Source organism: Hordeum vulgare, chromosome 7H (assembly GCF_904849725.1).
Source record: "Hordeum vulgare subsp. vulgare chromosome 7H, MorexV3_pseudomolecules_assembly, whole genome shotgun sequence".
Lineage (NCBI taxonomy): Eukaryota > Viridiplantae > Streptophyta > Magnoliopsida > Poales > Poaceae > Hordeum > Hordeum vulgare.
The window spans coordinates 519,440,728-519,512,816 of NC_058524.1; positions in this window are offsets into that span (position 1 = coordinate 519,440,728).

A 72,089-nucleotide genomic window follows, 5' to 3' on the forward strand; every position below is an offset into this window, starting at 1 on the left:
CTAGCAGATGTAATTGATAGTAGGATTGGATTGGCACCATACAATGGTCAAGGGACCTCTCTGAAAGACCATGTTTCGTTCATCCTGTTCTAAACACCCGGCAGTGTGAGGACTTACAAGGAGGGAACAAATCTTGTGGGTAAAGTGCACAACACTCTATAGAGTTAAAACCTAATCGATTATTCGTGTCCACGGTTACGAACAATTTGAGCCTCTGGACTTGGATCTATCTCTAAACTCTCAACACTGGACTGATAACTAATTGTGGGGAACTTATGATACTTGTGGTCTATGAGACATCGATTGGAAGAACCATGTCATGGTAGATAACTCTATAGTGAAGAACCTGAAGACTCCTGATTATTCCTTTGTTGTAGGAAAAATAAAATAAAACCAAGTTTTATGCAAAAACTCAGACACAAATCCGCAAAGCGTTATTGCATATAGAATAGTGTTTATCATCTCCTTCTATTGTGATCATGTCGGTACATTCAATGTAATGACCTACACGGTTGCAACGTATCATGATGCAGGAATTCAACAACGAGTAAGAGTTATGTTATAGGGTTACGGTCTACACTCAACTTGTCACTTGCGTTGATGGGACTCCACACCCTTAATGATTTTGTTTCCGCTATGATATAAGTTATACTCTTGATCTATGGTATTTATTTTACATGTAATGTTATGGTATTTCATCGAAGTATAGTGTGTTCCAACATACTGACCCAGGGATGGCACAGAAAGCACAGAGGCACCGATCCATTTGGGTCGGGTCGCTACATGGACATTGCATCATTAATGGTGATGTTACCATCATTACTAATAAAATACATGTTAGGGTAGGCTTCTTTGAATGGTTTACCCCCCCCCCCCACCACCACCACCATCCACCAGTCTTCCAGAAACCTTGTATTTCTGGCATCCCCAATTTTCTTCTTCGTGTGTCTAAAATGCAGGCCTCCAAGTTTCAACACACTTGTCCAAAACTGAGCATCACCAACTGTAACGACTAAGATGCGGCCCTTTCCTTATTTGGGGGCGAGGCCTCAAAAGGGGAAAGGGGCGCATCTATGCGTTTCGCAAACGGGATAATCATCACAATACATAATTAAAGATTAACAAGTAGGGCATACACTTGCCATCTGTTAAGAATATATCATATAGCTTACAGACACACATTATTCAGAATAGCAGCAAGTCTAGCTACAGACTTAAACAGAAAAACAGATGATCTAACACATCCCGTATGCTAGCCCACGATCACGACCACGGCCTCAATCTTCCAGATAGTTCACATACAGACGTACAGAGTCCTCATCGAACTCCCACTTCAGCTGGTTGTCATCAGGATCTCCCGCGTCGGGCGTACCTATACCTGTTGGGGTTTGTAGTAATCTGTGAGCCACGGGGACTCAGCAATCTAATGACCTTGATAACGAATCTAGTCAAGTTATTAGGTGAGGAAGGTTTAGTGTATGGGTTCGCATCAACCTAAGCATATATGGTGGCTATCTTACAATGACCAGAGTAATTACATGGTGGTCTACGCGAGCGGTCGAAGACTAGATTGATCACTAAGTGATTCTGAACACCTACCTACGTCAAACATAACCCCACCATGTTCTCGGTCGAAGAGTGATCTCCGAAGGAGACAGTCATGGTTACGCACACAGTTGGCAGTTTTATTAGAGTTACTTCAAGTTGTCTAGAACCGGATGTTAACAATATATCCACATTTGCCACATAACCGTGGGCACGGTTTTTCGAAAGATTAAACCTTGTAGGGGTGCTCCAAATAGTCCATCACAAACTGCCACGGGCCGCAAAGTCATCCTCTATCACGAAACTCGTGATCTCGTCGGATTCCTTAGAGGCAAACCTCAACTTTGAGGAGACCCGAAGTTTCACCGGAATCCCTATACGCAAGATATATCGCTAAGGTAAGACAACTCTAGCGGGACCTCCCGGTGTGTCGACGACCCGATAGGAGCCGTGTATCTCATTCTCAGGACAACACCGTCTATGCATAGTGGACGATAACCAAATGCCTCAGATTGCCCTGAGGTGGCATCGCCGACTGCTAGGTGGGTGGACCAACACTCATGAGGAGCACTGGCCCGAGTTGTTGATTAAATCCTCGGGGTAGCTATTCCCTATGCAAATTATTATTAGGTGATTAGCGAGTTAAAACCAATGTTGGGTCCTGCCAGACGAGCCTTATCACTACACGATTTAGCAAGGGGGTCCCCATAACAACCCCGGACGTGTTAGGAGCGAACAGTTATGGAATCAAACACCGGTAACCAAAACTAAGGCGGCAACAACGGAACAAATCACCTCGCAAAAGACTAGGCCTTCCGTCATTTACCAAGTATATAGGTGCATTAATTTCATAGCAGTTTAAACATAATGATATCAAAATACTCATGTTATCACATGAGACAGCGGGCACCTGCAACTAGCAAAGCTACTCATTAGAGGTTGAGCAAGCCTACTTAGCCAAACAACATTTGCTAGGAGAGGGAAGTGTTTGGGTTCATGGCAAAGACAGGTGGCATTAATATATCAGGTGGTAGGCAACGAGCATCTATCGAAGGAAACGTGATTCTAAGCATAACAAAGCTAGATACGGCATCAAGGTCACGGTCATCTTGTGTGTGATGTCTTAAGCTTGGAACTGCTCTTGATCTTCCTGCACGTACTCTCCAGAATCCATGTACTCGTTCTCCGATCCCAATGCTACCCAAGATAAGATAACAGACAATGAACACCAACACAACATGATGCAAAAAAGCAATATGATGCATGTGTGCAGAAGGAAGCATGCATCACTATTCTAGTCACTTTCATATGCATTAGTTGAGTTAATAGAATTCTGGACAAAACCTCATATTAAGTTATCTTGACATGCATGAATATGGCATGAACATGTGCATCAGGAGAAAACGATGCAAAAAACATATAAAGAACATAGAGAACGGAGTTACGGATCAACCGGAACCTATGAAACAAGTTATGGAGACCTACGGTTCAAATCAGCCACAAACACACTCCAATGGCACTCCCCTGGTGTTACCAGGTTGCCGCATGATCAAGCAACAAAATATAAGTGGGGTGGTGCATGGGAACACACCACACCATCAACAATGACCACACAAGCTTCCAATCAACAAAAACATGCAGCCTGTTTTCAACAGCATCATAGCAGTTTGTCTACAATATTTAAAGTAGCTACAACCATCTAAATGAGCCAAACAAGATAGGAGGCAGAAGCCATCCAAAATCTCTACAACCCTGAACAAGAAGCTACTACAAAGGAATCGCTCATGAGCAGATCCACATGCACTAACTTGGACAAAATATCACAGATTCTGGGACTTAGTGAAAATCATAGATTTTCACCGGCTGCTTATGCTCTGAAGCATTTTGACAGCCTCCAAAATGATATCTACATGAAGTTTATAAGCATGAAATTTAACAGGGAGCTAGAAAAACATAAAAGCTCACAAACTTTAGTTTATTGCATGGGTTGATTCCCTACATGTGCACACAAACACATACACGTGCACAGGATGGTATTTTCCAACATGCATTCGATTGATACCCTGCAAGAGCTCAAAACGCTGATGATGATCATGACACATTTGTTGAGAAATTTCATGAATATGTAATCGTTTAGCGACGACATCAAGCAAGGGAATGATGAAGCAAGAGGTTGTCCGAAACACAGATAAGACTACTAGCTTAGAATTGAGATTGCCTTTCAAGACAACCAACATGATGTGGAAAGCTCGATGCAAGCTTAACGCACAGTTGGAATTGTGTTCCAGGGATGAAGGGTATAGATAGCATGGTCGAGCTCCAACATGACGATGATGATGTAGCTTAACAGCTTGGAATGATAGGATCGAGTACAAACTCGTAAACAAGGAAGATTACTAAAAATTGTTGAACCGCAATGCATACTCGATTCAGTTATCGATGTACTCGCGTGTCCAACAACTCAAACATGAGGCAACTGGAATTAAGGAAAATATCATAGTTGATGAGGGGCTCACAAGGAGTTCCATAGCTCCGCGATATCGTCGAGCTACAAGGTTAAGGTTTGGACCGATGTATTGATCTGAAGAAGACAAGTACTTTAACTCGTCTGAGAATGAAGTCAAGGTAGGACAACATGGTCGGAACCACGATTGTAAAGGACAAGATCACAGATACCAGATTTAAACCACATAATGAATGATTATTGTTACGAGAAATTTCTATGATAGGATCAACGTCGTTTCCATGGGCATGAACACAAAGTTCAAGGTCGACTCCCACTTCATCAATGCATCACCTGCCATTTATTCCTCGCCTTTGATCAAGTTGTAGCTTTGAAAGAACATTCGGCAAAACACCAGAAGAGCAAGACTCGTGAAAACTCTTCGGATCATATTGATTTAGTAAGGCATAGGTTCAACCCATAGGGGCATCTTAGGAACATATACCATACACTCCAAGAGTAATTATCACATGCTTGACAACAGCACATGGCCGACAGAAGTATAGGCTAGAATTTATCAAAGGGAGAAGACACAATTTATCAATGGCATCATGTGTCAGGGGAAGCAATCACAAGAATTTTTGAAAGCAAAAGATGTCGTCGGATAATAACCCAGAATGAGTCTGGCAGTCCACAAAGATCTGATGTGAGTATCGGTAGTCAATCAGAGGGATATAGGATGCAATGCATCGTGTTAATAGAACACCTGAAAAATATCGATACTTAATTACAAAAGGAATTATGATTTCCAGGTTGGCGTATCATAATCAGATGCTCCGATCAAATACAAGTAGGTTGAATGGACTTAGATGGACAACCAACCAAAAATAGATTTGTCGACAACCAGCTCGGTCTAGAAGGACGTCTCAGCCGGTAGATAATTTATGAGTCACAACAAATGATTGTGTGCATTAACAGAAAGGTAGAATCAATAAGATCAGAGGAAATTCACAAAGGATTTTAATGAATGCTGCTAGACATATGGATTTAACCATAATGCAAGTAGGTGAGAAAAGCCAAGAGCAATAGGCTACGGAGGATTTCGGAAGACCGAATAGTAAGTCGAAGAACTTTCGAAACCCATGACAACTGATGATGGACGAATCCCCGATAAGATAATTTGTTGCATTTTGTAAAACAAGAGCAATTAGAAAAGAAGGTATGAACGACATTTGCATGTAGTCATCCATAGTGGTTGACGAAGGAAGGGAAATCGCAAGAGCGATGGGCACAAGTTCTCGAGAGAAAGCATCGGAGAATATCATCGCAGTCACCTGACGAATCAAGTCATTATCAGGAACGAAGGACTCTTCGGAAGGAAGTATTTATGAGAACCTAATGTTAGAGTTAGTAAAATCTTTAACCCGAAAGAGAAGAGAGAGTAGAGCCCAGAGTATAGGAAAGGGGTAAAAGATACTAATACCACCCAATTGAGATGTGGGCCAGTAAGCCACAACATCAGTGTTAGTAAAGTTTTTCAAACACTAGACTCAACTTCTGCCAAGGAGTTGGAAAGGGGGCTACCTACAGGCAGTCGGCTCTGATACCAACTTGTGACGCCCTCGGTTTAATCGTACGCTAATCATACACGCAAATGCGTACGATCAAACCCAAGGACTCGCGGGGAGATATCACAACACAACTCTAGACACAAATAAAATAATACAAGCTTCTTATTACAAGCCAGGGGCCTCGAGGGCTAGAATACAGAAGCTCGATAAACACACAGGTCAGCGGAAGCAACAAATATCTGAGTACAGACATAAAACAGGGGGTGCCTTAAAGAAGGCTAGCACAAAAGATACAACGATCGAACGAGGCGAGGCCTCCTGCCTAGGAACCTCCTAAACTACTCCTATCTTCAGTGGCCTCCATGAAGAAGACACCATCGGGATGGAAGACATCGGCAGGAAACTCCATCTCTTGGGCTCCATCATCTGGTCACAGCAACGAATCAAGGGGACAAGGGGGGAGCAAAGCAGCGGTGAGTACTCATCCAAAGTACTCAGAAGTCTTACATCAGAACTATTCTAAGCATGCATCAGTATCAAAGAAGGGGGGTTATATGTGGACTGAATGCAGCAAAGCGAGAATAGAGAGAGAAGGCCTAGTCCTATCGAAGACTAGCATCTTCAGGGTCTTGCAGCAATAGACGAGAGTAGAACAGGGGGTAAAACATTAATAGTCATATTGTTGCAGCATAATTAAAGTGAGGTCACGCCCAAAGATCCTCCCTCGACTCCCTGCGAGTAAGCAATCCCGAGGCAAACTAATTCCAGTTAAGTAACAATTGTAGTTGTATAAGATCAGGGCACAACTCCAAGTCGTCTTGTAACCGTGGACAGGGCTATTCGAATAGTTAATTTTCATCCCTGCAGGGGTGCACCACATGTCCCGTCACGCTCGATAACACTCCTGCCGGACATACTTTTCTGGGTCATGCCCGGCCTCGGAATATCGACACGTCGCAGCCCCACCTAAGACTAATCAGAGAGGTCAGCCCGCCGGTCTAAATCCTAAGCGCAAAGGGTTCATGGGCCCAGTTCCCCTCCGTGCTCCTGCACGATGCGAGGGCGGCCGACGTCAGCCCTAGCATCCCTTAATCACAAGCGCAATGCATCTCGGGACCACTCGGGCGCGCGCCACTATGATTGCTGACATCTGAAAAGCTTCGGCTGATACCGCGACGCCGAGTACCCATAATTCTTCCCGCGTAGCCGGTTAGTGCGAAAAGGTCTCCGACTAACCCAGATCAAACACCCAAATCCATTAACATTTTAATTAGGCCATTGACACAATCTCGCGGGAATCCACCCGTCTTACAACTAAACACCAATGATCCCAGTAACATGGTCGAGTAACTGTGTGGTTGTAACATCGGGGGGAATCCGAGGCATCACCCTTGTTGGATTCCGAACGATGTATCCGTCAAGGTGGGTTTAGAGGAATCACCCTCGGGGGTCCCACACTTGAGGGGTTGCACAACACAGGCGTCATCGGGAATGGTGAAAGAGGAATAACCCTCAATAACCACGACCGACTAGCTATACTACAGAGACATCATCAGGAGTACTTAGCGAGGTGTCACCCTCGGTACTCGATAGTATCTCTGTAGCCTCGTACAACTAAGGGGGGTGTATGTGATGTGTCGGGGCTGGCTCGTCGATCAGTGATCGAGATTTGAAAACAAGCGGGGCAACTGGACTACGGGGTCAGAGGGGATGACTGCTCCACCTATACTAAGCAGATTAAAAGTACAGGACTGGAAGTAGCAGTTCATCAAAAATAGGCTATGCATCAGATATAGGAGCTAACTACAACAGTAGCAAAATACTAATGCAAGCAGTAGGAAGAAAGACATAAGCGATATAGGAATGATCAAGGGGGGTTTGCTTGCCTTGCTGCTCTGCGGCAAAGGACTGATCGGCAGGGTCGTAGATGTACCCGGCAGCAGTGTTAGTCTCGGGGTCTACCGGTATGAAGAGGGGGAAGAAACAATAAATAATAGCAACGGTGCAACACAATGCATGACATGGCAAGATGAAGGCTAGACATAAGCTAACGCAGCAACATCCGTCATAGACGGGGCGGAAGAATATCTGACGATATTTTCCAGGTCTCGGGCTACTATCGGTCACACTAGAAACGATGGAAATGTTCCATGTTTGCTATGATAGGGACGCGTGACACACGAATGGACCGTGTATCCGGGTTCGTCTCGTTCTGCTGATCAAATTTCATGTTGAAAATATTTTGATCTCACTTACGGATTATTTTATATTAATTTTTAAAGTTTTATTCAGTAATTAAGAATTAAAAACAGATTTAAATAATTTAATAAAATGCTATTGTGACATCAGCATGATCTCATGCTGACATCAGGAGTTGACTGGTCAACTGACTAGTGGGTCCCGAACGTCATAGGCACAAGTTTTAATTAAGATTAAATATTAATTAATCAGATTAACTTAGCGGGGGACCCATGTGTCATACTCTAATTATTCTAATTATCCAATTAATTAATTAATTAATATATCTATTTATTTATTTGATAAAAACATTATTTTTATATTTATATTTTAATTTTCATATTTACTCAAAAGAGGGTGTGGGGCCTCCCTGTCATAGACAACGGGGTGCGTTGGTCCCACCGGTAAGTAGCTTTAGGCCAAATACACCTTTTTACTCACATATACATATCCATACAAATAACGTATTCTTCATATACCTATATACGCAAATACATACATCGTGCATCTCATACATACAAAATACATACGCAATACAACATTTATTTTTATTTCTTTCTCACATCTCCCACCTCTGTGTTAACAAAGAACTTCACACACAGAGAGCTACATCTCCACGATCTCCTACACGAACCTAACAGCGTCGGATCGGAGTGCCGTATGACGGAACAGAACCGGGATGGCGCGAGGAAGGAGGTGGTGGGAGGAGACCGAGGAGGGGCTCACCGACGTTGACGAGAGGGTTCGGTGAAGCCAGAGTTCTCGTGAGGCAGAGGTGACGACGAGGAGGAAGACGATGCGGTGACGGTGGTGGCACGGTGGTGGTGATGCCGGTGAGGACGGTCGTCGGAGAGACCTCCCGGAGGTGGTCAACCAGCGTGACGAGGATGGAGAGGGGTCTCCCTACCCGGTCCCTCCTGGACCGAGCGGGAGGAAGGGGTCAACGGGGCTCCTAGGGTCGGTGGATCGCCGGCGAGATGGGAGGGAGAGGGAGGCCGACCCGGGGGTTGGGGCTCGGTGGGATCGGGAGGGGCTAGATGCGGGAGAGAGAGGAGGGCTCGGCCAGGGAGGTGGTGAGCTCGGGGGGAGTCTGGATCGGGGCCGCCGGCGGAAGGGAATCGGCGGGATTGGGGCAGTCGGCCGGGGGCCGCCGGGATCGAGGGCCGAGGTGGATCTGGATGGATGGGTGGCCGGTGGGGAGAAGGGAGCGATGGGGGAGAGGCCGAGAGAAAGCCTCGGTCGTTGGGGTTACGAGAGAGAGAGACGAGAGGAGGGGGGACGTGGGGTGTCTCTCGGTTGGTGGGGAGAGAACGAGAGGTGGGGAGGGGCTAGGTGGTGCGCCAGGGAGGGGGGGGCCTCGCGGGTGAGGTGGGGAGGGGCCCCCACCAGGGGCAGGTGGCCGGATCGAGGGGCGAGGAGGGGGGCTCGCGCGGGAGGGCTCGCCGTGGCGGCGGCGGCATGGGGAAACGGGAGAGCGGGGGGAAACGCACGGGGGTGCTAGGGTTTCCCCTGCGGGGGCTTTGGCCTGGCCGGCTCGGCCTCTAGGCACACTTGTGCCAGGGGGGTTCCTTTTCCGTTTTCTTTTTTTTCTATTATTTCTAATTCTTTTTAGTACCTAATTTTATTTACTATATTTTATAATTTATTATATATACTTTTACTTCTTTCTTTTATTTATTTCTTTTACACTTACTATATATTTTTTTACTCTATTTTATTTAAGGCTCCACTTCTAAATATATTGGGCTTACCAATATTTCCAAAAGTGCCTGATTCATTTTTATACTTCGCTAGGTAAACTTTATAACTCCCGTGACATTATCATTTCAACAACTGAATTCTTTCCTCGTTTGATTTCATCTTAAAGCATCGAATTTTGATTCGGTTTCAACCAACACGAGATCGTTGATATCATTAACGATGATGTGGCATCATTAGCGTGGGATCACTGTCGCTTAATTACAATCATTACTGTAGCAAAAGTCGAGGATGTCACAATTCTCCCCCACTAACAAGAATTCTCGTCCCGAGAATTAAGAGGTAGAGGGAAAGAGCCCGGGGTATCCATTACGAAGATGATCCTCGCGTTCCCAAGTGGCTTCATCTTCAGAATGATTTGACCACTGCACTTTAAGGAACTTGGTGACTTTGCGACGGGTCTTACGTTCAGCTTGGTCGAGAATGCGGACCGGATGCTCTTTATAAGAGAGGTCTTGTTGCAGCTCAAGCATACTATGATCCCCTGCTCGAATAGGATCCTTGATGCAGCGACGGAGCTGAGAAACATGGAAGACATCATGAACCTGAGAAAGGTTCGCCGGCAGCTCCAATTGATAAGCCACTCTTCCACGCCTTTCGAGAACAGTGAAAGGACCAATATAGCAAGGAGTTAACTTGCCCTTGATTACAAAACGGTGTGCGCCTCTCATTGGTGTGACACGAAGATATGCCCTTTCGCCAGGTTGATAGACCATACCCTGATGATGACGGTCATACTGACTCTTCTAACGAGACTGAGCAACCTTCAAATTCGCATGAATAATGCGGACTAGACCTTCAACATGTTGGAAATCATATGGGCCGAAGAGTGATCGGTCCATTGAACGGTGGCTCGATAATTTCGTACTAAGCCAAGTGTAAAAGATAACTAGAAGTCAAAGATGTACAGGAGAGCCAGGTTTCAATCCTATGGAACTTTGGGTTATGGGTCGACCATGTGGGCCAAGAGTAGACGGAGGGGTGACATATTATACGGTTTTGGTAGCAAGACTGGTCAGAGGATAACCTATCAGTTATGTTGCAACAACATCGGTACCAAGGGTGGGGGACGAATAGAACCATTTTTCTGCTCGTTGAAACGAGGCGGGCCAGTAGGCAAAGCTCTCGTCCACCGGCGGCTACCAGAATGTTATCCACAATAGTAACAGGGCCTTACTGACAGAGTCGTATACCGAGAATTTTACCTAAGCAGGGAATTAACATTGCTTAGATAAGTAATGCCACAAGAAAGGTCAAACAGACCAATAGGAAGGCAAAGGTGTTCACGCACATAGGTATTAAGGTATACCATTCCCGAGGAAAACATAGGGTATAATATGCATGATAGGTCATCCAGTACATACCCATCTTGATAAAGAGACAAGAAGAATCATGATGTTTACCCATACTACACGGTTTGGATAATCGACTAGGAACAATTTAGCATCTCACTTCCAATGTTCCTGTTGAAATTTGGAGTACCACATCCATGCTTCGAGGTAGCATCGACACGGTCATCCGATAAAGGTCGCACCAATGGGCACACAAAGAGGATTCATGAGGGTAAACTTATGAAATAAGTCATATAGTTTCCACGTGAAAGGATGGCGAATCTTGCATATGGGAGAGTTTATAACAATAGGTCCTTCAGCCCGGTGTGCCAGACAAGACATCACTGTACCGGTTACATAAAGGCCAAAGTTATAATTATTGGAAAATGTTCCAACCATCATATCTGCCCGAGATTCATATCTGATAGGTGTAGGGACACCTCAGACTCAAGATGTCCAAGAAGAAAAGATGATGATGCAGGATTCTCAGAATATGAACTACACAAGCAATCCTTAAATCATGAGTTCGACTTTAAGACATATGAACACGATGTCAAGACATTCGTGCCCACATGAAATTATTATCTCAAAATGCAACTCGGTTCTCATTTGGGAACCATCATCGAGGATGATAAGGTTCCATGTGTAAGTCTGGATCGGCTCTTATGAAAGAACTTCTTTTCCCTTGATCAAATCAGCCAGTGGCTTGGCGTGCTAAGAGAAGTTATATGAAGTGAAGATAGCAAATCTTCAAAACATATAACACTTCGCACATGTGTGAATGACTTGGGTTTTCTCAGAAGAAGCAAAACAAAACTTCCACATATTCACGGCGAAAAAATGCACGTGAACTTTGGGAAAACATTTCTGCTACAAAACACATTCTTCATGAGCTAGGCACAAGGATAATGCATGCAATAGCTTCATCACGAACCATGGAGAACTTGAGGGTGCAGCCAATGGGCTCAACAACAATCCCTCAAAATTTTGACAGGGATGAATTTCCAAAATTATAACATCAAAGAGGTAGCATTTGTCAAATCAAATGGTATAATGTCGTATGCTCGAGGGAACAACAACAATTAAACATTGGTAATAGGGTGCACTCAGAATTACTGAGTGAGTAGCACGACAAATGCTAAAATGATGAGTCAACACCCAACACACTAAGAATGAAACAATCAGTTGTTAACCTCAAGGCAACAGGGTTGCCAGAAGTATTGGAATCACACATCAGAGTTCACTTGTTGGTATTCCGGTTTGAAAAACACGGGACCAAGAAATGAATGGTGATGTCGAGAAGTATCACTATATCAAGAATTCTTAAGAGGTGCGATGATGCTCACCACATTCTTGACAGAAAAGATAGTAATACTCCAAGGTAGAAGATAAAATAAGCTGAATAGCAAGGGACTTAAGGGACAACACAAAACATGAACATGTTTGTGTTGGAGGGAAGGTAAACAATGATGCCGATGATAATACAATCATCGAGGGGCAAGGATGGTATTTGCCAACATGCATTCGATTGATACCCTGCAAGAGCTCAGAATGCTGATGATGATCACGACACATTTGTCGAGAAATTTCATGAAGATGTAATCGTTTAGCAACGACATCAAGCAAGGGAATGATGAAGCAAGAGGTTGTCGGAAACACAGATAAGACTGCTAGCTTAGAATTGAGATTGCCTTTCAAGACAAACAACATGATGTGGAAAGCTCGATGCAAGCTTAAAGCACAGTTGGAATTGTGTTCCAGGGTTGAAGGGTATAGATAGCATGGTTGGGCTCCAACATGACGATGATGATGTAGCTTAACAACTTGGAATGATAGGATCGAGTACAAACTCGTAAACTAGGAAGATTACTAAAAATTGTTGAATCGCAATGCATACTTGATTCAGTTATCGATGTACTCGCGTGTCCAACAACTCAAACACGAGGCAACTGGAATTAAGGAAAATATCATAGTTGATGAGGGGCTCACAAGGAGTTCCATAGCCCCGCGATATCGTCGAGCTACAAGGAATAATACTCAGAGGTAGATCAACGTTAAGGTTTGGACCGATGTATTGATCTGAAGAAGACAAGTACTTTAACTCGTCCGAGAATGAAGTCAAGGTAGGACAACATGGTCGGAACCACAATTGTAAAGGAAAAGATCACAGATACCAGATTTAAACCACATAATGAATGATTATTGTTACGAGAAATTTCTATGATAGGATCAACGTCGTTTCCATGGGCATGAACACAAAGTTCAAGGTCGACTCCCACTTCATCAATGCATCACCTGCCATTTATTCCTCGCCTTTGATCAAGTTGTAGCTTTGAAACAACATTCAGCAAAACACGAGAAGAACAAGACTCGTGAAAACTCTTCGGATCATATTGATTTAGTAAGGCATAGGTTCAACCCATAGGGGCATCTTAGGAACATATACCATACACTCCAAGAGTAATTATCACATGCTTGACAACAACGCATGGCCGACAGAAGTATAGGCTAGAATTTATCAGAGGGAGAAGACACAATTTACCAATGGCATCATGTGTCAGGGGAAGCATTCACAAGAATTTTTGAAAGCAAAAGATGTCGTCGGATAATAACCCAAAATGAGTCTGGCAGTCCACAAAGATCTGATGTGAGTATCGGTAGTCAATCAGAGGGATATAGGATGCAATGCATCATGTTAAGAGAACACCTGAAAAATATCGATACTTAATTACAAAAGGAATTATGATTTCCAGGTTGGCGTATCATAATCAGATGCTGCGATCAAATACAAGTAGGTTGAATGGACTTAGATGGACAACCAACCAAAAATTGATTTGTCGACAACCAGCTCGGTCTAGAAGGACGTCTGAGCCGGTAGATAATTTATGAGTCACAACAAATGATTGTGTGCATTCACAGAAAGGTGGAATCAATAAGATCAGAGGAAAATCACAAAGGATTTTAATGAATGCTGCTAGACATATGGATTTAACCATAATGCAAGTAGGTGAGAAAAGCCAAGAGCAATAGGCTAGGGAGGATTTCGGAAGACTGAATAGTGAGTCGAAGAACTTTCAAAACCATGACAACTGATGATGGACGAATCCCCGATAAGATAATTCGTTGCATCTCGTAAAACAAGAGCAATTAGAAAAGAAGGTATGAACGACATTTGCATGTAGTCATCCATAGTGGTTGACGAAGGAAGGGAAATCGCAAGAGCGATGGGCACAAGTTCTCGAGAGAAAGCACGAGAGAATATCATCGCAGTCTCCTGACGAATCGAGCCATTATCAGGAATGAGGGACTCTTCGAAAGGAAGTATTTATGAGAACCTAATGTCAGAGTTAGTAAAATCTTTAACCCGAAAGAGAAGAAAGAGTAGAGCCCAGAGTATAGGAAAGGAGTAAAATATACTAATACCACCCAATTGAGATGTGGGCCCGTAAGCCACAACATCAGTGTTAGTAAAGTTTTTCAAACACTAGACTCAACTTCGGCCAAGGAGTTGGAAAGGGGGCTACCTACAGGCAGTCGGCTCTGATACCAACTTGTGACACCCTCGTTTAATCGTACGCTAATCATACACGCAAATGTGTACAATCAAACCCAAGGACTCACGGGAAGATATCACAACACAACTCTAGACACAAATAAAATAATACAAGCTTCTTATTACAAGCCAGGGGCCTTGAGGGCTAGATACAGAAGCTCGATAAACACACGGGTCAGCGGAAGCAACAAATATCTGAGTACAGACATAAAACAGGGGGTGCCTTAAAGAAGGCTAGCTCAAAAGATACAATGATCGAACGAGGCGAGGCCTCCTGCCTGGGAACCTCTTAAACTACTCCTATCTTCTGCGGCCTCCATGAAGAAGACACCATCGGGATGGAAGCCATCGGCGGGAAACTCCATCTCCTGGGCTCCATCATCTCGTCGCAGCAACGGATCAAGGGGACAAGGGGGAGCAAAGCAGCGGTGAGTACTCATCCAAAGTACTCGCAAGTCTTAAATCAGAACTATTCTAAGTATGCATCAGTATCAAAGAAGGGGGGTTATATGTGGACTGACTGCAGCAAAGCGAGAATCGAAGACTAGCATCTTCAGGGTCTTGCAGCAATAGACGAGAGTAGAACAGGGGGTAAAACATTAATAGTCATATTGTTGCAGCATAATTAAAGTGAGGTCACGCCCAAAGATCCTCCCTCGACTCCCTGCGAGGAAGCAATCCCGAGGCAAACTAATTCCAGTTAAGTAACAATTGTAGTTGTATAAGATGAGGGCACAACTCCAAGTCGTCCTGTAACCGTGGACACGGCTATTCGAATAGTTAACTTTCATCCCTGCAGGGGTGCACCACATGTCCCGTCACACTCGATAACACTCTGGCCGGACATACTTTTCTGGGTCATGCCCGACCTCGGAATATCGACACGTCGCAGCCCCACCTAAGACTAATCAGAGAGGTCAGCCCGCCGGTCTAAATCCTAAGCGCAAAGTGTTCATGGGCCCAGTTCCCCTCCGCGCTCCTGCACGATGCAAGGGCAGCCGACGTCAGTACTAGCATCCCTTAATCACAAGCGCAATGCATCTCGGGACCACTCGGGCGCGCGCCACTATGATTGTTGACATCTGAAAAGCTTCGGCTGATACCGCGACGCCGAGTACCCATAATTCTTCCCGCATAGCCGGTTAGTGTGAAAAGGTCTCCGACTAACCCAGATCAAACACCCAAATCCATTAACATTTTAATTAGGCCATCGACACAATCTCACAGGAATCCACCCGTTTTACAACTAAACACCAATGATCCCGGTAACATGGTCGAGTAACTGATTGGTTGTAACATCGGGGGGAATCCGAGGCATCACCCTCGTTGGATTCCGAACGATGTATCCGTCAAGGTGGGCTTAGAGGAATCACCCTCGGGGGTCCCACACTTGAGGGGTTGCACGACAGAGGCGTCATCGGGAATGGTGAAAGAGGAATCACCCTCGATAACCACGACCGACTAGCTATACTACAGAGACATCATCGGGAGTACTTAGCGAGGTGTCACCCTCGGTACTCGATAGTATCTCTGTAGAGTCATACAACTAAGGGGGTGTATGTGATGTGTCGGGGCTGGCTCGTCGATCAGGGATCGAGATTTGAAAACAAGCGGGGCAACTGGACTACAGGGTCACAGGGGATGACTGCTCCACCTATACTAAGCAGATTAAAAGTACAGGACTGAAAGTAGCAGTTCATCAAAAATAGGCTATGCATCAGATATAGGAGCTAACTACAACAGTAGCAAAATACTAATGCAAGCAGTAGGAAGAAAGACATAGGCGATATAGGAATGATCAAGGGGGGTTGCTTGCCTTGCTGCTCTACGGCAAAGGACTGATCGGCGGGGTCGTAGATGTACCCGGCAGCAGCGTCAGTCTCGGGGTCTACCGGTAAGAAGAGAGGGAAGAAACAATAAATAATAGCAACGGTGCAACACAATGCATGACATGGCAAGATGCAGGCTAGACATGAGCTAACGCAGCAACATCCGTCATAGACGGGGCGGAAGAATATCTCACGATATTTTCCGGGTCTCGGGCTACTACCGGTGAGACTAGAAACGATGGAAATGTTCCATGTTTGCTATGCTAGGGACGCGTGACACACGAATGGACCGTGTATCCGGGTTCGTCTCGTTGTGTTGATCAAATTTCATGTTGAAAATATTTTGATCTGACTTACGGATTATTTTATATTAATTTTTAATGTTTTATTCAGTAATTAAGAATTAAAAACAGATTTAAATAATTTAATAAAATGCTATTGTGACATCAGCATGATGTCATGCTGACATCAGGAGTTGACTGGTCAACTGACTAGTGGGTCCCGAACGTCATAGGCACAAGTTTTAATTACGATTAAATATTAATTAATTAGATTAATTTAGTGGGGGACCCACGTGGCATACTCTAATTATTCTAATTATCCAATTAATTAATTAAATAATATATCTATTTATTTATTTGATAAAAACATTATTTTTATATTTATATTTTAATTTTCACATTTACTCAAAAGAGGGTGTGGGGCCTCCCTGTCATAGACAGCGGGGTGCGTTGGCCCCACCGGTAAGTGGCTTTAGGCCAAATACACATTTTTACTCACAGATACATATCCATACAAATAACGTATTCTTCATATACCTATATACGCAAATACATACATCATGCATCTCATACATACAAAATACATACGCAATACAACATTTATTTTTATTTCTTTCTCACATCTTACATCTCACATCTCCCACCTGTGTGTTAACAAAGAACTTCACACAGAGAGAGCTACATCTCCACGATCTCCTACACGAACCTAACAGCGTCGGATTGGGGTGCCGTCTGCCGGAATGGAACCGGGACGGCGCGAGGAAGGAGATGGTGGGAGGAGCCCGAGGAGGGGCTCACCGACATTGACGAGAGGGTCCGGTGAAGCTAGAGTTCTCGTGAGGCAGAGGTGATGGCGAGGAGGAAGACGATGCGGTGACGGTGGTGGCACGGTGGTGGTGATGCCGGTGAGGACGGTCGCCGGAGAGACCTCCCGGAGGTGGTCAACCGGCGTGACAAGGATGCAGGGGGGTCTCCCTGCCCGGTCCCTCCTGGACCGAGCGGGAGGAAGGGGTCGACGGGGCTCCTAGGGTCGGTGGGTCGCCGGCGAGATGGGAGGGAGAGGGAGGCCGACCCGGGGGTTGGGGCTCGGTGGGATCGGGAGGGGCTGGATGCGGGAGAGAGAGGAGGGCTTGGCCATGGAGGTGGTGAGCTCGAGGGGAGTCTGGATCGGGGCCGCCGGGATCGAGGGGCGAGGTGGATCTGGATGGATGGGTGGCCGGTGGGGAGAAGGGAGGGATGGGGGAGAGGCCGAGAGAAAGCCTTGGTCGTTGGGGTTACGAGAGAGAGAGACGAGAGGAGGGGGCGTGGGGTGTCTCTCGGTAGGTGGGGAGAGAATGAGAGGTGGGGAGGGGCTAGGTGGTGCGCCAGGGAGGGGGCCCTCGCGGGTGAGGTGGGGAGGGAGCCCCACGAGGGGCAGGTGGCCGAATCGAGGGGCGAGGAGGGGGCCTCGCGCAGGAGGGCTCGCCCTGGCGGCGGCAGCAGGGGGAAATGGGAGAGCGGGGGGAACGCACGGGAGTGCTATGGTTTCCCTTGCGGGGGCTTTGGCTTGGGTGGCTCGGCCTCTAGGCCTAGTTGGGCCACGGGGTGGGGGCTTCCTTTTTTTCTATTATTTCTAATTCTTTTTAGTACCTAATTTTATTTAATATATTTTATAATTTATTATATATACTTTTACTTCTTTCTTTTATTTATTTCTTCTACACTTACTATATATTTTTTTTACTCTATTTTTTTTAAGGCTCCACTTCTAAATATATAGGGCTTACCAATATTTCCAAAAGTGCCTGATTCATTTTTATACTTTGCTAGGTAAACTTTATAACTCCCCTGACATTACCATTTCAACAAACGAATTCTTTCCTCGTTTGGCTTCATCTTAAAGCATCGAATTTTGATTCGGTTTCAACCAACACGAGATCGTTGATATCATTAACGATGACGTGGCATCATTAGCGCGGGATCACTGTCGCTTAATTACAATCATTACTGTAGCAAAAGTCGAGGATGTCACAATCAACTCCCCCAAGCTTAGACCTCGCTTGTCCTCAAGCGAAAGCCGAGCTCAATAAATATGTCCATATGTTTAGGGAGGGAGGTGTCGACAAAACAAGATACGAACATGCATGCATCATGATCAAGATCAAAACAGCAATACCAACATATAATCTCTCATGCTAAAGTGATAATTCCTTCACAAAGTAAAGCATGGATCAAGAACCTTACCGAGAAGTAACAACCGATAGCCTTTAGTCATTGAAGCAATTGCAATTTATCACAACATCAGAAAGAGTCAAATGAGAGCTTGTAAAGCAAATCCACATACTCAATCATTCTTTCATCCTCTACAATTGCTACGACTCACATGGTACTCATGAGATCAAAGTTTCAGCCGGTGACAGAGAAAGATAGGAGCTTACAGTTTTGCCTCCCAACTGCTTACCTCAAGGGTAATGTCAACAATAATAATTCAAGAATGCCTACCTCCAAGTTGACATATGAATATAGATCTTTCCCAAGCATATGATGGTAGCCAAGACAAAGGCAAAATAAGGAATTGGTGAAGATCACCATGACTCTTTCAGGGACAAAAAGTAAAGGTACAAGATAGGCCCTTCGCAGAGGGAAGCAGAGGTTGTCATGCGCTTTTAAGGTTTGGATGTGTGTCCTCTTAATACGGAGGAACGTCACTTTATATTGCCTCCTCTGATAAAGAACTTTATTATGCAGTCTGTCGCTTTTATGTCTTCCTCATCACAGGTTCGTACAAAGCTTATTTTCCACACACTAATAGATCATACATATTAGAGAGCAATTTTTATTGCTTGCACCGATGAAAACATACTTGAGGGATCTTATTCAATCCATAGGTAGGTATGGTGGACACTCATGGCAAAACTGGTTTGATGGTTCATGGATGCACAAGTAGTATCTCTACTTAGTGCGGCAGGTTTTGGCTAATATGAGGTGGAAGCAATCGTCACATGCTAAGGGATCTCCAAGCATATAACATTGTTCAGAGCCAAGCAAACACAATTCATTACGTTGTCTTCCTTGTCCAACATCTACTTCTAGGCATGCAATAGTTTAGTGAGTGTTCACAATCATAGATGGTGTCAAAGATGATATATTTATATGTGAACCTCTCCTTCTTTATCACTTCCTATTAATTGCAACAATGACAAAGGTCTACGTTTGCCTACCCTCAACAAGTTTCAATCCTCATTCTTTTTATATGTGAAGCCATCACTTCCCATAAGATCATTACATGATCTTTCATGCTTTTGTTCTATTCTCACTCTTTTGATCATGGCAAGAGGAAAAGCCCTTCAACTAAGACACTCTTTATTATATGGCTCACGAGCAAGAATACATCGGGGGTGACACAAAGCAAAACTCAAGACTAAAACACTAAGACTTTTAAACTACTAGAGAAAAAGAAAAACTGAAAAGGAAAACTAAAACAAAGGTAAAGGCAAAAGATGTGATGGTGATACGATACGGGGGCAACTCCCCCAAGCTTGGCAAAAGCCAAGGGGATTGCCAATACCAGTGCTCAGTTGTCTTCCTTTGGTGCTGATGGTGGTGGAGTCCTTGAAGAGGTTTTGAGTTTGTTTAATTTCCACTTGAGCATAAAATTCTGCTCCCTCAGATCATCATTTTCCTCTTCAAGCTTCAACACCCTTTGGCATAATTCCTGCTTACTCTCCTGCAAGAAACGATAAGGGATAAACAAGGTCTTAGGCTTCTTCCTTGAGCCGGGGAGGCTCGACTTTTTGAACTCCACATGCGTGCGTCCAGGTTGAGGAAGAGGAGCCTCCTCTTCATCGGAACTCGTTTGTTCCTTCTCCTTGGGATCATAATCTTCTTCCTCATCAGAGGTCCAGCCATAAGGATCAAAGTCCCCATAGACCTTGGGGTTAGAAAGGTAATCAGCCACATAGCTCTCCCCCTCTGAATCTTGAGAAGACATCTTGACCTAGATCTACGGCAGAAAACAGGCTCGAAACGAAAAACAGAGGAAATCGGCGTGATGCAGGGGTCAGACCAAACGGAAGTATATAATGATTTTTCAGACCAGAAGGAGTGCCCTACACGAAAACGGAGTCCGGAAGGCGCACGAGGTGGCCACAAGCCCTCATGGCGCGGCTAGGGGGTGGGCCCATGCCGTGGAGGCTTGTCGCCTCCTCGCGCACTTCCCGGACTACTTCCAATTTTTGTAATTTTTCAAATATTCCAAAACAGAGAAAAAATCCTATTGGGAAAGTTTTGGACTCTTTTTTCTTACCGAATCACATACCTCTTCGTTTTCGGAGTCTAAAACAGGCTGATAAATATCCCTTAGGTATTCTTCCGGAGTTATGGTATTGATTATATTGCTTTCAACATTTATGGGAGTGCCTGAGATATAATGCTTGATTCTCTGCCCATTTACCACTCTCGGACAATTACCTTCCGTGTTGTTGATCTTGATAGCAACGGAACGATATACTTCCACAACAACATAGGGACCTTCCCATGTAGAGAGAAGCCTGCCTGCAAAGAATCTTAAACGAGAGTTATATATCAAGACATAATCACCTACATTGAACTCACGCTTTTGTATCCTCTTATCATGCCACCTCTTAACCTTCTCTTTGAAAAGCTTGGCATTCTCATATGCCTGAGTTCACTCATCAAGCGAGCTAATATCAAATAACCTCTTCTCACCGGCAAGTTTGAAATCAAAGTTGAGCTCTTTGATTGCCCAATAAGCTTTTGTGCTCTAGCTGAATAGGTAAGTGACATGCTTTCCCATACACCATTTTGTACGGAGACATGCCCATGGGATTCTTATAGGCAGTTCTATAAGCCCACAGTGCATCATCGAGCTTCTTAGACCAATTCTTTCTAGACCTGATGGGGTTATAGTCCTAGCGTAGGGTCATAGGCCTGCCCTATAAGTCCTACCCAAGGACTACCATTCATAAGGGATAAGGCCCTTAGTCAGTTCCAAATGAATTAAGGACTTCCCATCATCCAGTCGGTGACGAATCCTCCATCATCCAGTCGGAGATGAGCATTCGGAGTGTATCAAACTAACCGACTGGATTCCACTCTGTGCATCGTAAACCCCCAGGAGGGAAACGGTCATACGTTTTCCATGTGCCTTTATTAGCATTTAAGACATACGTTACCTATAACGTAGGCATTTATTCGCCACTACTCCACCCCTGTGCACCGAACCGTTGTGAAGGGCAGCGCATTCTATATAAGCCACCCTTCCCCACTAGTGCAGGGGTTAGCAATTCATTGTAATCCATATTCCACTCGACAACAAGCTCCAAGAGCACTGAGACGTAGGGCTATTACCTCCACCGTAGAGGGGCCTGAACTCATACAACCTCGCCGTAGCTAAGACTCTGCCCATCCTTTCGTACCCTACACATCTACTGTCAGGCTTATACCCACGACAGTTGGTGCCCACCGTGGGCAAGCGTCTAAGCGACTTCCGGCGAGTTTGCGACTACATCTTTTCATCATGTCATCCGGTGGAGATTTGAGCATGGGTCACGAGATCCTCTTCGACGCTCTCTCCTTTATCGTCGACGATTCGGCATGGCTCCGGGATGCCCCTCCCAACGTCGAGGCGCTCCCCAGTCGCGGGGCTACGCACTTCCGTGCCGGCGCCCGGGGTATTCTTCTTCTCCAGCAATCCGCTCCGGTGTCGACCTGTGCCATCATCGCGCACTGCAACAAGCGGTCCCGCCGTCCGTGGCTCCAGCGTTGGGTGCAACATGCCCAGGCGCGCCAGAACGCGTCCTCGCAAGTGGCGGTCCTAGAGTCGGTTGTGGTTGCACCGTCGTCCCAGCGCTCGGACTCAGTTCCGACTGAGTTTCCTTCCGAGTACTTGGGTCGCGGGGCAGCAGCTGAAGTGCACATGGCCAACTCCCATGAAAGTCCCCGCCAATCTGGCCGGAACGAGCACGAGGTCGGCAAAACATCCGGCGCTCGTCGCCAGCACCGCCATTCTGCCAGTCGGCACACTTGGCGGAGCAACGTGGAGGTGTTCCGCACGCCCGTCCTTAACCTGGCTGCCACCGCCAGGATAGCCGATTCCCTCCAGCCGACTGATTCAAAGGCTGCCAGAGGGATCGAGCAAATCCGCGCCCTGCTGCACACGGCGCAGCAACAAAATTCGGCGGTCTCCCAGTCGCACAACAGGATCCACAATAGCTCTGTTCATGCAAACACGCATCCGTCAGTTCACAGCCCCGGTTCTCATCAGCGACACAGGGGAGGCAGCCGCTCCATAAATCCCGAAGATCGTCGCCGTTCACGCACCCCTCCGCGGGGTGGGCCCTACGGGCCCCGACATCATGATGATCGGCGTTCAGTCGGTGACACTTATGATCCAAGGCCCCACGCAAGAGGGCATATCGCTCAGAGGAGGGTCGACAGGGGCCGGGCCCACCGCGATGGTCGCGATATGGACCGTCCGAGTGGAAGCAGGGCCATCATCTCTGGTCCCGAGTGTTTCAGCCGAGCCATCCGTTCGGCTGACATCCCTCCCAACTTCCGATTGGCGACGGGGATCAGCAAGTTTACACGAGAATCCAAGCCAGAAACATGGCTGGACGACTACCGAGTGGCAGTCCAGATCGGAGGAGGGGACGACCACGTCGCCATGAAGCACCTCCCTCTGATGCTCGACGGCTCGGCTCGAGCGTGGCTGAACCAGTTGGCTCCCTCAAGCATCTACAACTCGGTAGATCTGGCCCGAGTCTTCGTCAGGACCTTCGAAGGGACGTGCAAACGCCCTGCTGGCCTCGTGGAGCTCCAGCACTGTGTCTAGAAACAGAATGAACCCCTGCGCGATTTCATTCAGCGTTGGACGACCCTCTACCACACGGTGGAGAACGTCACACAGCACCAAGCAGTCTGCGCCTTCAAGGCAGCCGTGCGGTACAGAGATTTGTACCTGAAGTTCGGTCGAACCGGCGACATCTCCATGAGCAAGATGATGGAGATAGCGGCACGCTATGCAAATGGCGAAGAAGAGGACCGCATTCGTAGCGGCAAGCACAAAGCAGTCGCCGATGGAGATAGGAACAGCACTCGGAAGCAGAAGCAGAAAGCTCCGTCCACTCCGCAGGCAGAAGCTGCAGCTGTTACCAATGCCAAGTTCAAAGGCAAGGGGAAGACTCAATTCACCCCCAAGAAGAAGCAGTTCAGTAACCCCATCCTGGATCAGCCATGTCCGATTCACACGAAGATGGATGAAGAGGGCAACGCCATATATCCGAAACATACCACTCGGCAATGTCGCCTCCTGATCCAGGGGTTCGGCGAAGGGCAACTGAGTGAAAAGGGCAATGAACAGGATGAGGAGGACAAGGAGGATCCGTTCCCCCAAGTCCATGCAACACTGATGATTTTTGCTGACGTTGAGAGCAAGAGTCGACTGAAGCTGGTGAACAGGGAGGTGAACATGGCCACGCCGACCAACCCCACGTTCCTCAAATGGTCTCAGACTACGATCACCTTTGACCAGTCGGATCATCCAGCACATGCACACACCCCAGGGAGGCAGGCTCTGGTCGTCGACCCGGTGGTGGAAGGAGTCCGACTGCGCAAAGTCGTCAAGGACGGCGGCAGCGGCTTGAACATCATGTACGCCGACAATCTCAAGGGGATGGGCATTCCGATGTCCAAACTCGGTGAGAGTAGCATGCAGTTCCATGGAGTTGTCCCTGGACGAAAGGCCAAGTCACTCGGCCAGATCGCGTTGGACGTCGTCTTCGGCTCCGACAAGAACTTCCGCAAGGAAAAGCTGACGTTCGAGGTGGTGGACTTCCAGAGTGCGTACCACGCAATTCTGGGATGCCTGGCGTATGCGCGTTTCATGGCCCGTCCATGTTACGTGTACCTGAAGCTGAAGATGCCAGGCCCGAAAGGTGTGATCACTATCACAGGCAATCGATAGCGGGCCGAGGAGTGTCTGCAGCAGGGATTAAGGATCGCCGATCAGCAGATGGCTGTCCTCGAGCTTGACGAGTACAAGAAAATAGTCGCCCCCGCTGACTTGATGCGTTCGAAGAAGCCAGCTTCGGAGTCCGCATTCCAGTCGGCGGGAGAGACGAAGAAGGTCAGCATCCACCTGACGGACGACACCGCTGCCCCGACGAACATCTCCACCACCCTCGATCCTAAATAGGAAGCCGAGCTCATCCAATTCCTCCGTGAGAACTGGGACATCTTCGCATGGAAGCCCTCTGACATGCCAGGTGTACCCAGGGAGTTGGCTGAGCACCGACTGCATGTGGATCCCGCCGCTCGGCCTGTCCGAGAACGCTTGCGTCGGTCCGTCGCGCACAAGAGAAAGGCAATCGGAGAAGAGGTGGCCAAGCTTTTGGCAGCCAACTTCATTCGCGAGGTACACCACTCCGAGTGGCTCGCCAATGTTGTCATGGTACCCAAGAAGGACAAGTCGCTCCGAATGTGCATTGACTTCAAGCATCTCAATAAGGTCTGCCCGAAAGACCATTTTCCGCTCCCCCGCATCGATCAAATTGTCGATTCGACTGCGGGTTGCGAGCGTTTGTCATTTCTTGATGCCTACTCGGGCTATCATCAGATCCGTCTGTATGGCCCCGATGAATTAAAAACAGCTTTCATCACCCCATTCGGGTGCTTCTGCTACAACACTATGCCATTTGGTTTGAAGAATGCAGGAGCAACCTTTATGCGCATGATCCAAAAATGCCTCCTCGACCAGATCGGTAGGAATGTGGAGGCGTATATGGATGATATCGTAGTCAAGTCACGCAAAGGTTCCGACCTACTGACTGACTTGGCAGAAACATTCGCCAACCTTCGTAGGTACGATATCAAAGCTCAACCGAGCCAAGTGTTCATTCGGTGTTCCCAGCGGAAAGTTACTCGGTTTCTTCGTTTCCGAACGAGGGATCGATGTCAACCCCGAAAAGATCAGGACCATCGTCCGAATGGAGCGGCCAGTCAGAATACACGATGTTCAAAGGCTCACAGGTTGCCTAGCGGATTTGAGCAGGTTTATCAGTCAACTCGGCGAGAAAGTACTTCCTCTGTACCAACTCATGAACAAATCAGATACTTTCGAGTGGACAGACGAAGCTCAAGTCGCATTCGACGACCTCAAAGTCCTACTCTCCACCCAGCCGGTTCTTACTCCTCCGCTCAGCAAAGAGCCCCTTCTTCTGTACATCGCGGCTACAAATCAACTCGTCACCACTGTTCTCACAATCGAACGGGAAGAAGAAGGCAAAGCTTACAAGGTTCAGTGGCCAGTGTATTATGTCTCTGAAGTCCTGACTCCTTCCAAGTAGAGGTATCCCCACTATCAAAAACTTATCTACGGGATTTACATGACTGCGAAGAAGGTAGCTCATTATTTCCAAGACCACTCGGTATCTGTCGTTTGTGATGCTCCGTTGTCGGAAATCCTCCACAATCGGGACGCATCGGGCCGAGTGGCGAAATGGACAATGGAGATGTTGTACTGCGACATCAAGTTCGAGGCCAAGAAAGCTATAAAGTCTCAAGCTCTGGGTGACTCCATAGCAGAATGGGTAGAACAACAGCAACCGACCCACATCTATTTGGCTCATTGGACAATGTTCTTCGATGGGTCCAAGATGTTGAATGGCTCCGGCGCTGGCGTTGTGATCATATCGCCAAAGGGCGACAAACTCAAGTATGTGCTGCAGATACACTTTGATTCCTCCAACAACGAGGCAGAGTATGAAGCTCTCCTTTATGGACTGCGCATGGCCATCTCACTCGGCGTCCGTCGCCTGATGGTCTATGGCGATTCGGATTTGGTGGTCAATCAAGTGATGAAGGAGTGGGACGTCAAGAACCCCACCATGACCACGTACTACAATGCAGTGAGGAAGCTCGAGAAAAAGTTTGAAGGTCTGGAACTCCACCATGTTCCGCGACTGAAAAACCAAGCAGCTGATGAGTTGGCAAAATTCGGATCCACTCGGAGACCAGTCCCGAGTGACGTCTGCCTTGAGCACCTCCACCTTCCCTCAGTTAAAGAAGATCCCTTCACAGAGGAACCAGTACAACCAAAGAGCTCCACAGATCCGACTGAAGTCGAAGTCCCTGCTGTGGTTGATTTGATCATGGAGATTCTTGCTATCATCCCCGAGTGGACTGTGCCATTCATTGCATACATCATGAGGCAAGAATTACCGGAAGACGAAGCCCAAGCCAGACAGATCGTCCGCAGGTCAAAGTCGTTCACTGTCATTGATGGCCAGTTGTACAAGGAAAGCATTTCAGGCGTCCTTCAACGATGCATCTCCCCTGAGGAGGGACAGTTGATCCTGGAAGAAATTCACTCGGGAACCTGCGGTCATCACGCCTCCTCAAGAGCAATCATCGCCAAAGCATTCAGAGCTGGCTTCTTTTGGCTGCAGGCGAATGAAATGGCGAAAGATATGGTCGACCGATGTGAAGGCTGTCAGTTCTACTCTAACAAGTCCCACAAACCAACATCGGTGTTGAAGACAATCCCTCTTGTTTGGCCGTTTGCGGTATGGGGATTAGATACAGTCAGTCCATTCAGCACAGGCCAAGGGGGATTCACACATCTGTTGGTGGCAGTCGACAAGTTCACAAAGTGGATCGAAGCCAAGCCCATCAAAAAGCTCGACGCCCTAACGGCCATCAAGTTTGTGAGGGACATCATCTCCAGATTCGGGGTACCTAACAGCATAATCACTGACAACGGAACAAACTTAGACTCGGACAGATTCAAAGGTTTCTGTACAGGCCAAGGTAACCGAGTGGATTTTGCATCTGTGGCGCATCCCCAAACAAACGGGCAAGCAGAGCGGGCGAATGGACTTATTCTGCAAGGTTTGAAGCCTCGACTCCTGCGAGAGGTGGGACATGCCGCTGGCGCATGGGTCACCGAGCTACCTTCGGTGCTTTGGGATCTCCGCACAACCCCAAATAGATCTATAGGGCGATCCCCGTTCTTCCTCGTTTACGGAGCAGAGGCAGTCCTTCCGAGTGACTTACTTCACAACGCTCCACGAGTTGAACTCTTCTCTGAAGCTGAAGCAGAACAAGCAAGGCAAGACGGAGTGGGTCTTCTAGAGGAGGAGCGCGAGATGGCACTGACTCGCTCAACCATTTATCAACAAGATCTGCGGCGCTTTCACACGCGACACGTCAGGAGTCGTACATTCCAAGCAGGCGACCTGGTGCTCCGAGTGGATCAGCAGAGACCTCACAAGTTGGCTCCCGCCTGGGAAGGACCCTTCATCATCTCCAAGGTGCTGAACAACGGAGCATACCGACTCTACAACATCGACAGAGAAACGGACGAGCCACGAGCATGGAACGGAGATCTCCTGAAGCGCTTCTACACGTGACCATCGACTGAAGCAATGTAAAGAACAAGTATCATTGAAGTACTACAAAGCAGATTGAGTTTTTGCAGATTCTAAATTCTTCCGCGGTCGCAGACTCCGGTCTCAAAAAAAAACTTAGCTGTGATCACGAATCGCCTAAGTATTAACTTTCTCTGAGTGTGCACTAAACGTCGCACTCGGGAACTTAGCTGCGATCACGAATCGCCTAAGTATTAACTTTCTCTGAGTGTGCATTAAACGTCGCACTTGGGGACTTAGCTGCGATCCAGAATCGCCTAAGTACAAACTTTCTCCGAGTGTACATTAAACGTCGCACTCGGGGACTTAGCTGCGATCAAGAATCGCCTAGGTACAAACATTCTCTGAGTGTGCACTAAACATCACACTCGGGGACTTAGCTGCGATCCAGAATCGCCTAAGTATTAACTTTCACCGAGTGTGCACTAAATGTCGCACTCGGGGACTTAGCTGCGATCAAGAATCGCCTAAGTACAAACTTTCTCCAAGTGTGCGCTAAACGTCGCACTCGGGAACTTAGCTGCGATCCAGAATCGCCTAAGTACTAACTTTCTCCGAGTGTGCACTAAACGTCGCACTCGGGGACTTAGCTGCGATCCAGAATCGCCTAAGTATTAACTTTCTCCGAGTGTGCAATTAACGTCACACTCGGGGACTTAGCTGTGATCCAGAATCGCCTAAGTATTAACTTTCTTCGAGTGTGCACTTAACGTCGCACACGGGGACTTAGCTGCGATCAAGAATCGCCTAAGTACAAATTTTCTCCGAGTGTGCACTAGCCGTCGCACTCGGGGACTTAGCTGCGATCACGAATCGCCTAACTACAAACTTTCTCCGAGTGTGCACTTAACGTCGCACTCAGGGACTTGCCTGCGATCAAGAATCGCTTAAAATAGAAAGCTTCCTTCGCGTGTATCTCACGGATCCACTCGGAGGCTTAGCAGACCCTCATTGAGGCTCATGTAGATGTCAAGACCACTGACAATTACATGAGGAGCAGAACCTCATTGAGGCTCATGTAGATGTCAAGACAACTGACAATTACATGAGGAGCAGAACCTCATTGAGGCTCATGTAGATGTCAAGACAACTGACAATTACATGAGTAACAACTCGCTCCGAGCACGACCTTACAGTCGCACTCGAAGACTTAGCCGCGATCACGAGTCGCCTAAGTACTCAATTGCCTTCGAGTGTATCCTACAGATACACTCGGGGACTCAGCAGACCCTCGGTGAGGCTCATGTAGATGTCAAGACAACTGACTATTACATGAGTAGCAGAACCTCATTGAGGCTCATATAGATGTCAAGACAACTGACAATTACATGAGTAACAACTCGCTCCGAGTACGACCTTACAGTTGCACTCGAAGACTTAGCCGGGATCACGAATCGCCTAAGTACTCAATTGCCTTCGAGTGTATCCTGCAGATCCACTCGGAGACTCAGCAGACCCTCGGTGAGGCTCATGTAGATGTCAAGACAACTAACAATTACATGAGTAGCAGAACCTCATTGAGGCCCATGTAGATGTCAAGAGAACTGACAATTACATGAGTAACAACTCGCTCCGAGTACGACCTTACAGTCGCACTCGAAGACTTAGCCGCGATCACGAATCGCCTAAGTACTCAATTGCCTTCGAGTTTATCCTGTAGATCCACTCGGAGACTCAGCAGACCCTCAGTGAGGCTCATGCAGATGTCAAGACAACTGACAATTACATGCTCCGCATGTTTGCAATTGGCTTCACCAAGAAACGCCAAAAAAACCATGAGCCAAAATCGTGTCAACAACTCTTTGGCAAAAGAAGAGAAAAAGATTCGATTCAAATTCAAAGTTCGCCTAAGGATAGGTGGCTCGGTGTAGATCAAGCTTATCCACACCGAACCACAAATGTGACGGCCAACAGCAGTGGCCAAAGTTTCTTACAACCAACACTCGGCATACCGAGGTAAAAGTTTTCTTAAACATCGTCAGGACTGGCACTCGGACTGGCAGGCTCCACGAATGTGTCGAGGTCGATCCCGTCTGCGATGCGAGTGGCACTCTCAAGGAAGGTCTCCATGAAATCTTCGAATCAAAGCTTTTTGGTGTTGGCGACTTACAACGCCTTCAGCTTCTCTTCGCGAGCCTCCTTGCAGTGCACTCGGACAAGCGACAGAGCGACGTCCGCACCACAGCGAGCCGCAGATTTCTTCCACGCCTGCACTCAGTTCGGGACCTCCTCCAGCGGAGCCATCAAGCCTTCCATCTCGTGCCGAGACTCATCTTCAGGCCAAAGCTCCTTGTCGATTCGGCCGACGACTTCTCTTAGCCGACCGAAGAAAGGTCCCACTTTGCCCAGACGAATGTGCGCTTGGAGCATATCTCGATTGGCGTCCTCGCCGAGTGGAACGTTCGCAAGAATCGACCGCTCAACGTCAGTTGCTTCAGCCTCAGCGTCCATGCAAAAATCTGCAAACACAGGACGAGCAAACAGTAAGCGCAGAATGCAATGCACAGTCCACAAGCACTCGGAAAAACGGAATTTACCACCGAGAAGCGCTATCATCTTCCGGGCCCAGTCACTGACGTAATTTTCCTGTGCTATACACCGCATGTTCAACACTTGCATCGGTCCCATCAGCTCGGTCCTTTGTTTCCCCATTTTTTCCACTTCAGCCGCCAATGCCTTGTTTGCCTCACGGGCCTCCTCCAAGGACTTTTCTCGTTCAGCCAGAACATCCTTCATACCAGCCAAGACAACCATTGCTGCATCCAGTTCCCCAGCAAACTGAACCTTTTCAGCACTCAGAGTCTCGTACGCTGCTCCCATCTCGCAAGTTTTCTGCAAGTCGGCGCGAAGAGACGATCAGACAAATTCAAAAAGGACAACAATAAAAATTCTAAGTTCTTCAGACCCCTGCCGACGCAAGCAGTCGACAGTGGTCTCGGGGACTACACCCAGTGGGTTCACTAAGAGTGACCCCACTGACATGAAGCTCAAACAGGTCCGCCCTATTGAGATACATGACAACAAACAAACCTATGAGGTTACTACTACCCGACCTGAGTAAAATTACTCTCGGGGACTCATCCAGTAGGTGCACTCGGAGTGCCCCCACCGGTAACATTCGAACAGATTAGTTTTTAATCTGATCAAGTTAAAGAAAATGTGTATAAAGACAACTGCCGGTGCAAGCACTCGACAGAAGTCTCGGGGACTACACCCACTGGGTTCACTAAGAGTGAACCCACTGCAAAATAATCATACTCTATCCGAGTGCATTGCTAAAACACCCAGTGGGTTACAAGAGGAAAGTAAATACTTACTAGCCCACTTACTCGGATATCGTCCCGCAGTTCCAAGCTTCGCTTGTACACGAATGCGAAGGAGTCGTACGCTCTCTTGGCCTCTCCCGCCATCAGCTCCGCCTGCACCATGGCCCCCTTGGCAGCTCCCACCTGATCTTCCGGGAAGCGCTGGACATTGTACTGGACAGTCGACGGACCTGGCATCGTAGGAGACTCCTTAGGCATCCCAAGGCCTACTCCAGTCGGTTCAGCAGCGATCAGCGCCGTTTCAGTCGACGACATCGTCTCAGTCGGCGGCGCGTCCATGGCGAGAGTAGTAACCGGCGGAACAGCCTCAAGGACAGGCACCGCAGCTTGCTCAGACCTCCTCTGGTCACCCTCCTCCACATAAATCACCCCTGAGGGAAACCCGACCGAACGGCCTGAGACCACAGGAAAAAGGCAAGACCAAAGACAGAATTCGTGATGCAATAATGTAAACTCCCGGAATTGCCACGACGCACCTGGCTGGGATGTGACAATGTTGTCCATGTCCATGGGATCGTCCCCCTGGCGTGCCGGAGAGGTGGCAGAGTTGGCAACTCTGTCGAGTAAAATTCATTCGACCAATAAGCAGGAATTCAATCAAATAGTGGAAGAAGATAGAAGAACAATGCACTTACGTTGAGGTGACGGGAACTGTGACCCTCATCCGCGGCAAAGCCTTCCGAGGCTTAGATCCACTCGGTTTGGCCACCTTAGAGGGCTGACCCGCAGGCTCAGCAACAGCGTCCCTGGTCCTCTTGGTGCTCCGAGCACTCGGAACCACGGGAACGGCTGGCGAGGCGCTCGGAACCACTGGAGCGGCTGGCGGGGCACTCGAGGATGCTGGAGGGGCCGAAGGAGCCGGTCGGTCTAAGCTAAAAGGAGGCAGTACAGTTGTGGCATTCGGGCATGCAACGTCCTGGCAGTAGAACCATGTCGACTGCCAGTTCCTAACAGATTCACTCAACTGAAGAGCGGGATAGCTACTTTTACTCTTCTTTTGGAAGCATAAGCCTCCGCAGAGCTGGAGGAGGTGAGTTTTATCATCCGACTGGTAAAGTCGTTTGATGGTTTGGGATCTAGCAGAGAAGATGTGTTTGAAAAGCCCCCAATGGGGAGGGGACAGCCGATGAAACACTCGCACAACACGACGAAGGCAGAGAGATGAGCTATGGCGTTTGGGGGGAAATGGTGGAGCTGCGCCCCGAAGTGGTTCATTATACCCTTGAAGAAGGGATGGGGAGGCACAAAGAAACCTCGGTGCACGTGGCTGAGCAGCAAGACGCGCTCCCCCTCCCGGGGCACCGGCTCGGTCTCGCCCTCCGCCAGCAACCTCCACGACTTGTGCGCAATCATTGCATGCTCCACAAACTCCACCAAGTTCTCCTCCGTCACCGTGGAGGGGAGGAAATCCCCCTGGATCCAACCCGCCGGTAGCGCTCGCTGCCGCCGCTGAGCAGGAGCCGCCGCCTTCCCTTCTTCTTCCGCACCTCTAGGTTGTTAGTCTGCCCCTTTGTCATGGCGGAGGCTGCAGATTCGTGAGGGAGAAGGAGAAGGAAGGAGCTTGGGATGCGCAGGGGATGGCGAGAGAAGTGGGTCAAGTGTGAGCTATCGGGCGAGCGCAACGAAAAACCCTCGCCGTAGAGGGTTAAATAGGTTCTGACTGGGTCACTAACAGGTGGCCCCGAAATCTTATCCCCCGATCGGTCGCTGCGGTATCAGTGGGGGAGATGAAGGCATGGAAATCGAGGCGACAAATACTACTCGAGTACGATGTCGTCACCCCCGTCGAGCGCGCGGCTACCAAAATTTGAGGATCCCGGAAAATCCGCCGCTGTCAGTTGACTGGTCACGTCAAAAGATACCACGGAAGCACTCGGTCCCTGACGGTTCCTTTCACAAATACATCCACTCAGATCATTGGTCAAAGAAGATAAGATGGATCGAGGCAAACAACGCCAAAGTCACATCCATACCAGTCGGGTCCGTACTCCAAGCATCGCTTCGTCGTTCCAACCCCAATCCATTCGGGGACTAATGATGGGGTTATAGTCCTAGGGTAGGGTCATAGGCCTGCCCTATAAGTCCTACCCAAGGACTACCCTTCATAAGGGATAAGGCCCTTAGTCAGTTCCGACTGAATTAAGGACTTCCCATCATCCAGTCGGAGATGAGCATTCGGAGTGTATCAAACTAACCGACTGGATTCCACTCTGTGCATCGTAACCCCCCAGGAGGGAAACGGTCATACGTTTTCCATGTGCCTTTATTAGCATTTAAGACATATATTACCTGTAACGTAGGCATTTATTCGCCACTACTCCACCCCTGTGCACCGAACCGTTGTGAAGGGCAGCGCACTCTATATAAGCCACCCTTCCCCACTGGTGTAGGGGTTAGCAATTCATTGTAATCAATATTCCACTCGACAACAAGCTCCAAGAGCACTGAGACGTATGGCTATTACCTCCACCGTAGAGGGGCCTGAACTCATACAACCTCGCCGTAGCTAAGACTCTGCCCATCCTTTCGTACCCTACACATCTACTGTCAGGCTTATACCCATGACAAGACCTATTGACAGTCTTTTGCAGAATCAGTATAATCTCTCTATTACTTAGCTCTACTTGACCACTGGACTGAGGGTGATAGGGAGACGCAATTCTATGGTTGACATCGTACTTAGCAAGCGTTTTACGGAAAGCTCCATGAATGAAGTGTGAACCACCGTCGGTCATTAGATATCTAGGGACTCCAAATCTAGGGAAGATAACTTCTTTCTGTTGGAAATATGCCCTAGAGGCAATAATAAATTAGTTATTATTATATTTCTTAGTTCATGATAATCGTTTATTATCCATGCTATAATTGTATTGATTGGAAACACAATACTTGTGTGGATACATAGACAAAACACTATCCCTAGTAAGCCTCTAGTTGACTAGCTCGTTGGTCAAAGATGGCCAAGGTTTCCTGGCCATAGGCAAGTGTTGTTACTTGATAACGGGATCACATCATTAGGAGAATCATGTGATGGACTAGACCCAAACTAATAGACGTAGCATGTTGATCGTGTCATTTTGTTGCTACTGTTTTCTGCGTGTCAAGTATTTATTCCTATGACCATGAGATCATATAACTCACTGACACCGGAGGTATGCTTTGTGTGTATCAAACGTCGCAACGTAACTGGGTGACTATAAAGATGCTCTACAGGTGTCTCCGAAGGTGTTAGTTGATTTAGTATGGATCAAGACTGGGATTTGTCACTCCGTGTGACGGAGAGGTATCTCAGGGCCCACTCGGTAATACAACATCACACACAAGCCTTGCAAGCAATGTAACTTAGTGTAAGTTACGGGATCTTGTATTATGGAACGAGTAAAGAGACTTGCCGGTAAACGAGGTTGAAATAGGTATGCGGATACTGACGATCGAATCTCGGGCAAGTAACATACCGAAGGACAAAGGGAATGACATACGGGATTATACGAATCCTTGGCACTGAGGTTCAAACGATAAGATCTTCGTAGAATATGTAGGATCCAATATGGGCATCCAGGTCCCGCTATTGGATATTGACCGAGGAGTCTCTCGGGTCATGTCTACATAGTTCTCGAACCCGCAGGGTCTGCACACTTAAGGTTCGACGTTGTTTTATGCGTATTTGAGTTATATGGTTGGTTACCGAATGTTGTTCGGAGTCCCGGATGAGATCACGGACGTCACGAGGGTTTCCGGAATGGTCTGGAAACGAAGATTGATATATAGGATGACCTCATTTGATTACCGGAAGGTTTTCGGAGTTACCGGGAATGTACCGGGAATGACGAATGGGTTCCGGGAGTTCACCGGAGGGGGGCAACCCACTCCGGGGAAGCCCATAGGTATTTGTGGGGGTCACACCAGCCCTTAGTGGGCTGGTGGGACAGCCCACCAAATCCTATGCGCCAAGGAAGAAAAATCAAAGGAAGAAAAAAAAAGAGGAAGAAGTGGGAAGGGGGAAGGACTCCCTCCCACCAAACCAAGTAGGACTCGGTTTGGGGGGGGAGAGTCCTCCCCCCTGGCTCGGCCGACCCCTTGGGGTTCCCTTGGACCCCAAGGCAAGGTCCCCCTCCCTCCTCCTATATATATGAGGCTTTTAGGGCAGATTTGAGACGACTTTCTCACGGCTGCCCGACCACATACCTCCATAGTTTTTCCTCTAGATCGTGTTTCTGTGGAGCTCGGGCGGAGCCCTGCTGAGACAAGATCATCACCAACCTCCGGAGCGCCGTCACGCTGCCGGAGAACTCTTCTACCTCTCCGTCTCTCTTGCTGGATCAAGAAGGCCGAGATCATCGTCGAGCTGTACGTGTGCTGAACGCGGAGGTGCCGTCCGTTCGGTACTAGATCGTGGGACTGACCGCGGGATTGTTCGCGGGGCGGATCGAGGGACGTGAGGACGTTCCACTACATCAACCGCGATCTCTAATCGCTTCTGCTGTACGATCTACAAGGGTACGTAGATCACTCATCCCCTCTCGTAGATGGACATCACCATGATAGGTTTTCGTGCGCGTAGGAAAATTTTTGTTTCCCATGCGACGTTCCCCAACAGTGGCATCATGAGCTAGGTTCATGCGTAGATGTCTTCTCGAGTAGAACACAAAAGGTTTTGTGGGTGGTGATGTGCGTTTTGCTGCCCTCCTTAGTCTTTTCTTGATTCCGCGGTATTGTTGGATTGAAGCGGCTTGGACCGACATTACTCGTACGCTTACGAGAGACTGGTTTCATCGTTACGAGTAACCCCCTTTGCTCAAAGATGACTGGCAAGTGACGGTTTCTCCAACTTTAGTTGAATCGGATTTGACCGAGGAGGTCCTTGGATGAGGTTAAATAGCAACTCATATATCTCCGTTGTGGTGTTTGCGTAAGTAAGATGCGATCCTACTAGATACCCTTGGTCACCACGTAAAACATGCAACAACAAAATTAGAGGACGTCTAACTTGTTTTTGCAGGGTATGATTGTGATGTGATATGGCCAATGATGTGATGTGATATATTGGATGTATGAGATGATCATGTTGTAATAGAAATATCGACTTGCACGTCGATGGTACGGCAACCGGCAGGAGCCATAGGGTTGTCTTTATACTAACATATGTGCTTGCAGATGCGTTTACTATTTTGCTAGGATGTAGCTTTAGTAGTGATAGCATAAGTAGCACGACAACCCCGATGGCGACACGTTGATGGAGATCATGATGATGGAGATCATGGTGTGGCGCCGGTGACAAGAAGATCGTGCCGGTGCTTTGGTGATGGAGATCAAGAAGCACGTGATAATGGCCATATCATGTCACTTATGAATTGCATGTGATGTTAATCCTTTTCTGCACCTTATTTTGCTTAGTACGACGGTAGCATTATGAGGTGATCTCTCACTAAAATTTCAAGACGAAATTGTGCTCTCCCCGACTGTGCACCATTGCGACAGTTCTTCGTTTCGAGACACCACGTGATGATCGAGTGTGATAGACTCAACGTTCACATACAACGGGTGCAAAACAGTTGCGCACGCGGAACACTCGGGTTAAGCTTGACGAGCCTAGCATGTGCAGACATGGCCTCGGAACACATGAGACCGAAAGGTCGAGCATGAATCGTATAGTTGATATGATTAGCATAGAGATGCTTACCACTGAAACTATTCTCGACTCACGTGATGATCGGACTTGAGATAGCGGATTTGGATCATGTACCACTCAAATGACTAGAGAGATGTACTTTTTGAGTGGGAGTTCTTAAGTAATATGATTAATTGAAATAATTTTCATGAACATAGTCTAGTGGTCTTTGCAAATTACGATGTAGCTTGCGCTATAGCTCTACTGTTTTTTATATGTTCCTAGAGTAAAATTAGTTGAAAGTTCATAGTAGCAAACTTTGCAGACTGAGTCTGTAAAACCGAGGATTGTCCTCGTTGCTGCGCAGAAGGCTTATGTCCTCAATGCACCACTCGGTGTGTTGCACCTCGAGCATCGTCTGTGGATGCAGTGAACATCCGACATACACGTTACTGATGACTACACGATAGTTCAGTGCAAGATACTTGATGGCTTAGAAGCAAGGCGCCGAAAACGTTGTAAAACGTCACGGAACATAAGTGATGTTCCGAAGAGATGAAATTGTGATTTCATGCTTGTGCCTTTGTTAAGAGGTACGAGACCTCCAAACAAGATTCTTTGTCCACAAAGTAAAGGAGAAAAGCTCAATCGTTGAGCGTGTGCTGAGATTGTCTGAGTACGACAATCGCTTGAATCAAGTGGGAGTTAATCTTCCAAATGAGATAGTGATGGTTCTCCAAAGTCACTGCCACCAAGCTATGAGAGCTTCGTGATGAACTATAACATATCAAGGATAGATACAATGATCTTTTGAGTGATTCGCGATGTTTGACACTGCGAAAGTAGAAATCAAGAAGGAGCATCAATAGTTGATGGTTAGTAAAACCACTAAGTTTCCAGAAAGGCAAGGGCTAGAAGGGATACTTCGTGAAACGGCAAAACAGTTGTTGCACTAATGAAGAGACCCAAGATTAAACCCAAACCCGAGACTAAGTGCTTCTGTAATAAGGGGAACAGTCACTGAGGCGGAGCAACTCTAGATACTTGGTGGATAAGAAGGCTGGCAAAAGTCGAGAGAAGTATATATGTGATATACATAATGTTGATGTGTACTTTACTAGTACTCCTAGTAGCACGAGGGTATTGGATACTGGTTCGGTTGCTAAGTGATTAGTAACGCGAAATGAAAGCTACGGCATAAACGGAGACTAGCTAAAGGCGAGGTGACGATACGTGTTGGAAGTGTTTCCAAGGTTGATATAATCAAACGTCGCACGCTCCCTCTACCATCGGGATTGGTGTTGAACCTAAATAATTGTTATTTGGTGTTTGCGTTAAGCGTGAACGTGATTGGATCGTGTTTATTGCAATACGATTATTCATTCAAAGAGAATAAAGGTTACTCTATTTGCTTGAATAATCACCTTCAATGGTTTATTGAATCTCGATTGTAGTGTTACACATTGGTGCCAAAAGATACGAGTTAATAATGATAGTACCACTTACTTGTGGCACTGCCGCTTGAGTCATGTTAGTATAAATTGCATGAAGAGGCTCCATGCTGATGGATCTTTGTACTCACCTGATTTCGAATCACTAGTGACATGCAAATCATACCACATGAGCAAGGCCTTGTTTTCATTGAGATGAAATAAGATAGTAACTTGTTGGAAGTGATACATTTTGATGTATGCAGTCCAATGGGTGCTGAGGCACGCAGTGGATATCATTATGTTCTTACTTCACTGACGATTTGAGTAGATACTAGAGTATTTACTTAATGAATCACAAATCTGAAATATTGAAAAGTTCAATTCTGTTTCAGAGTGAAGTTCGTCGTAACAAGAGGATAAACTGTCTACGATATGATCATAGAAATGAATATCTGAGTTACGAGTTTTGGTACGCAGTTAAGACAATGTGGAAGTTATTTCGCAGTTCATGCCACCTGGAACATCATAGTGTGATGATGTGTCTGAACATCATAGCCACGCACTATTTGGTATAATACATACTATGATGTTTCTTATCGAATTACCACTATCGTTTATGGGTTATGCATTAGAGACAACCGCACTCACTTTAAATAGGGCACCGCGTATTTCCGTTGAGATGACACAGTATAGACTGAGGTTTAGAGAAATCTAAACTGTCGTTTCTTGAAAGTTTGGGGTTTCGACACTTATGTGAAAAAGTTTCAGTCTGATAAGCTCGAACCCAAAGCGGATAAATGCATCTTCATAGGATATCCAAAATAGTTGGGTACATCTCCTATCTCAGATCCGAAAGCAAAGTGTTTGTTTCTAGAAACGGATCCTTTCTTGAGGAAAGGTTTCTCTCGAAAGAATTGAGTGGGAGGGTAGTAGAACTTGATGAGGTTATTGAACCATCACTTCAACCAGTGTGTAGCAGGGCGTAGGAAGTTGTTCCTGTGGCGCCTACACCAATTGAAGTGGAAGCTGATGTTGGTAATCATTGAGCTTCGAATCAAGTTACTACAAACCTCGTAGGTCGACAAGGTCGCATACTGCTGCAGAGTAGTACGGTAACCCTGTCTTGGAGGTCATGTTGTTGAGCAACAGTGAACCTACGAGTTATGGAGAAAGCGATGGTGGGCCCAGATTCCGACAAATGGCTGGAAGCCATGAAATCCGAGAGAGGATCCATGTGTGAAAACAAAGTGAAGACTTTGGTAGAACTACTTGATGGTCGTAGGACTATTGAGTAAAAATGGATCTTTAAAGGAAGACAGACGATGATGGTGATAAGTCACTATTAAGAAAAGCTCGACTTGTCGCAAAGATGTTTTCGACAAGATCAAACAGTTGACTATGATGAGACTTTCTCACTCGTAGCGATGCTAAAGGTCTGTTAGAATTATGTTAGTTGTTGATGCATTATTTATGAAATATTGCACGTAGGATATCAAAACATTGTTTTCTCGACGGTTTCCTTGAGCAAACATTGTATGTGATACAACCAGAAGGTTTTTTCGATCCTAAAGATACTAGCAAGTATGCAAGCTCCAGCGATCCTTCAATAGACTGGTGCAAGCATCTCGGAGTTGGAATGTATATACTTTGATGAGATGATCAAAGATTTTGGGTTTGTACAAGGTTTATGAGAAACTTGTATTTCTAAAGAAGTGAGTGGGAGCACTATAGAATTTCTGATAGGTATATGTCGTTGACATATTGTGGATCAGAAGTAATGTAGAATTTCTGTAAAGCATACAAGGTTGTTTTGAAAGAAGTTTTCAAAGGAGTACCTGGATTACGCTACTTGAACGTTGAGCATCAAAGATCTATGGAGATAGATCGAAAAGCGCTTAACGGAAGTTTCAACAAGATGCATGCCTTGACAAGTTTTTGAAAGGAGTTCAAAATAGGTCAGCAAAGAAGGAGTTCTTGGTTGCGTTGTGAGGTGTGAATTTGAGTAAGACTCAAAACCCGACCCCGGCAGAATAAAGAGAATAGACGAAGGTCGTCTTCTATGCCTTAGCCGTAGAATCTAAAGTATGCCATGCTGTGTACCGCACCTGATGTGTGCCTTGACTCAAAGTCTGTTGAGAGGTACAGAGAGTGATCCATGATTAAATCACTAGCAGCGGTCGAAATTTATCCTTAGTAACTAATGGACTAAGGAATTTTTCTCGATTATGGAGGTGGTTAAAGAGTTTGGCGTAAAGGGTTACGTCAATGCAAGCTTTGACACTAATCCGGATAACTATAAGTAGTGAAACGGATTCGTATAGTAGAGTAGATATTTGGAGCATTTCCGAATAGCACGTAGTAGCAGCATCTATAAGATGACATAAATATTTGTAAAGAACGCACGGATCTGAAAGTTTCAGAACCGTTGACTAAAACCTCTCTCACGAGAAAGACGTGATCAGACCCCATAACTATATGGGTGTTGGATTCGTTGGAATCACATGGTGATGTGAACTAGATTATTGACTCTAGTGCAAGTGGGAGACTGTTGGAAATATGCCCTAGAGGCAATAATAAATTAGTTATTATTATATTTCTTAGTTCATGATAATCGTTTATTATCCATGCTATAATTGTATTGATTGGAAACACAATACTTGTCTCGATACATAGACAAAACACTATCCCTAGTAAGCCTCTAGTTGACTAGCTCGTTGGTCAAAGATGGCCAAGGTTTCCTGGCCATAGGCAAGTGTTGTTACTTGATAACGGGATCACATCATTAGGAGAATCATGTGATGGACTAGACCCAAACTAATAGACGTAGCATGTTGATCGTGTCATTTTGTTGCTACTGTTTTCTGCGTGTCAAGTATTTATTCCTATGACCATGAGATCATATAACTCACTGACACCGGAGGTATGCTTTGTGTGTATCAAACGTCGCAACGTAACTGGGTGACTATAAAGATGCTCTACAGGTGTCTCCGAAGGTGTTAGTTGATTTAGTATGGATCAAGACTGGGATTTGTCACTCCGTGTGACGGAGAGGTATCTCAGGGCCCACTCGGTAATACAACATCACACACAAGCCTTGCAAGCAATGTAACTTAGTGTAAGTTACGGGATCTTGTATTACGGAACGAGTAAAGAGACTTGCCGGTAAACGAGGTTGAAATAGGTATGCGGATACTGACGATCGAATCTCGGGCAAGTAACATACCGAAGGACAAAGGGAATGACATACGGGATTATACGAATCCTTGGCACTGAGGTTCAAACGATAAGATCTTCGTAGAATATGTAGGATCCAATATGGGCATCCAGGTCCCGCTATTGGATATTGACCGAGGAGTCTCTCGGGTCATGTCTACATAGTTCTCGAACCCGCAGGGTCTGCACACTTAAGGTTCGACGTTGTTTTATGCGTATTTGAGTTATATGGTTGGTTACCGAATGTTGTTCGGAGTCCCGGATGATATCACGGACGTCACGAGGGTTTCTGGAATGGTCTGGAAATGAAGATTGATATATAGGATGACCTCATTTGATTACCGGAAGGTTTTCGGAGTTACCGGGAATGTACCGGGAATGACGAATGGGTTCCGGGAGTTCACCGGAGGGGGGCAACCCACTTCGGGGAAGCCCATAGGTATTTGTGGGGGTCACACCAGCCCTTAGGGGGCTGGTGGGACAGCCCACCAAATCCTATGCGCCAAGGAAGAAAAATCAAAGGAAGAAAAAAAAAGAGGAAGAAGTGGGAAGGGGGAAGGACTCCCTCCCACCAAACCAAGTAGGACTCGGTTTGGGGGGGAGAGTCCTCCCCCCTGGCTCGGCCGACCCCTTGGGGTTCCCTTGGACCCCAAGGCAAGGTCCCACTTCCTCCTCCTATATATATGAGGCTTTTAGGGCAGATTTGAGACGACTTTCTCACGGCTGCCCGACCACATACCTCCATAGTTTTTCCTCTAGATCGTGTTTCTGCGGAGCTCGGGCGGAGCCCTGCTGAGACAAGATCATCACCAACCTCCGGAGCGCCGTCACGCTGCCGGAGAACTCTTCTACCTCTACGTCTCTCTTGCTGGATCAAGAAGGCCGAGATCATCGTCGAGCTGTACGTGTGCTGAACGCGGAGGTGCCGTCCGTTCGGTACTAGATCGTGGGACTGACCGCGGGATTGTTCGCGGGGCGGATCGAGGGACGTGAGGACGTTCCACTACATCAACCGCGATCTCTAATCGCTTCTGCTGTACGATCTACAAGGGTACGTAGATCACTCATCCCCTCTCGTAGATGGACATCACCATGATAGGTTTTCGTGCGCGTAGGAAAATTTTTGTTTCCCATGCGACGTTCCCCAACACTTTCAGCATCTTGATAGAGGTGTTGTGATCAGCACTACTAGTGGGGATAGTTTCTACCCACTTAGTGATGTAATCAACAGCAACTAGGATATGAGTATACCCGTTGGATTTTGGAAAAGGTCCCATATAATCAAAGCCCCAAACATCAAATGGTTCAATGACAAGTGAATAGTTCATAGGCATTTCCTGACGTTTGCTAATATTACCTATTCTTTGACATTCTCACAAGACAAGACAAACTTACGGGCATCCTTGAAGAGAGTGGGCCAATAGAAACCTGATTTCAATACCTTGTGTGCAGTTCTATCTCCCGCATGGTGTCCTCCGTAGGCCTCGGAGTGACACTTTTGTAGGATCTGTCCCTGTTCATGTTCAGGTACAGAACGTCTAATAACACCATGTACTCCTTCCTTATAAAGGTGAGGATCATCCCAAAAATAGTGTCTCAAGTCAAAGAAGAATTTCTTCTTTTGCTGGTACGTGAAACTAGGTGGTATGTATTTGGCAACGATATAGTTCGCATAATCAGCATACCACGGTGCACTACGTGAAGCATTGATGACATTCAGTTGCTCATCGGGAAAGCTATCATCAATAGGTTGTGGGTCATTAAGAACGTTCTCCAACCTAGACAAGTTATCTGCTATTGGGTTATCAACACCCTTTCTGTCGACAGCTGATACGTCTCAAACGTATCTATAACTTTTGATGGTTTCCTACTATTATCTTGTCAGCTTTGGATGTTTTGGTTACCTTTTATATCTTTTTGGGGACTAACTTATTAATTCAATGCCAAGTGTCAGTTCCTGTTTTTTCTGTGTTTTTGACTCTTTTCAGATCTGATTTTGGAACGGAGTCCAAACGGAATAAAATCCCCAAAATAAATTTTTCCAGAACGGAAGAAGATCATGGGACTTGAGGGCCAAGGCAGGAGAGCCACAGGGGGCCCACAATCCCTGTAGCCGCCACGAGGGGCGGCGGCTACCAGGCTTGTGGCCTCCCTGGCGCCCCCTGACCTAGCTCCTTCGCATATATATTCCCTAAAATACAGAAAAAATAGGGGAATCCACGAAAACACTTTTCCGCCGCCGCAAGCTTCTGTTTCTGCAAGATCTCATATGGAGACCCTTCCCGGTGCCCTGCTGGAGGGGACTTTGGAGTTGGAGGGCTTCTACATCAACATCATCACCCCTCCAATGACTCGTGAGTAGTTCACTTCAGACCTACGGGTCTGTAGTTAGTAGCTAGATGGCTTCTTCTCTCTCTTGGATCTTCAATACAAAGTTCTCCATGATCTTCATGGAGATCTATCTGGTGTAATCCTCTTTGGCGGTGTGTTTGTCGAGATCCGATGAATTGTGGATTTGTGATCAGATTATCTATGATATATATTTGAGTCTTTTCTGATCTCTTATATGCATGATTTGATATCCTTGTAAGTCTCTCCGAGTCTTGGGTTTTGTTTGGCAAACTAGATCTATGATTCTTGCAATGGGAGAAGTGCTTGGTTTTGGGTTCATACCGTGTGGTGACCTTTCCCAGTGACAGAAGGGGCAGCAAGGCACGCATCATGTTGTTGCCATCAAGGGTAACAAGATGGGCTTTTATCGTAGATATGAGATTGTCCATCTACATCATGTCATCTTGCTTAAGGCGTTACTCTGTTCTTTTGGACTTAATACACTAGATGCATGCTGGATAGCGATCGACGTGTGGAGTAATAGTAGTAGATGCAGAAAGTATTGCTCTACTTGTTTTGGACGTGATGCCTATAGATATAATCATTGCCTTAGATAACGTCACGACTTTTTGCGGTTCTATCAATTGCTCGACAGTAATTCGTTCACCCACCGTCAACTTGCTTTCATGAGAGAAGCCACTAGTGAACACTACGGCCCCGGGGTCTATTCACACCTATCGTTTCCACTTTCGCTTTTACTTTGCTTTGTTTCTTTTTGCTTTCAGTTCTCACTTGGCAAACAATCTATAAGGGATTGACAACCCCTTCATAGCGTTGGGTGCAAGCTCTTTGTGTTTGTGCAGGTACTTGTGATAATCCTTCACTGGATCGATACCTTGGTTCTCAAAACTGAGGGAAATACTTACCGCCGTTGTGCTACATCACCCTTTCCGCTTCGAGGGAACACCAACGCAAGGCTCCAAGGCCACGGGGGAATCCTTTGCATATTTTCCAAGGAAGTCCCTAAAGGCGTAGCCGTAGCAGAAGGATTCCTGGTGCCGTTGTTGAGGAGTATCAAGACAAGAATAGTCTCCCGTCAGCACGCTTGTTTCTGGCTCTATTGGAAGGTCTTTTGTTGCAGTAGCAGAAGTATTTCTGGCACCGTTGCCGGGGAAGGAGAGATCAAGTCAAGATCTATCCAAGTAGGTGTCACAAACTCATCTCTTGCATTTACTTTTTTTTTTGCGAGTTGCCTCTCGTTTTCCTCTCCCCCACTTCACATTTTCCGTTTTCATTTGCCTTTCTCCTTTGCCGTGTTCTTTTGCCTTTTTTCCTTTGCCGTTTTCTTTTGCCTTTTGCCTTTCTCCTTTGTCGTTTTCTTTTGTATTTCGCCTTTTTGTTCGCCCTTTTTCTCGCCTACTCTTTGTTCGCTTGTGTGCCATGTGCCTTCAATATGCTTGCATCTTCGCTTGCTGAAAATCTAGTGATATGGATCCTCATCCACTTTCTAATCTCTTTAAGAGATCCACTTATGTGGAACCAATTACTAGTGAATTGAGTCTGACTATCTTTATGGAGTTTTGCTTGAGATGCGTGAATCTAAAAATCGTGATGAAGAAACTTATGAAGTGATTCACGAGGGCTCCTTGAATGAAAAGCATGATTGCAATGGTTTCACTATAAATCCTATTAGTGACAATCATGCTAAAAATATGCAAAACCCTAAGCTTGGGGATGCTAGTTTTGCTATGTCCCCTACTTGTTGCAATAATCATGATTGGGGTGATGATCTTGAAAATTTGTTCAAGCCTCATGATGAATATGATATTTGCAATGACAGTGAAAGTGGGTTTGGAGACGTCATGACTTTAGTTGATGATAATCCCACTATTTTTGAAGAGCATCAACTTTGCATGCATGTGGATCATGAATTTGAATATGATCCCACATGTAATTATTATGAGAGAGAAAAATGTTTTCGTAGAAACTTTCATGTTACTAAGCTACCTCTCGTCATGTGGAGACTGCTATTGTCTCTTTCTTCTTCCTTGCATATGGCAACTATTGGTTGTCTTGACAATCTGTTTTCCTATAAAATGCCTATGCATAGGAAGTATGTTAGTCTTAGATGTGATTTTCACATGTTTCATGATGCTCTATTCATGTCTGATTGCTATCTTTTATGTGAGCATCATTGAATTATCAATGCCTAACTAAGGGCGTTAAACAATAGCGCTTGTTGGGAGGCAACCCAACGAATCTATCCTTTTTCTTTCTGTTTTGTGTTTTCCACACCTTCATAATTCTGTTATGATTGTATTTTTTGTGTTTCTTTTGCGTTTGTGCCAAGTAAAACCGTTATGATTAGTCTTGGGGATGATCGTTTGGTCATGCTGGAAAAGACAGAAACTTTATGCTCACTAAAAGAATTTTCATGTTTTTTCTGTATGATATTTTGAGTTGATTCTTCTTGCTGCGGATTGCTATGCAAATTCTTCAGACTGTTGTAATTTTTCAGAATTTTTGAAGTACCATAAGTATACGAAGTATACAGATTGCTATAGACTGGTCTGCTGTTAACAGATTCTGTTTTTGTTGAGTTGGTTGCTTATTTTGATGAAACTATGTACAGTATCGGGGGGTATTAGCCATGGAAGATTGAAAATACAGTAACCCAACATCAAATAAGTATAATTTAAGTTGCCACAGTACCTAAGGAAGTGGTGGTTTGCTTTCTTATACTAATGTTATCATGAGTTTCTGTTTAAGTTTCGTGTTGTGAAGTTTTCAAGTTTTGGGTGAAGTTCTTATGGACAAAAGGATAAAGAGTGGCAAGAGCTCAAGCTTGGGGATGCCCAAGGCACCCCAAGATGATTCAAGGATGACGTAAAAGCCTAAGCTTGGGGATGCCCCAGGAAGGCATCCCCTCTTTCGTCTTCAATCCATCGGTAACATTACTTGGGGCTATATTTTTATTCACCACATGTTATGTGTTTTGCTTGGAGCGTCTTGTATCGTAGGAGTCTTTTATTTTTTTGTGTCACAATCATCCTTGTTGCACACCTAGATAGAGAGACATGCACTCACCATGATTTTGTCGAGCTTCACTTATATCCTTTGGTAGACAATTCAGCTCACATGTGCTTCACTTATATCTTTTGAGCTAGTTGATTTTCCTCTGTGTGCTTCACTTATATATTTTAGAGCACGGCGGTGCATTGCTTGGTAGTTGATCTATGCTTTGAAAGTAGTCTCAAAAGGGGTAGTTATCCAAAGGGATATGAAAACTTCCACCTTCATGTGCATTGAATAGTTAGAGAAGTTTGATTCATCTCAATTAGTTTTGAGTTGTGGTTGTGGTAATATTGAAGTTATGCTAGTAAGGTGTTGTGGATCTAGAAATACTTGTGTTGAAGTTAGTGATTCCCGTAGCATGCACGTATGGTGAACCGCTATGTGATGAAGTCTGAGCATGATTAGTCTATAGATTGTCATCCTTTGTGTGGCGGACAGGATCGCGCGATGGTTTATACCTACCAACCCTTCCCCTAGGAGTATGCATTGAATGCTTTGTTTCGATTACTACTAAAACTTTTGCAACAAGTATATGAGTTCTTTATGACTAATGTTGAGTCCATGGTTTAGATGTTGTCGTGGGTATAAGCCTGACAGTAGATGTGTAGGGTACGAAAGGATGGGCAGAGTCTTAGCTACGGCGAGGTTGTATGAGTTCAGGACCCTCTACGGTGGAGGTAATAGCCCTACATCTCAGTGCTCTTGGAGCTTGTTGTCGAGTGGAATATGGATTAGAATGAATTGCTAATCCCTGCACCAGTGGGGAAGGGTGGCTTATATAGAGTGCGCTGCCCTTCACAACGGTTCGGTGCACAGGGCTGGAGTAGTGGCGAATAAATGCCTACGTTACAGGTAACGTATGTCTTAAATGCTAATAAAGGCACATGGAAAACGTATGACCGTTTCCCTCCTGGGGGGTTACGATGCACAGAGTGCAATCCAGTCGGTTAGTTTGATACACTCCGAATGCTCATCTCCGACTGGATGATGGAGGATTCGTCACCGACTGGATGATGGGAAGTCCTTAATTCAGTCGGAACTGACTAAGGGCCTTATCCCTTATGAAGGGTAGTCCTTGGGTAGGACTTATAGGGCAGGCCTATGACCCTACCCTAGGACTATAACCCCATCATTAGTCCCCGAATGGATTGGGGTTGGAACGACGAAGCGATGCTTGGAGTACGGATCCGACTGGTACTGATGCGACTTTGGCGTTGTTTGCCTCGATCCATTTTATCTTCTTTGAACAATGATCTGAGTGGATGTATTTGTGAAACGAACCGTCACGGACCGAGTGCTTCTGTGGTATCTTTTGACGTGACCAGTCAACTGACAGCGGCGCATTTTCCGGGATCCTCAAATTTCGGTAGCCGCGCGCTCAGCGGGGGTGACGACATCGTACTCGAGTAGTATTTGTCGCCTAGATTTCCGCGCCTTCATCTCCCCCACTGATATCGCAGCGACCGGTCGGGGGATAAGATTTCGGGGCCACCTGTTAGTGACCCAGTCGGAACCTTATTTAACCCTCTACGACGAGGGTTTTTCGTTGCGCTCGCCCGATAGCTCACACTTGCCCCGCTTCTCTCGCCATCCCCTGTGCATCCCAAGCTCCTTCCTTCTCCTTCTCCCTCGTGAATCTGCAGCCTCCGCCATGACAAAGGGGCAGACTAGCAAGCTAGAGGCGCGGAAGAAGAAGGGAAGGCGGCGGCTCCTGCTCAGCGGCGGCAGCGAGCGCTACCGGCGGGTTGGATCCAGGGGGATTTTCTCCCCTCCAGGGTGACGGAGGAGAACTTGCTGGAGTTGGTGGAGCACGGAATGATTGCGCACAAGTCGTGGAGGTTGCCGGCGGAGGGCGAGACCGAGCCGGCGCCCCGGGAGGGGGAGAGCGTCTTTCTGCTCAGCCACGTGCACCGAGGTTTCTCTCTGCCTCCCCATCCCTTCTTCAAGGGTATAATGAACCACTTCGGGGCGCAGCTCCACCATTTTCCCCCAAACGCCATAGCTCATCTCTCTGCCTTCGTCGTGTTGTGCGAGTGTTTCATCGGCTGTCCCCCCCATTGGGGGCTTTTCAAACACATCTTCTCTGCTAGATCCCAAACCATCAAACGACTTAACCGGTCGGATGATAAAACTCACCTCCTCCAGCTCTGCGGAGGCTTAGGCTTCCAAAAGAAGAGTAAAAGTAGTTATCCCGCTCTTCAGTTGAGTGAATCTGTTAGGAACTGGCAGTCGACATGGGTCTACTGCCAGGACATTGCATGCCCGAATGCCACAACTGTACTGCCTCCTTTTAGCTTAGACCGACCGGCTCCGCCTAAGCAGCTCGCGCTCACGAAGGCGGAGAATGTTCAGATCTAGCCTCTAGTAGATGCGCTTGTAGATGTCGTCTGTAGGGGAGTCACCGGCATAGATTTGCTGGAGGTTTTCCTGGGTCGACGTATCTAGCCCCTGCAAGCTCGACACCACGCCATGTGGCACTACACGGGGCCTGAAGACTCCACTCGGACTAATGTCGAGTGCATGACCGGGGAGACGGTGGCGTCGTGGGTCCTCAACATCACGGGCGCCTGCGAAAACCCCAGAGGGGCCCGGCGAGTGAAGGCCTTCCGCGCGGACAACCCTCCTCCGAATGAGGTAAGTAAAACTTGTCGAGTGCACACAATTGTCTTAGATTTATCGCTTTCTTGAATCACTGTGTGACGTCTGATGTTGTCGACTGTATCTTGTGCAGGCGTGGACTAACTGGTTTTCCCCTGTCTCGAACGGGAATCCGGCCGAGGAGGAGGAAGGCAGCCAGGAGGGCAGCGTGGAGAGCGTCGAGTACGTCTCCGACAGTGGGGAGACGGAGGAGGAGTCCGAAGAAGAAGAGGAGGAAGATGAAGAGCAGAACTCGCCACCCCCACCGCCAGAGCTTCGAACTAAACGCCGTCATGAACCTGCGGCTCCTTCGGCCCCTCCAGCATCCTCGAGTGCCCCGCCAGCCGCTCCTATGGTTCCGAGCGCCTCGCCAGCCGTTCCCGTGGTTCCGAGTGCTCGGAGCACCAAGAGGACCAGGGACGCTGCTGCTGAGCCTGCGGGTCAGCCCTCTAAGGTGGCCAAACCAAGTGGATCTAAGCCTCGGAAGGCTTTGCCGCGGATGAGGGTCACAGTTCCCGTCACCTCAACGTAAGTGCATTGTTCTTCTATCTTCTTCCAGTATTCGATTGAATTCCTGCTTATTGGTCGAATGAATTTTACTCAACAGAGTTGCCACCTCTGCCACCTCTCTGGCACGCCAGGGGGACGATCCCATGGACATGGACAACGTTGTCACATCCCAGCCAGGTGCGTCGTGCCAATTCCGAGAATTTACATTATTGCATCACGAATTCTGTCTTTGGTCTTGCCTTTTTCCTGTGGTCTCACGCCGTCCGGTCGGGTTTCCCTCAGGGGTGATTTATGTGGAGGAGGGCGACCAGAGGAGGTCTGAGCAAGCTGCGGTGCCTGTCCTTGAGGTTGTTCCACCGGTTACTACTCTCGCCATGGACGCGCCGCCGACTGAGACGATGCCGTCGACTGAAACGGCGCTGATCGCTGCTGAACCGACTGGAGCAGGCCTTGGGATGCCCAAGGAGTCTCCTATGATGCCAGGTCCGTCGACTGTCCAGTACAACGTCCAGCGCCGCCCGGAAGATCAGGTGGGAGCTGCCAAGGGGGCCATGGTGCAGGCGGAGCTGATGGCGGGAGAGGCCAAGAGAGCGTACGACTCCATCGCGTCCGTGTACAAGCGAAGCTTGGAACTGCGGGACGATATCCGGGTAAGTGGGCTAGTAAGTATTTACTTTCCTCTTGTAACCCACTAGGTGTTTGAGCAATGCACTCGGATAGAGTATGATTATTTTGCAGTGGGTTCACTCTTAGTGAACCCAGTGGGTGTAGTCCCCGAGACTTCTGTCGAGTGCTTGCACCGGCAGTTGTCTTTATACACATTTTCTTTAACTTGATCAGATTAAAAACTAATCTGTTCGAATGTTACCGGTGGGGGCACTCCGAGTGCACCTACTGGATGAGTCCCCGAGAGTAATTTTACTCAGTTCGGGTAGTAGTAACCTCATAGGTTTGTTTATTGTCATGTATCTCAATAGGGCGGACCTGTTTGAGCTTCATGTCAGTGGGGTCACTCTTAGTGAACCCACTGGGTGTAGTCCCCGAGACCTCTATCAACTGCTTGCGTCGGGAGGGGTCTGAAGAACTTAGAATTTTTATTGTTGTCCTTGTTGAATTTGTCTCATCGTCTCTTGGCGCTGACTTGCAGAAAACTTGCGAGATGGGAGCAGCGTACGAGGCTCTGAGGGCTGAAAAGGTTCAGTTTGGTGGGGAACTGGATGCAGCAATGGTTGCCTTGGCTGGTATGAAGGATGTTCTGGCTGAACGAGAAAAGTCCTTGGAGGAGGCCCGTGAGGCAAACAAGGCATTGGCGGCTGAAGTGGAAAAAATGGGGAAACAAAGGACCGAGCTGATGGGACAGATGCAAGTGTTAAACAGGCGGTGTATAGCACAGGAAAATTACGTCAGTGATTGGGCCCGGAATATGATAGCGCTTCTTGGTGGTAAGTTCCGTTTTTCCGAGTGCTTGTGGACTGTGCATTGCATTCTGCGCTTACTGTTTGCTCGTCCTGTGTTTGCAGATTTTTGCATGGACGCTGAGGCTGAAGCAGCTGACGTTGAGTGGTCGATTCTTGCGAACGTTCCACTCGGCGAGGACGCCAATCGAGATATGCTCCGAGCGCACATTCGTCTGGGCAAAGTGGGACCTTTCATCGGTCGACTGAGAGAAGTCGTCGGCCGAATCGACAAGGAGCTTTGGCCTGAAGATGAGTCTCGGCACGAGATGGAAGGCTTGATGGCTCGGCTGGAGGAGGTCCCGAACCGAGTGCAGGCGTGGAAGAAATTTACGGCTCGCTGTGGTGCGGACGTCGCTCTGTCGCTTGTCCGAGTGCACTGCAAGGAGGCTCGCCAAGAGAAGCTGAAGGCGTTGCAAGTCGCCAACACCAAAAAGCTTCGATTCGAAGATTTCATGGAGACCTTCCTTGAGAGTGCCACTCGCATCGCAGACGGGATCGACCTCGACACATTCCCGGAGCCTGCCAGTCCCAGTGCCAGTCCTGACGATGTTTAAGAAAACTTTTACCTCAGTATGCCGAGTGTTGGTTGTAAGAAACTTTGGCCACTGTTGTTGGCCGTCACATTTGTGGTTCGGTGTGGATAAGCTTGATCTACACCGAGCCACCTATCCTTAGGCGAACTTTGAATTTGAATCGAATTTTTTTCTCTTCTTTTGCCAAAGAGTTGTTGACATGATTTTGGCTCGTGGTTTTTGTTTGGCGTTTCTTGGTGAAGCCAATGGCAAACATGCGGAGCATGTAATTGTCAGTTGTCTTGACATCTGCATGAGCCTCACTGAGGGTCTACTAAGTCTCCGAGTGGATATGCAGGATACACTCGAAGGCAATTTAGTACTTAGGCGATTCATGATCGCGGCTAAGCCTTCGAGTGCGACTGTAAGGTCGTACTCGAAGCGAGTTGTTACTCATGTAATTGTTAGTTGTCTTGACATCTACATGAGCCTCAATGAGGTTCTGCTACTCATGTAATTTCAGTTGTCTTGACATCTACATGAGCCTCACCGAGGGTCTGTTGAGTCTCCGAGTGGATCTGCAGGATACACTCGAAGGCAATTGAGTACTTAGGCGATTCGTGATCGCAGCTAAGTCTTCGAGTGCAACTGTAAGGTCATACTCGGAGCGAGTTGTTACTCATGTAATTGTCAGTTGTCTTGACATCTACATGAGCCTCAATGAGGTTCTGCTACTCATGTAATTGTCAGTTGTCTTGACATCTACATGAGCCTCACCGAGGGTCTGCTGAGTCCCCGAGTGTATCTGTAGGATACACTCGAAGGCAATTGAGTACTTAGGCAACTCGTGATCGCGGCTAAGTCTTCGAGTGCGACTGTAAGGTCGTGCTCGGAGCGAGTTGTTACTCATGTAATTTTTCAGTTGTCTTGACATCTACATGAGCCTCAATGAGGTTCTGCTCCTCATGTAATTGTCAGTTGTCTTGACATCTACATGAGCCTGAATGAGGTTCTGCTCCTCATGTAATTGTCAGTGGTCTTGACATCTACATGAGCCTCAATGAGGGTCTGCTAAGCCTCCGAGTGCATCCGTGAGATACACGTGAAGGAAGCTTTCTATTTTAAGCCATTCTTGATCGCAGGCAAGTCCCCGAGTGCGACCTTAAGTGCACACTCGGAGAAAGTTTGTAGTTAGGCGATTCGTGATCGCAGCTAAGTCCCCGAGTGCGACGGCTAGTGCACACTCGGAGAAAATTTGTACTTAGGCGATTGATCGCAGCTAAGTCCCCGAGTGCGACGTTAAGTGCACACTCGGAGAAAGTTAATACTTAGGCGATTCTAGATCACAGCTAAGTCCCTGAGTGCGACGTTAAGTGCACACTCGGAGAAAGTTAATACTTAGGCGATTCTGGATCGCGGCTAAGTCCCCGAGTGCGACGTTTAGTGCACACTCGGAGAAAGTTAGTACTTAGGCGATTCTGGATCGCAGCTAAGTTCCCGAGTGCGAAGTTTAGCGCACACTCGGAAAAAGTTTGTACTTAGGCGATTCTTGATCGCAGCTAAGTCCCCGAGTGCGACGTTTAGTGCACACTCGGAGAAAGTTAATACTTAGGCGATTCTGGATTGCAGCTAAGTCCCCGAGTGTGACGTTTAGTGCACACTCGGAGAATGTTTGTACTTAGGCGATTCTTGATCGCAGCTAAGTCCCCGAGTGCGACGTTTAATGTACACTCAGAGAAAGTTTGTACTTAGGCGATTCTTGATCGCAGCTAAGTCCCCGAGTGCGACGTTTAGTGCACACTCGGAGAAAGTTAATACTTAGGCGATTCGTAATCGCAGCTAAGTTCCCGAGTGCGACGTTTAGTGCACACTCGGAGAAAGTTAATACTTAGGCGATTCGTGATCGCAGCTAAGTTTTTTTTTTGAGACCGGAGTCTGCGACCGCAGAAGAATTTAGAATCTGAAAAACTCAATCTGCTTTGTATTACTTCAACGATACTTGTTCTTTACATTGCTTCAGTCGACGGTCACGTGTAGAAGCGCTTCAGGAGATCTCCGTTCCATGCTCGTGGCTCGTCCTATTTTCTGTCGATGTTGTAGAGTCGGTATGCTCCGTTGTTCAGCACTTTGGAGATGATGAAGGGTCCTTCCTGTTGGAATTATGCCCTAGAGGCAATAATAAATATAGTTATTATTATAATTCCTGTATCAAGATAATAGTTTATTATCCATGCTATAATTGTATTGAATGAAGACTCATTTACATGTCTGGATACATAGACAAAACACCATCCCTAGCATGCCTCTAGTTGGCTAGCCAGTTGATCGATGATAGTCAGTGTCTTCTGATTATGAACAAGGTGTTGTTGCTTGATAACTGGATCACGTCATTGGGAGAATCACGTGATGGACTAGACCCAAACTAATAGACGTAGCATGTTGATCGTGTCATTTTGTTGCTACTGTTTTCTGCGTGTCAAGTATTTATTCCTATGACCATGAGATCATATAACTCACTGACACCGGAGGAATGCTTTGTGTGTATCAAACGTCGCAACGTAACTGGGTGACTATAAAGATGCTCTACAAGTATCTCCGAAGGTGTTGGTTGAGTTAGTATGGATCAAGACTGGGATTTGTCACTCCGCGTGACGGAGAGGTATCTCGGGGCCCACTCGGTAATACAACATCACATACAAGCCTTGAAAGCAATGTAACTTAGTGTAAGTTGTGGGATCTTGTATTACGGAACGAGTAAAGAGACTTGCCGGTAAACGAGATTGAAATAGGTATGCGGATACTGACGATCGAATCTCGGGCAAGTAACATACCGAAGGACAAAGGGAATGACATACGGGATTATACGAATCCTTGGCACTGAGGTTCAAACGATAAGATCTTCGTAGAATATGTAGGATCCAATATGGGCATCCAGGTCCCGCTATTGGATATTGACCGAGGAGTCTCTCGGGTCATGTCTACATAGTTCTCGAACCCGCAGGGTGTGCACACTTAAGGTTCGACGTTGTTTTATGCGTATTTGAGTTATATGGTTGGTTACCGAATGTTGTTCGGAGTCCCGGATGAGATCACAGACGTCACGAGGGTTTCCGGAATGGTCCGGAAACGAAGATTGATATATAGGATGACCTCATTTGATTACCGGAAGGTTTTCGGAGTTACCGGGAATGTACCGGGAATGACGAATGGGTTCCGGGAGTTCACCGGGGGGGCAACCCACCCCGGGGAAGCCCATAGGCCTTGGGGGAGACACACCAGCCCTTAGTGGGCTGGTGGGACAGCCCACAAGTGCCCTATGCACCAAGGAGAAGAAAATCAAGAGAGAAAGAAAAAAAAAAGGAGGAGGTGGGAAGGAAGGGGGACTCCCTCCCACCAAACCTAGTCCAACTCGGTTTGGGGGGGAGAGTCCTCCCCCTTGGACTCGGCCGACCCCCTTGGGGCTCCTTGAGCCCCAAGGCAAGGCCCCCTCCCTCCCACCTATATATACGGAGGTTTTAGGGCTGATTTGAGACGACTTTTCCACGGCAGCCCGACCACATACCTCCACGGTTTTTCCTCTAGATCGCGTTTCTGCGGAGCTCGGGCGGAGCCCTGCTGAGACAAGGTCATCACCAACCTCCGGAGCGCCGTCACGCTGCCGGAGAACTCTTCTACCTCTCCGTCTCTCTTGCTGGATCAAGAAGGCCGAGATCATCGTCGAGCTGTACGTGTGCTGAACGCGGAGGTGTCGTCCGTTCGGTACTAGATCGTGGGACTGATCGTGGGATTGTTCGCGGGGCGGATCGAGGGACGTGAGGACGTTCCACTACATCAACCGCGTTCTCTAACGCTTCTGCTGTACGGTCTACAAGGGTACGTAGATCACTCATCCCCTCTCGTAGATGGACATCACCATGATAGGTCTTCGTGCGCGTAGGAAATTTTTTGTTTCCCATGCGACGTTCCCCAACACTTCCCACGCGGGAGCCAACTTGTGAGGTCTCTGCTGATCCACTCGGAGCACCAGGTCGCCTGCTTGGAATGTACGACTCCTGACGTGTCGGGCGTGAAAGCGCCGCAGATCTTGTTGATAAATGGTTGAGCGAGTTAGTGCCATCTCGCGCTCCTCCTCTAGAAGATCCACTCCGTCTTGCCTTGCTTGTTCTGCTTCAGCTTCGGAGAAGAGTTCAACTCGTGGAGCGTTGTGAAGTAAGTCACTCGGAGGGACTGTCTCTGCTCCGTAAACGAGGAAGAACGGGGATCGCCCTGTAGATCTACTTGGGGTTGTGCAGAGACCCCAAAGCACCGAAGGTAGCTCGGTGACCCATGCACCAGCGGCATGTCCCACCTCTCGCAGGAGTCGAGGCTTCAAACCTTGCAGAATAAGTCCATTCACCCGCTCTGCTTGCCCGTTTGTTTGGGGATGCGCCACAGATGCAAAATCCACTCGGATACCTTGGCCTGTACAGAAACCTTTGAATCTGTCCGAGTCAAAGTTTGTTCTGTTGTCAGTGATTATGCCATGAGGTACCCCGAATCTGGAGATGATGTCCCTGACAAACTTGATGGCCTTTAGGGCGTCGAGCTTCTTGATGGGCTTGGCTTTGATCCACTTTGTGAACTTGTCGACTGTCACCAACAGATGTGTGAATCCCCCTTGGCCTGTCCTGAATGGACCAACTGTATCTAATCCCCATACCGCAAACGGCCAAACAAGAGGGATTGTCTTCAACGCTGATGTTGTTTGTGGGACTTGTTAGAGTAGAACTGACAGCCTTCACATCGGTCGACCATATCTTTCGCCATTTCATTCGCCTGCAGCCAAAAGAAGCCAGCTCTGAATGCTTTGGCAACGATTGCTCTTGAGGAGGCGTGATGACCGCAGGTTCCCGAGTGAATTTCTTCCAGGATCAACTGTCCCTCCTCAGGGGAGATGCATCGTTGAAGGACGCCTGAAATGCTTTCCTTGTACAACTGGCCATCAATGACAGTGAACGACTTTGACCTGCGGACGATCTGTCTGGCTTGGACTTCGTCTTTCGGTAATTCTTGCCTCAGGATGTATGCAATGAATGGCATAGTCCACTCGGGGATGATAGCAAGAATCTCCATGATCAAATCAACCACAGCAGGGACTTCGACTTCAGTCGGATCTGTGGAGCTCTTTGGTTGTACTGGTTCCTCTGTGAAGGTATCTTCTTTAACTGAGGGAAGGTGGAGGTGCTCGAGGCAGACGTCACTCGGTACTGGTCTCCGAGTGGATCCGAGTTTTGCCAACTCATCAGTTGCTTGGTTTTTCAGTCGCGGAACGTGGTGGAGTTCCAGACCTTCAAACTTTTTCTCGAGCTTCCTCACTGCATTGCAGTACGTGGTCATGGTGGGGTTCCTGACGTCCCACTCCTTCATCACTTGATTGACCACCAAATCCGAATCGCCATAGACCATCAGGCGATGGACGCCGAGTGAGATGGTCATGCGCAGTCCATAAAGGAGAGCTTCATACTCTGCCTCGTTCTTGGAGGAATCAAAGTGTATCTGCAGCACATACTTGAGTTTGTCGCCCTTTGGCGATATGATCACAACGCCAGCGCCGGAGCCATTCAACATCTTGGACCCATAGAAGAACATTGTCCAATGAGCCGAGTAGATGTGGGTCGGTTGTTGTTGTTCTACCCATTCTGGTATGAAGTCAGGCAGAGCTTGAGACTTTATAGCTTTCTTGGCCTCGAACTTGATGTCGCAGTACAACATCTCCATTTCCCGTTTCGCCACTCGGCCCGATGCGTCCCGATTGTGGAGGATTTCCGAAAACGGAGCATCAGAAACGACAGACACCGAGTGGTCTTGAAAATAATGAGCTACCTTCTTCGCAGTCATGTAAATCCCGTAGATAAGTTTTTGATAGTGGGGATACCTCTGCTTGGAAGGAGTCAGGACTTCGGAGACATAATACACTGGCCGCTGAACCTTGTAAGCTTTGCCTTCTTATTCCCATTCGACTGTGAGAACAGTGCTGACGACTTGATTTGTAGCCGCGATGTACAAAAGAAGGGGCTCTTTACTGAGCGGAGAAGTAAGAACCGGCTGGGTGGAAAGTAGGACTTTGAGGTCGTCGAATGCGACTTGAGCTTCGTCTCTCCACTCGAAAGTATCTGATTTCTTCATGAGTCGGTACAGAGGAAGCGCTTTCTCGCCGAGTTGACTGATAAACCTGCTCAAAGCCGCTAGGCAACCTGTGAGCCTTTGAACATCGTGTATTCTGACCGGCCGCTCCATTCGGACGATGGTCCCGATCTTTTCGGGGTTGACATCGATCCCTCATTCGGAAACGAAGAAACCGAGTAACTTTCCGCTGGGAACACCGAATGAACACTTGGCTGGGTTGAGCTTGATATCGTACCTACGAAGGTTGGCGAATGTTTCTGCCAAGTCAGTCAGCAGGTCGGAACCTTTGCGTGATTTGACTACGATATCATCCATATACGCCTCCACATTCCGACCGATCTGGTCGAGGAGGCATTTTTGGACCATGCGCATAAAGGTTGCTCCTGCATTCTTCAAACCAAATGGCATAGTGATGTAGCAGAAGCACCCGAATGGGGTGATGAAGGTTGTTTTTAATTCATCGGGGTCATACAGACGGATCTGATGATAGCCCGAGTAGGCATCAAGAAATGACAAACGCTCGCAACCCGCAGTCGAATCCACAATTTGATCGATGCGGGGGAGCGGAAAATGGTCTTTCGGGCAGACCTTATTGAGATGCTTGAAGTCGATGCACATTCGGAGCGACTTGTCCTTCTTGGGTACCATGACAACATTGGCGAGCCACTCGGAGTGGTGTACCTCACGAATGAAGTTGGCTGCCAAAAGCTTCGCCACCTCTTCTCCGATTGCCTTTCCCTTGTGCGCGGCGGACCGACGCAGGCGTTCTCGGACAGGCCGAGCGGCGGGATCCACATGCAGTCGGTGCTCAGCCAACTCCCTGGGTACACTTGGCATGTCAAAGGGCTTCCATGCGAAGATGTCCCAGTTCTCACGGAGGAATTGGATGAGCTCGGCTTCCTATTTAGGATCGAGGGTGGTGGAGATGTTCGTCGGGGCAGCGGTGTCGTCCGTCAGGTGGATGTTGACCTTCTTCGTCTCTCCCGCCGACTAGAATGCGGACTCCGAAGCTGGCTTCTTCGAACACATCAAGTCAGCGGGATCGACTGTTTTCTTGTACTCGTCAAGCTCGAGGACAACCATCTGCTGATCGGCGATCCTTGATCCCTGCTGCAGACACTCTTCGGCCCGCTATCGATTGCCTGTGATAGTGATCACACCTTTCGGCCCTGGCATCTTCAGCTTCAGGTACACGTAACATGGACGGGCCATGAAACGCGCATACGCCGGGCGGCCCAGAATTGCTGGTACGCACTCTGGAAGTCCACCACCTCGAACGTCAGCTTTTCCTTGTGGAAGTTCTTGTCGGAGCCGAAGACGACGTCCAACGTGATCTGGCCGAGTGACTTGGCCTTTCGTCCAGGGACAACTCCATGGAACTGCACGCTACTCTCACTGAGTTTGGACATCGGAATGCCCATCCCCTTGAGAGTGTCGGCGTACATGATGTTCAAGCGGCTGCCGCCGTCCATGAGGACTTTGCGCAGTCGGACTCCTTCCACCACCGGGTCGATGACCAGAGCCTGCCTCCCTAGGGTGGGTACATGTGCTGGATGATCCGATTGGTCGAAGGTGATCGTAGTCTCAGACCATTTGAGGAACGTGGGGTTGGTCGGCGTGGCCATGTTCACCTCCCTGTTCACCAGCTTCAGTCGACTCTTGCTCTCAACGTCAGCAAAAATCATCAGTGTTGCATGGACTTGGGGGAACGGATCCTCCTTGTCCTCCTCATCTTGTTCATTGCCCTTTTCACTCGGTTGCCCTTCGCCGAACCCCTGGATCAGGAGGCGACATTGCCGAGTGGTATGTTTCGGATATATGGTGTTGCCCTCTTCATCCATCTTCGTGTGAATCGGACATGGCTGATCCAGGATGGGGTTACTGAACTGCTTCTTCTTGGGGGTGAATTGAGTCTTACCCTTGCCTTTGAACTTGGCATTGGTAACAGCTGCAGCTTCTGCCTGCGGAGTGGACCGAGCTTTCTGCTTCTGCTTCCGAGTGCTGTTCCCATCTCCATCGGCGACTGCTTTGTGCTTGCCGCTACGAATGCGGTCCTCTTCTTCGCCATTTGCATAGCGTGCCGCTATCTCCATCATCTTTCTCATGGAGATGTCGCCGGTTCGACCGAACTTCAGGTACAAATCTCTGTACCGCACGGCTGCCTTGAAGGCGCAGACTGCTTGGTGCTCTGTGACGTTCTCCACCGTGTGGTAGAGGGTCGTCCAACGCTGAATGAAATCGCGCAGGGGTTCATTCTGTTTCTGGACACAGTGCTGGAGCTCCACGAGGCCAGCAGGGCGTTTGCACGTCCCTTCGAAGGTCCTGACGAAGACTCGGGCCAGATCTGCCCAGCTGTAGATGCTTGAGGGAGCCAACTGGTTCAGCCACGCTCGAGCCGAGCCGTCGAGCATCAGAGGGAGGTGCTTCATGACGACGTGGTCGTCCCCTCCTCCGATCTGGACTGCCACTCGGTAGTCGTCCACCCATGTTTCTGGCTTGGATTCTCGTGTAAACTTGCTGATCCCCGTCGCCAATCGGAAGTTGGGAGGGATGTCAGCCAAACGGATGGCTCGGCTGAAACACTCAGGACCAGAGACGATGGCCGTGCTTCCACTCGGACGGTCCATATCGCGACCATCGCGGTGGGCCCGGCCCCTATCGACCCTCCTCTGAGCGATATGCCCTCTTGCGTCGGGCCTTGGATCGTAAGTGTCACCGACTGAACGCTGATCATCATGATGTCGGGGCCCGTAGGGCCCACCCCGCGGAGGGGTGCGTGAACGGCGACGATCTTCGGGATTTATGGAGCGGCTGCCTCCCCTGTGTCGTTGATGAGAACCGGGGCTGTGAACTGACCGATGCGTGTTTGCATGAACAGAGCTATTGCGGATCCTGTTGTGTGACTGGGAGACCGCCAAATTTTGCTGCTGCGCCGTGTGCAGCAGGGCGCGGATTTGCTCGATCCCTCTGCCAGCCTCTGAATCAGTCGGCTGGAGGGAATCGGCTATCCTGGCGGCGGCAGCCAGGTTGAGGACGGGCGTGTGGAACACCTCCACGTTGCTCCGTCGAGTGTGCCGACTGGCAGAACGGCGGTGCTGACGACGAGCGTCGGATGTTTCGCCGACCTCGTGCTCGTTCCGGCCAGATTGGCGGGGACTTTCATGGGAGTTGGCCATGTGCACTTCAGCTGTAGGCCCGCGACCCAAGTACTCGGAAGGAAACTCAGTCGGAACTGAGTCCGAGCGCTGGGACGACGGTGCAACCACAACCGACTCTAGGACCGCCACTTGCAAGGACGCGTTCTGGCGCGCCTGGGCGTGTTGCACCCAACCCTAGAGCCGCGGACGGCGCTGCCGCTTGTTGCGGTGCGCGATGACGGCACAGGTCGACACCGGAGCCAATTGCTGGAGAAGAAGAATACCGCGGGCGCCAGCACGGAAGTGCGTAGCCCCGCGGCTAGGGAGCGCCTCGACGTCGAGAGGGGCATCCCGGAGCCATGCCGAATCGTCAACGATAAAGGAGAGAGCGCCGAAGAGGATCTCGTGACCCATGCTCAAATCTCCACCGGATGGCATGATGAAAAGATGTAGTCGCAAACTCGCCGGAAGTCGCTTAGACGCCTGCCCCACGGTGGGCGCCAACTGTCGTGGGTATAAGCCTGACAGTAGATGTGTAGGGTACGAAAGGATGGGCAGAGTCTTAGCTACGGCGAGGTTGTATGAGTTCAGGCCCCTCTACGGTGGAGGTAATAGCCCTACGTCTCAGTGCTCTTGGAGCTTGTTGTCGAGTGGAATATGGATTACAATGAATTGCTAACCCCTGCACCAGTGGGGAAGGGTGGCTTATATAGAGTGCGTTGCCCTTTACAACGGTTCGGTGCACAGGGGTGGAGTAGTGACGAATAAATGCCTACGTTACAGGTAACGTATGTCTTAAATGCTAATAAAGGCACATGGAAAACGTATGACCGTTTCCCTCCTGGGGGGTTACGATGCACATAGTGGAATCCAGTCGGTTAGTTTGATACACTCCGAATGCTCATCTCCGACTGGATGATGGAGGATTCGTCACCGACTGGATGATGGGAAGTCCTTAATTCAGTCGGAACTGACTAAGGGCCTTATCCCTTATGAAGGGTAGTCCTTGGGTAGGACTTATAGGGCAGGCCTATGACCCTACCCTAGGACTATAACCCCATCAGATGCACTTTTACCTTCCACCATCACTATCTTCTTAGTGTCCTGCAACTTTCGCCGATGCACAAAACCCACCATTACCCTCCCTCAAAACAGCCACCATACCTACCTACTATGGCTTTTTCAAAGTCATTCCGAGATATATTTCCATACGACTACCACCATGACATGTGCCACCACTTCTACCTTGCCATTGCATGATCGTAAGATAGCTAGCATGATGTTTCCTTTAATGTCTATGCCATGCTAGATCATTGTCACGGTACACTACCGAAGGCATTCCATATAGAGTCATCATTGCTTTAAGTTTTGAGTTGTAAGTGTGATGATCATCATTGATGGAGAATTGTCCCATGTGAGGAAATAAAAGAGGCCAGCGAAGCCCGTATACAAAAAGAGGCCAAAGATGCCCACCAAAAAAAGAGAGGCCAAAGAGCCCACCAAAAAAATGATGAGAGAAAAAGAGAGAAGGGACAATGCTACTATCCTTCCACACTTGTGCTTATTAAGCACCATGATCTTCATGATTGAGAGTCTCTCGTTTAGTCACCACCATATAGCTAGTGGGAAATTTTTATTATATAACTTGGCTTGTATATTCCAATGATAGGCTTCCTCAAATTTTCCTTAGGTCTTCGTGAGCAAGCAAGTTGGATGCACACCCACTAGTTTTCTTTAAGAGATTTCACATACTCTTAGCTCTAGTGCATCATTTGTATGGCAATCCCTACTCATTCACATTGATATCTATTGATGATCATCTCCACAGCTCATTGATATGCCTAGTTAATGTGATCATCTTCTCCTTGTTTGTCTTGCAACCTCCACCACACTCCACACCACTTTATAGTGCTAAAACCATGGCTCACGCTCATGTATTGCATGAGAGTTGAAAAGGTTTGAGAAAGTAAAGGTGTGAAAACAATTACTTGGCCAATACCGAGGTTGTGCATGATTTAAATTCATTGTGCAATGATGATAGAGCATAGCCAGACTATATGATTTTGTAGGGATAACTTTCTTTTGGCCTTACTATTTTGAAATTTCATGATTACCTTGCTAGTTTGCTTGAAGTATTATTGTTTCCACGTCAATAGCAAACTATTGTTTTGAATCTAATGGATCTGAACATTCACGTCACATAAGAGGAGTTACAAAGGACATCTATGCTAGGTAGCATGAAGGCATCAAAAAATCATTCTTTATCACTTCCCTACTCAAGGACGAGCAGGAGTTAAGCTTGGGGATGCTTGATACGTCTCAAACGTATCTATAATTTTTGATGGTTTCATGTTGTTATCTTGTCATCTTTGGATGTTTTGTTTACCTTTTATATCTTTTTTGGGACTAACTTATTAATTCAGTGCCAAGTGCCAGTTCCTGTTTTTTCTATGTTTTTGACTCTTTTCAGATCTGATTTTGGAACGGAGTCCAAACGGAATAAAATCCCCGAAATAAATTTTTCCAGAACGGAAGAAGATCGGGGGACTTGAGGGCCAAGGCAGGAGAGCCACAGGGGGCCCACAAGCCATGTAACCACCACCAGGGGGAGACGGCTACCAGGCTTGTGGCCTCCCTGGCGCCCCCCTGACCTAGCTCCTTCGCCTATATATTCCCTAAAAAACAGAAAAAATAGGGGAATCCACGAAAACACTTTTCCGCCGCCGCAAGCTTCCGTTTCCGCGAGATCTCATCTGGAGACCCTTCCCGGTGCCGTGTCGGAGGGGACTTTGGAGTTGGGGGGCTTCTACATCAACATCATCGCCCCTCCAATGACTCGTGAGTAGTTCACTTCAGACCTACGGGTCCGTAGTTAGTAGCTAGATGGCTTCTTCTCTCTCTTGGATCTTCAATACAAAGTTCTCCATGATCTTCATGGAGATCTATCCGATGTAATCCTCTTTGACGGTGTGTTTGTCGATATCCGATGAATTGTGGATTTGTGATCAGATTATCTATGATATATATTTGAGTCTTTGCTGATCTCTTATATGCATGATTTGATATCCTTGTAAGTCTCTCCGAGTCTTGGGTTTTGTTTTGCCAACTAGATCTATGATTCTTGCAATGGGAGAAGTGCTTGGTTTTGGGTTCATACCGTGTGGTGACCTTTCCCAGTGACAGAAGGGGCAGCAAGGCACGCATCATGTTGTTGCCATCAAGGGTAACAAGATGGGCTTTTATCGTAGAAATGAGATTGTCCATCTACATCATGTCATCTTGCTTAAGGCGTTACTCTATTCTTTTGGACTTAATACACTAGATGCATGCTGGATGGTGGTCGACGTGTGGAGTAATACTAGTAGATGCAGAAAGTATCGGTCTACTTGTTTTGGACGTGATGCCTATAGATATAATCATTGCCTTAGATAACGTCACGACTTTGCGCGGTTCTATCAATTGCTCGACAGTAATTTGTTTACCCACCGTCTACTTGCTTTCATGAGAGAAGCCACTAGTGAACACTACGCCCCCCGGGTCTATTCACACCTACTGTTTCCACTTTCGTTTTTTACTTTGCTTTGTTTCTTTTTGCTTTCAGTTCTCACTTGGCAAACAATCTATAAGGTATTGACAACCCCTTCATAGCGTTGGGTGCAAGCTCTTTGTGTTTGTGCAGGTACTTGTGATAATCCTTCATTGGATCGATACCTTGGTTCTCAAAAATGAGGGAAATACTTACCGCCGCTGTGCTACATCACCCTTTCCGCTTCGAGGGAACACCAACGCAAGGCTCCAATGCCACGGGGGAATCCTTTGCATATTTGCCAAGGAAGTCCCTAAAGGCGTAGCCGTGGCAGAAGGATTCCTGGTGCCGTTGTTGAGGAGTATCAAGACAAGAATAGTCTCCCGTCAGCACGCTTGTTTCTAGCGTCGTTGGAAGGTCTTTTGTTGTAGTAGCAACAACGTGCAAATCAAATTCTTGTAGCAAGAGAACCCATCTGATAAGTCTAGGTTTAGCGTCCTTCTTCTCCATGAGGTATTTGATAGCAGCATGATCAGTGTGAATAGTGACTTTGGAATCAACTATGTAAGACCTGAACTTTTCACATGCAAACACGACTGCTAAAAATTCCTTTTCTGTAGTGGCATAGTTTTTCTGGGCACTGTCTAGAGTTTTACTAGCGTAGTGAATAACATTCAACTTCTTGTCAACTCTTTGCCCTAGAACAGCACCAACAGCATAATCACTAGCGTCACACATGATCTCAAAAGGCAAGTTCCAATCAGGTGGTTGAACAATAGGTGCAGTTATCAAAGCCCTCTTAAGTATTTCGAATGCTTCCTCACAATACTCGTCGAAGACAAAAGGAATATCCTTTTGCAAGAGGTTGGTAAGAGGCCTAGAAATCTTAAAGAAGTCTTTAATGAACCTTCTATAGAAACTAGCATGACCAAGGAAACTTCTTATCCCTTTGATATCTGTGGGGTATGGCATTTTCTCGATTGCGTCAACCTTAGCCTTATCGACTTCAATACCTCTTTCAAAAATTCTATGTCCTAAGACGATGCCTTCATTAACCATAAAGTGGCACTTCTCCCAATTCAAGACAAGATTGGTGTCTTTACATCTCTGCAGGACTCGATCAAGGTTGCTGAGGCAATCATCAAAGGAAGACCCGTAAACGGAGAAGTCATCCATGAAAACCTCAACAATCTTTTCACAAAAGTCGGAGAATATAGCCATCATACATCTTTGAAAGGTGGCAGGTGCATTACATAAGCTAAAGGGCATACGTCTATAAGCAAAGGTACCGAAAGGGCAGGTGAAAGTGGTTTTCTCCTGATCAGATTGTGCAACTGGTATTTGGGAGAAACCAGAATAACCATCTAGAAAGCAGAAGTGTGTGTGTTTGGACAGCCTTTCTAGCATTTGGTCGATAAAAGGCAAAGGGTAATGATCTTTCCTAGTGGCTTTATTCAGTTTCCTAAAATCGATAACCATCCTATAGCCAGTGATAATCCTTTGTGGAATCAATTCATCCTTATCATTGGGGACAACGGTAATGCCTCCCTTCTTAGGAACGCAATGCACCGGACTCACCCAATCGCTATGAGCAACAGGATAAATGATACCTGCTTCCAGGAGCTTTAGTATTTCTTTTCTTACCACCACTTTCATCTTAGGATTCAATCTCCTTTGATGATCAGCAACTGGTTTGAAATCAGGATCAGTTTTAATCTTGTGTTGGCATAGGGTAGGACTAATGCCCTTAAGATCATCAAGAGTATATCCAATAGCAGCACGGTGCTTCCTCGGAGTTTTTAGTAACTTCTTTTCTTCATGCTCTGAAAGGCTAGCACTAATAATAACATGATATATCTCCTTTTCATCAAGGTAGGCATACTTAAGAGTATCAGGCAACTGTTTAAGCTAGAACACAGGATCACCCTTTGGTGGGGGTGGATCCCCAAGCAGTTCAACAGGCAAGTTATTCTTAAGGATAGGATATTGTTCTAAGACAACTCTATCTATCTCATCCCTTTCATCCATATGCATATCATTTTCATGCTCAAGCAAGTATTGCTCTAAGGGATCAGTAGGGGGCACAGCAATAGAGGCTAAGGCAATAGTTTCATCCCTACTAGGCAACTCCTTTTCATGAGGTTGTCTACCAAACTTAGAGAAATTGAACTCATGTGACACACCTTCAAAGCCAACAGTGACAGTTTGCTTCTCACAATCAATATGAACATTGACAGTATTGAGAAAAGGTCTACCAAATATGATGGTACAAAAGCTATCTTGTGCGGTAGCAAGAACGAGGAAATCAGCAGGATACTTCGTTTTACCACACAAGACTTCAACATCCCTAACAATTCCCACAGGGCAGATAGTATCTCTATTGGCAAGCTGAATAGTGACATCAATAGGCTCTATCTCAACAGGTGAATCTCATCTTTGATTTCATCGTATAAGGATTGAGGTATTGCACTAACACTAGCACCCACGTCACATAAATCATGATAACAATGATCTCCTATCTTAACAGAAACCACAGGCATGCCAACAACATGCCTATGTTTGTCTCTAGCGTGAGGTTTAGCAATTCTAGCAGCATCTTAACAGAAGTGAATATTATGTCCCCCAACTTCTTCAGACAGAAGATATTTGATAATAGCAATGCTAGGTTCAACTCTAATTTTCTCAGGGGGTGTAGGTGTTCTAATATAGCCTCTACGTATCACAGTTGAAGCTTTAGAATGATCCTTTATCCTAACAGGAAAAGGTGGTTTCTCAATGTAAGCACTCGGAACAACATGATCATTATAGGCAATGACTTTCTCTTCAACTGGAGTGGGTTTAACTACATTGACTTCTAAAGGAGGATGATATTTAAACCACTTCTCTTTGGGGAGATCAATATGAGCGGCAGAAGATTCACACAATGAAGCTACTATCTCAGAGTCAAGTCCATACTTAGCGCTAAAATCACTAAAGGTATTTGTCTCAACAAAGGATTTAACGCAATTAATTCATACCTGACTCCTTACCTTCTTCAAGCTCCCAATCTTCAGAGTTGTGTTTAATTCTCTCCAATAAATTCCATTTGAATTCAATATCTCTCTTCATAAAAGAACCGGTACAAGAAGTGTCAAGCATGGTGCGATCATCATGAGAAAGCCGAGCATAGAAGTTCTGAATGATAATTTCTCTCGAGAGCTCATGATTGGGGCATGAATATAACATTGATTTAAGCCTCCCCCAAGCTTGAGTGATGCTTTCTCTGTCACGAGGCCAAAATTTGTAAATATAATTTCGATCATGATGTACTAAATGCATAGGATAAAACTTTTGATGAAATTCCAATTTCAACCGATTGTAGTCCCATGATCCAGTATCATCACATAGCCTATACCATGTCAACGCCTTATCCTTCAAAGATAAAGGAAATACCTTCTTCTTGACCTCATCCTCGGGCACACCTGCAAGCTTAAATAAACCACAAACTTCATCTACATAGATAAGATGCAAGTCTGGATGTGATGTTCCATCTCCTGTAAAAGGATTAGCCAGTAGTTTCTCAAGCATACCCGAAGGAAATTCAAAGCAAATATTTTCAGTAGGTGTAGCAGGTTGAGGAGCAACCATTCGTGCTTCCGTTCGAGGTGAAGATACCCCGAACAAGCCCCTCAAAGGATTAGTATCCATAGTGAGAAGTGACAATAAATTTCAGCACACTATATGAATGTTTCTTTACCAAGTTCCACTTACCAAAGGCGCTTCACTCCCCGGCAACGGCGCCAGAAAAGAGTCTTGATGACCCATAAGTATAGGGATCAATCGTAGTCCTTTCGATAAGTAAGAGTGTCGAATCCAACGAGGAGCAGAAGGATCTGACAAGTGGTTTTCAGCAAGGAAAAATCTGCAGGCACTAAAATTGTCGGTAACAAGTGATTGTGTGGTGAGATGATTCGTAGCAAGCAACAAGTAACAAAAGTAGTAACGGTGCAGCAAAGTGGCCCAATCCCTTTTGTAGCAAGGAACAAGCCTGGACAAAGTCTTATAGGAGGAAAAACGCTCCCGAGGACACACGTGAATTTCTGTCATGCTAGTTTCATCATGTTCATATGATTCACGTTCGTTACTTTGATAGTTTGATATGTGGGTGGACCGGCGCTTGGGTACTGCCCTTACTTGGACAAGCATCCCACTTATGATTAACCCCTCTCTCAAGCATCCGCAACTACGAAAGAATAATTAAGACAAAGTCTAACCATAGCATTAAACTAGTGGATCCAAATCAGCCCCTTACGAAGTAACGCATAAACTAGGGTTTAAGCTTCTGTCACTCTAGCAACCCATCATCTACTTACTACTCCCAATGCCTTCCTCTAGGCCCAAGTAATGGTGAAGTGTTATGTAGTCGACGTTTACATAACACCACTAGAGGAAAAACAACATACAACATATCAAAATACCGAACAAATACCAAATTCACATGACTATTATTAGCATGACTTATCCCATGTCCTCGGGAACAAAAGTAACTACGCACAAAGCATAATCATACTCATGATCAGAGAGGTAATGAGTAGCATCAAGGATCTGAACATAAACTCTTCCACCAAATAATCCAACTAGCATCAACTACAAAGAGTAATCAACACTACTAGCAACCTTACAAGTACCAATCGGAGTCGCGAGACGGAGATTGGTTACAAGTGATGAACTAGGGTTTGGAGATGAGATGGTGCTGATGAATATGTTGATGGTGACGAGTCCCCTCCGATGAGAGGAGTGTTGGTGATGACGATGGCGACGATTTCCCCCTCCGGGAGGGAAGTTTCCCCGGCAGGATCGTCGTGCCGGAGCTCTAGCTTGGTTCTGCTCAAGTTCCGCCTCGTGGCGGTGGCGAAACCACGAAAAAGCTCCTCTGTGATTTTTTCCTGGACGAAACCCTCCGTGTAGCAAAAGAGGGGGGCAAGTGGGCCAGCAGGGTGCCCACAAGCCCCCATGGCGCGGCCTGGGGGGTGGTCGCGCCATGCAGGCTTGTGGCCACCCCCTGGCGCCCCTCTGGCGCTTCTTCGGCCCAGTATTTTTTTTTATAAATTGGGGAAAAATCCTCGTTTATTTTCACGGCATTTGGAGTTGCGTAGAATAGGTATCTCAACTTCGCTCCACTTTTAGGCCAGAATTCCAGTTGCCGGTATTCTCCCTCTTCATGTAAACCTTGCAAAATAAGAGAGAAAAGGCATAAGAATTGTACCGTGAAGTGAAATAACAGCCAAAGAAGCGATAAATATCAACATGAAAACATGATGCAAAATGGACATATCAGTAAGCACGAAAAAGGCGAGGCCTTGCTCTGCTTTTGCACAGAGGCGCCGGTGATGAAGCTCACCGGAGCGTGGCGTCCTACACACATACACTACATCTGCGGGGATCTACCACGGCTACACTACGCGCTACGAGGGGGTGTCTCAGCCACGATGCAGAGGGGCGACGCCCATGCACGCGCAAGCCACAACCGCTACGAATGTTGTTGCTACAACCACCTGCCGGTGCAACTCCGACAGGCGTTGAGCTCCCGGTCTGACGCGGCACATGAGAGGGGAAGTGAAGGGGAGCAGGATTGCGCCTCACCTAGGGTGCAGAGGAGAGGAGCTCGCGCGGGGAGTTGCAGATGAGCCCTGACGACGAGGTGCTGCAGAAGGAGACCGCCGGAGTGGAGGAAGAAGGTGTCGTCGGTGCTGTCGATGTAGCTGCTCCGGTCACGTGATCTCTTCGGGAATGGAACTCCCGCAACCTCCGCTTGCTCCTGGTCCGATCGGGGAGGAAGACGAGGCGCAGATCCGCCGGCGACGAGCTCAACAGGAGCTGACCATGGCGGTGGAGCTGCTCGGGAGCGCCCCCGACGGCGCCAGAGAGGAGAGGAGGGGAGGAAATGGAACCCTAGGGTTGTGAGGAGGAGCGCGACCTGCTGATATAGCCTCGGGGTGCGCGCTTGGAGCCACTAGATCAAGGGAAGAAGAGATCGGCGGTGGTGGTTCGGTCGTACAGGGTGACGACAGCGAGAGGAGGGAGATGAACGCGCCACGGGTTGTTGCTGGCTACAGAGGGGAACGGGCCCAGGTGGGGAGGAGGGAGCTGACCCACCTGCACTATCTAGCGCCCGGCTAAGACATAGAGGAAAAGGTTCTCCCTTTTTAAAATACACAAAACACAAACTTAAATGCCCACTGCCACACAGGGTTTGAAAAAGAAAATAAAAAATACATGGGGCATAAGGGAATTGTGCCCTATTTAACAAAAATATTACTTAGATTTTTAGAGCAATAAAAATATACACCAAAACAGGAATTTTAATAAGTTGTTTTGTAAATAAAAACCCCATAACTTAAGTTTTAAAACCCCAAGACAACACCCCTTCAAGCACAAGGTAAAACACTAAATGATCAACATTTCTAAACCAGGTTTAAACAAAGTTAATTCATAAGTTCAAATATTAATGGAGAAGGGGGTTTTGAAACCTTGTTTGAAACACCACTGTTTTGAAAATACCACAACATCAACACAAGCACACTAGCATTCATAATCACATTGGCACTCATGATGATCAAGCAACATCAACACAATGGGATTGCCATGAATGCAATGAATGACATGATGCAAGATGAAGACACAAAATAAAACCACATGAAATGATAACTCTTATAACATCCACAACATGGTACTCCAAAATAGGAAAGGTTACATCTGAGGTGTTACACCAACCCTGTGAGCAACCCCAAATATAGGTTTGTTTTTAACATATTTCTGCAACAAGATATCTTTCCATAATCCTGATTCATTTTCCAGTTTCCACAGCCACTTGGCTTGGAGAGTTATATTAAAGATTAATAAGGCCAAACCACCCTACATCTTTGGCATGCAGCAAGCCTTCCAATTCACTAAGTGGATTTTTTTCTTATCTTCATCAGCCTGCCAAACCAATCTAGTCGCGTGAAAATCTGTTTTTTCTGACCCCCCCACACACACATGCACACATTCATGGGGTAGAAGGACATCATGTAAATGGACATATTAGTGAGACATGACCGAACCAAGGTCACCCTCCGTGCAATGTTTAGCAGCCTCCCCTGCCACGCCTCTTCTCAACTTTTTCAACATTTTATTTATAATCCTCTTACGAGAGACAGGAAGCC